The sequence below is a fragment of the Delphinus delphis genome, chromosome 10 (genome assembly GCF_949987515.2).
Source record: "Delphinus delphis chromosome 10, mDelDel1.2, whole genome shotgun sequence".
Classification (NCBI taxonomy): Eukaryota; Metazoa; Chordata; class Mammalia; order Artiodactyla; family Delphinidae; genus Delphinus; species Delphinus delphis.
Genome location: NC_082692.2, coordinates 60,674,877 through 60,745,107, shown reverse-complemented (window position 1 = coordinate 60,745,107; position 70,231 = coordinate 60,674,877). Strand labels below are relative to the sequence as shown.

Genomic DNA, 70,231 nt, shown 5'->3' with positions numbered 1-70,231 from the left:
AAGCTCCCTGCAAGAGGGCAGTAAGGATCGGGGACCATTCCTAGGTGTTGTTAGGCTTTTCCCCCCCTTAAAAGCCTGTCTGTCTATAAATAATATAAGAATCTGTATTTTCTCCATCTGTGTAGGTAAATAAGAGCGTATACAGGGAACTGTGAGTAAGCCAGTAACTAAGCCAGAAAAAATGTAGAAACTGTACAAGAGCAAGAAGGACTGCTTGGCACTGCTGATATGAACAGTAGCCAGGTGGAAGGTACAAGAAAACGTTGCCATATGATGGATTTTCCAAAACCCTGGGAGGAGGGTTGGCCACCTAGACCTGGTCCTCCTCTCCTCTGTCTGCCGGAAAAGGGAGTCTCTGGTGGAGCCCCCAGCTGTAATGGGACAGTAAAGAGGCCTAATAAACCAGAGAGTCAACCAAGGTGAACTGTGTTGGGAGAAGAGCCTGGAGGACATGGGGGAGCAGGAGAGGGAAACAGCCGGGAAAAGACCGTGTCTTTGAATTGTTTATCAACCAGGCTCCCAATGTCATTGAGGCTTGACTAGACTACAGGTTTCCATGTGCAAGTAGGAATCCTTCTAACAAGGAAATCTGACCATTTCATTCTCCTGCTTATAGCTCTTCTGTATAAAGCCCAGATTCTTTAACATGGCAGCTGGGGCCCTAGTTTTTCTCTCTGACCTCCTCCCTTGCCCCCCTTCCCTACCACTAGACCTTTCCACTTGTACAGTTCTGGAAACATGCTCTCTCTCATCTCTGGGCATTTATTTGTACAGGCTCTGCCTGGTGAAAACTGCCCCATCTATTAAATACATGCATAAATGAATGAATCAAGTTGGAATTGGATCAGGCGTAGTCAGCTACCTCTTTTGGATTTTCCAGGTCTCAAGTAGCCACCTCCATTCCAATACAAAGGATTATTCCCTACCCAACGCCAGCTGGAGCCCCATCATGGTGAGGCTGTACAATGAACACATGGAGAAGATGGTGGATGGGACGGGGACGAGACTTCCAGGTTATTTGCACTCTTTGCAGTTCCTTAAAGAGGCAGACTTAGCTAGGATCACTAAAGCTATCCCTGGTAAGTTCACATCCCTATATCAGGAGCACTTAACCTCGGCTGGAGCAGGGCTCTGGTTAGTGCAGGACTGTTGGCAAATCTTTGCTTATGTGTGTGCATTTTCCTCGAGGAGCTCTGTGCCCCAGCCCAGTTCCAGCACCTCCTGTGTGGGCTGCATTACCCCGAGAGTCAGGTGCAAGGCAGTCTGGGCATGGTGATCCTAGACTCACACAATATTAGGCCATAAAAGGAACATGGAGGCCACCTTTTTCAACCTGCTCATTTTACAAGAGAGAAAACTGAGGCCTAGATAGGTGATGAAGTGAGTTTTTGGCAGAGCCTGGACTAGAATCAGGAATTCCTGACCCCTGGGGCAGTGCTCTCTCCACCCGTGTCTGCAGTCACCCCGGCATCTCCTTATACCTGCCAGCCCCATCCTCTCTTGTAGACCAGACAGGTGCAGTCTCAGTGAGGAATTGGGAAGAGGCAGTGTCTGGGGTTAAGGACCAGTGCCTTTACCCTGGTACACACAGGGTCGGAAGCTCAGTGATGCAGCCAGGGGGCAGTATCTTACTGACCCCTGAGGCCAGAAGCCAGAACCTGTTATGGCCTGGACTCATGCTCCCTCTAGTGGTCAGTTTGAGTTGAGCTCTTGAACCAGTGAAGGCTATCAGATGGAAAACAAAGACCGGATCCCGCATTGCAGAGACAGGAGCCAGCCGAAGTCTTCTAATTTTATATACCTAAGCTGTCATTCGAAATTCTGCTTTGAGATTCTTGGTAAAAATGCAGGTGTTTGACAAGTCTTGGATTTTATATATTGGAGGCTTTACCTCTAATTACGTCCTCTAAATTATCCCCAATTCAAGTCATACTGTATAGACAAATTTCTCTGAAATCTCAGACCTGTGGCAGTGAGAGGGGACATATATACTTAATTTACAGAAAGGACTTTTGCCTGCCTATTCCTTGATCTGCCACAATCAATGCATTCAGATTAGTATGTATTATTCAGTTGATAGGAGCACTGGTGTCCCAAATTCACAGGCAGTTCACCTCTCACTGTCCCTCACACTGCTGATCTCATCCCTTCCTTGGAAGCTGCTCGTCTCCCTCAGAGGTTTATGGGTCCATCCCGGGGGGTGCGGATGGGAAGCTGAGGGCAGTGGGTTTCCTGAGGACCTCCTCCGGTTGGATGCTTTCTGCCCTGGAGACCGTACCGTCCCAAGGGTCAGACTCCAGCCCAACGTCTTTCTCACCGACTCAGCTCTACTCTCCAGTCCAAATGGTAGAAGACACCCGCCACTTCTTCTGGATCACAGAGATGAAGAAAGTTGGCTTTGAGTACATCATCTTCCATGGTGCCTCGGAGAAGAAGTGCATCTGCTTGCTCCAGCCTGAGCCCCTCCTGGAGGGGCTGCCTGAGTGAGGCACAGAGAGCCATCGCAGCCAGTAGCTCAAATGGGCTTTTTCTTGGTCAAAGAGCAGGGAGGGGTGGGGGTGAGAGGACAGTTGGTGGGCCCATGGCTGCCTTCAGCAGGTTCTTGTTTACTGCAGCTTTATTCTACTGACCCCCTGGGTAGGGAGGCTCCGCCAGCCCCTCGGTCACCCACCCGAGGTGTGGCCTCTCCCTGTTAGGGACTTCCTGAACCTCCTAAAAGGCAGTGGAGTAAGCAGTGGACATTGGAAATAAGAAGGGGGAAAAACTATTCTTGTTCAGTGGCCAGTATATGCCAGACCCTGCACATGGAGATTTGGCTGTCTTAATTTAATGCCCACAAAAATTCTTAGGAGATATTCCTATCTTATGGATGAAGAAACAGATGCCCCAAGTGGTTCTCTGACTGAGGTCACATGGCTAGAAATGTGAGATTTAGAGTTAGGTCTCTCTGCCTGCAAAGCCCATGCTGTTTTCACTGCACCTTTCTAGTTCCCCCTGAGACCAACCCAAGAGGGAACACAAGATTCATCAGACTTTGTGGTTGGAGCTGGTGGTGGGGTGGGGAGTTTCTTCTGCTTTAATTTATTCTCTTCTAAGCAGGTGTAAGTTGCTTCAGACAGCCTTGTTTGCTTCCCCTGCATCTCCTTGCTCTTACGTCTCTGTTCTACCCTGAGAGATGCAAGAATCTTGTTCTGGAATGCAGGGAACCCTTCAGCATGTCACCTCACTGGAACCTCGCCGTGCGGAGTGGAGTCCTGGGTGACTCTTTCTTTCCCTTTCTCCCCTCGTCTGCCTCTTGCAGGGTTATCCATGGTGGTGCACTGGGGACCATGACAGACACGTTTTTCATGACGCAGTACAACAGTGCCAATGCAGTCTTTACAGGAACCATGACCATCACCTTCAAGAGGTCTGTTTCCTTGCCTGGGTTCAAGTTAGGAGTAAGCTGGCATGGGGTTATTCCATGTGTTGCGATGGAAGATGAGGGCTCATGTAGCAATCCTGAGTGCAAAGAGGAGTTTCTACTTTTGCTTTTCTCATGGACCAATCTAAACTTGTTAGATGTTCCTTTTTCATCCAAGGACAAGGTGATAAGCTTGAAGATGGGTTATGTGTTCCAACATAAAGATATTCTACATGGGATGACGATGAACTACTTTTGGCTGCCTTTGATTTAGAGAAAGCCAGCCCACGTGCCTGTAAATATTTACTTTAGTCCACAAATAATTATTGGGCCCCTACTGAAATGATAATTCCTGGTATTTGATTAGTCTCTTGCAAAACACGCACACATTATTTTGTTCAATCTTCACTATAATCCTGGGAGGTCGGTACCTCCAACTTGACAGATGAAGAAGCTGAGGTGAATACACAGCTAGCAGGTGACAAATGCAAGGGCCCCTGATACCTTGGAGTAGAACCCCAGGACCTCCACTCCGGCAGCCTCATCCTCCCATGGGGTCATTCCTCCCTTTCTCAGGAGACCAGCCCACCAGCCGCTCTCCCCCATTGCTCTCTCCTAGACCACTCACTCGCGGCTCAGTGGTGAGGCTGGAGGCAAAGGTCACTGGCATGGAAGGAAGAAAGGTGTTTCTGTCTTGTGAAGCCCAAAGCAGTGACAGGACCGTCTTCTTTGCCAAAGCTTCTGGTAAGGCCATTAGAATTCTTTTTTCCTCCTGTTTGTGCCCATCCTTGCGACCGGGCACAGAGGGTGACTTTCCACACTGCTGAGGGCACTGCCTACCCTGGGAGACTCTTAAGGCTGCGTGTTTGGGGTTGGAGGGATGCTCTCATGGAGAGGAGCTTCTATAAGTTGTAGGATAGAGGCCATCATAACACACCCATTCACCTCTCTGGGAGGCCAGTGTTGTCCAGTAGAAAAGTAGTTCGAGCCACAGGTGCAATTTTTAAAAATTTTATTGAAGTATAGTTGATTTACAATGTTGTGTTAATTTCTGCTGTACAGCAAAGTGACTCAGTTTTACATACATATGTTCTTTTTCATATTCTTTTCCATTATGCTTTATCACAGGATAACAAGTGTAATCTTGTGTTCTAGTAGTCATATGAAAAAAGCAAAGAGATAAAATTAATTTTAATAATTATTTCACCTAATTCAATACACCGAAAATATCCTTTCAACATGTAATAATGTAAAAATTATTCATGAGATTATTTTATCTTATTGTCACGTCTTAGAAATCCAGCGTGTGGATAACTTACAGCACATTTCTGGCACCAAATTTTCAGCGTTTAAAGGGAAATGTGGATCTGCCAAGACAATAAAGTTGTGTTTAATGGAAAAATATTCCACACTGCTCCGGGTTTTAATACAAATTAATTACAATTAAATCAAGTTTAAAATTCTGGTCTTCAGTCACACTAGCCACACTTCACGTGCTCGATAGCCACAGTTGGCTACTGGCTACCGCATTGGGCAGAGCGAGTCTGGACCGTAACTACCTTCAGACGTGGCGCCGAGAAGCATACCACCCTGCAGACGCCCGATGCAGCTCCGGGCGCAGGGAAGCCCCGATCCTGCAGTTCCGGAGGTCTCCACGAGGTGGCACTAAGGAGCACACCCTCGCCAAGCGCGACCCGCGTCCAACCCCGGAAGCTAAATTCCGGCGTTATATCTAGTTCCTCCGGCTTTCTCCACTCCCGGATGAACCCTGTCTAATACTCTCAAGTCCTGAAGACGGCAACGGGACAGGATGGGCAGGGCAGCAGAGCCTCGCAGTCTGCTGAGCTAGTGAAGAGCGGCGCCTGGAGCCACTCATGTGCGGTGGGCGCGCAGGTGCCGACCCTCGACCAGCGCAGACCGCAGAGAAGCCCCACGGTAGAACGCGTCGCCCGGCTACCGCCATCGCGTCGTCTTCTCTAGGATCGTCAGGGCCGGGCCTGAGCTCCCACCGACGGCACCCCGGGCCCAGTGCAGTCGCAGGCCTCCCTTCCAATGATTCAGAAGTCACGCCCGGCGCTGCTGCAGCCTCAAGATGTCGGAGACAGGGTGGAAACGCTTATGGTAACCTGAGGGGAAGGGAAGGCAGGGGTTCCGGCATTGCCGGCTCGGGGAGGGAAATTCGGAAGGTTGCCGAGGGTCAGCGGCCCTCAGGGAACCTTTTCAGCCTCCGGGATGCGCGCATAACCGGTTGGGGACGTGGCGGCAGAGATGGAGTTTGACTAAGGGATTAAAAGAGGGGAGGAAGGAGAGAAGTTGCAGTCCAATCCTTGGGACAGGCAAGCAAAGGTCTCGCTCCTGTATTGGTAATCTGGGTAGAGGTAGGCGGAATTGCCGGGGCCTTGGCCGGTGTCAGGGGGGAATGTGCCCGCGTGGTCCAGAGCGAGGTGCGAGCGCTACGGGACGTTGCTTTGAGTTGGATGCCTAGAATGACAGGTGGGAGGACACCTGGGTAGATATTTGGACCGTTGCAAAGCCCGGCAATAACGCTAAGCCTGAGGAGCGATCGTTGCTCGAGCGAGGTGGGTCAGGGCTGCACAGCGCCCGCGGGCTGGACCAGGTGGACCCTCCCGGGAACCGGTGCGGTTTGCCCTCGCCACGAGGCCACGCCTCTCCCGCGCCTGGATTGGCTGCCATGTTCGCGCCGCGGGGCTGCCATTGGTGGAGGCGGAGGCTGGGCTGGGCCGGCGAGGAAGGTCTGGCTGAGTTGCTGCTAGCGGTGGGTGGAGACGGGGATGCGGCTTCGCTGTAGGCCAGGAGGGACAGTTGGCCGCGGCTACTTTTCTCTCTGCGGTCAAGGACGCGGACCACCTGCAAAGGGGGCAGGGCAGGGGTGTGGGGTTTTTTGTTTTGTTTTGTTTTTTATCTTTAACAAAGGTGGAGGCGGGGACCGTTTACATCTTATAACATGTGCTTACATATTTCTTTTTGGGTCCTCCAGCTCTGGCCTGGAGATCTCAATTGGATTTAGGATATAGTTTTTTTTAAAGGGGAGTAGGAGTTGCTTGTGGAACCGTTTGCTAACTATTCAAGTGCTGCTTATTGCCTTTATGTATCTATGTATCATTGTTTGGTTGTTTTTGCCCTACCCCCCCTCAAAAAACAAATAAACAAAAAAGCCAGCTGTATTACTCGTTTTATTTACCTTGAATAAATTTGGGCTGTTTAGGAAAAAAAAAGTCAAGCATGCCTTAAAGGGTATGCCATCCACCATTGACAATATCTTAAAAATGAAAAGTGTAAATTCTATTTTTTTAAAACAATTATGTTACCTGTTTTGTTTTGTTTTTAACTATCAGAGGTTAACCTATACTGCTGTTTTATATTTTGCATCTGTTCTATGCTAATGGACCTGGAAAATTACAAAGTTAAAAAAGTTATGGGCTCTATGCATGTATCCACAAATATTTTTTTAGCCAATAAAATGTTCAAGCAGTGTGCTGTAAAAATAAAAACATTAAGAAAATAGTTCCTGCAATGGAGGACAGTGTGTTGGGCTTTGGGGAGCAGTATACAGTAGTTCCATACACAACCTGTGAGAGCCTCAGAGAGGCAGCTCCAAAGAGAACTGCTTAGAAGCTGTAACTGCCGGCCATTCCTACAGCCTTACTGGAGCAAAGGGCTGGGGGGAGCCAGGGGAGAGTCCCCTGTCCAGGGATGTGGCCTGCAGGGCCCTCTAAGCTTTATCCTGTGGAATTGTGCTCAAGGGAGAGCCATGTGCAGATTTCCTGTTAGATGAAGAGATTCGTTCATTCTTTTTTTTTTTTTTAATTTATTTTTGGCTGCGTTGGGTCTTCGTTGCTGTGCTAGGGCTTTCTCTAATTGCGGCGAGCAGGGGCTACTCTTCGTTGTAATGAGCGGGCTTCTCACTGCGGTGGCTTCTCTTGTTGCAGAGCAGGGGCTCTACGCCCGCGGGCTTCAGTAGTTGTGGCGCACGGACTTAGCTGCTCCGTGGCATGTGGGATCTTCCTGGACCAGGGCTCGAACCCGTGTCACCTGCATTGGCAGGCGGATTCTTAACCACTGTGCCTCCAGGGAAGTCCCTGATTCATTCATTCTTGATTGTTGAGCACCTGCTGTGGACCAGGCTCCATGGTCAGTGCTGAAGGAACCACCATGAACAGGACAGTCCAGGCCTCCTCTGTCCTTGACCCTCAGTCATAAGGCAGGTGGGCTCCGGCGCCGTGGAAGCACTGAAGAGGAGCACTGAACGCGAGTGTGGGGTTAGGGTAGATCAATGGCAGGGTGTTCACTGGGATGGAGCGCCCTGGAGGAGAGACACATGGGGGGTGAGAAAGAAAGATGAGTTAGGTTTAGAAATGTCAACCCGCGGTGCCTGTGGGACATCGGATTAAGTGGATATGGGAGTCTGCAGAAGACAGCTTGCAGGGGTGGACAGAAGGGTGGGAAAGAAGAGGCTCTGCATGTGAAGGCGGAGAGGCCGGGGAAGTGGGAGGAAGATCAGGACAGTGTTAATCCCAGAAGCCGGAGGCAGAGCACATTTCCAGAAGGAGCTGGTGGTGGTCAACAGCCAACAGCAGAACCCTGCTGAGCTGCCTGGGAAGTGCCCTGGACTGTCACTTAGACTGGGAGGAATGGTGAAGAAAGCATGAACTTTGAGTCTTAGCCAATGGCTTCAAACCCTGTAACTTAGGATACGTTGTCATCCCTGTGAGCTCCAGTTTCATCTGGAAAATGGGTTTGAACATCTAGCTCTTACGAGTATTGTGAGATTTCAAGGTGCTGTATATGGATGCCTCACCCCAGGCTGCTCTGGTAGCGGGGGTTGGCACTGCTGAGGCTGGAGACCCCCAAGGAGATCACTAGGATGGATCAGTGGGGGGCAGGCTCTGGGAGGAATGAGGGGTCATCAGTAGGAGTTGGTCATGAAACAGTAGGTAGACCAAGGAGTCTTATTTGTCTCCCAAATGTCCTGCTGGGACATGAAGGAGAGGCAAGCATGTGGAGAACCGTGGACAGAGTTTCCATTAGGGGATGTTGAGTTTGAGATGCCTACAGGCCATTCGAGGGGACGTGGGGGGAGCATGGGGACAGTGGACTCGGGAGAGAGGCTGAAGTGGGCTGGAGGTGTGGGCGTTGCCGGCATGTGTGCGTCGAGCATGGTGTGGTGTGGAGATGAGGGTGCCCCCGTGCCGCAGCTACGGGGAGATAAGAGAAACAGCAACATCTGTGGCTGGGGAAAGGAGGCTTAGAAGGGCAGCCAGAAACCACAAAGAGAGGAGCGGTGATCAGCTGTTTCAAATGCACCAGAGAGGCCAAGTAAGAGAAGGCCACAGATGGGAAAGGGGTCCTGGGATATGGCAGGTCCTTGGTGAGGCAGCTTTAGTGGAGGGGCTTTACCTGGATGGCAGACTGGGAAACCTGAAGGGTGACTAGTGAAGAGGGAGTGGAGATGATGTGGCATCAGGCTGGAAATATGGGGGGCTTTCGAGCTTGTTCCAGACAAAGGAGAAGATGTCAGTGGAAGTAAGAGGCTGAGTATGCAGGGAAGAGAGGCTCACTGATGCCACAAAGGTTCAGATGAGGCTGAGAAACAAAATTTGTGGGAATATGGGTTAGCAAAAGGAGCAGGACACACATCTGATGAAGCTGTTCCCATCTGGCTTGGTTGTACTAGTGGTCTTACCTTTGCTGCTTGGAAGGCTATTTGAACGTGCTTATAAGCTCCAGTATTTATTATCTGAACTTATTAAGTCCTTTTAAGGAATTCCAGTTATAAATTGAGACTTGCTCTTTTGGTGAAACGTGGAATAATCTCTCTTCTCTGTGAAACAAATACCACAGATTACAAACATTTTGGTTCCGGGTAGGTAGTTTTTTTGACGTATAACAGGCAACTTCATCTTAATAGCATTTTAGGACTATAGTATGCCATTTATTAAAAAGTAATAGTGCAAATGCCATTTAATGAAAAGAGAGACGATCTTTGGATGGAGTTTGCCAAGTGTCTCCTTTGGAAAAGAGGACATTTGTTTCCTGCTTGGATTTTTAAAAGTGTGTTTTCACAACCATTTGATTGCGTCGCGCTGTGGGACCTCTGGAGTGCGCTTGGGGGAAACACAGTCAGTCTGCGAGGCAGTCCTGCCCTCCTGGATGCCACCTCTCAATTAGACAGTGTGTGTGACTCTCCTGGCTTAGAGGACAGCCAGCAAACCCAGGAGTGGCTGCTGGCCTTGTGGCGCCCCTGCGATCTGTTTAGGTCCCGGTGAGACAAATGGGTATATGACGGGGAAAGTTTTACATTACGGAAATGCATGGGTTTTACAGGAAGTGGCACAGACATTTCACATTGTACCTGCTCACTTATGGTTTCACTTCCTTTGTCTTACTCCTGTAAATAGCCTGCAGGCCCTACAACCTAAGGAACCTGAAACCAGCAGTTCAGAGTTAAAACACTGTTCAACTGAGTTTTGCTTTTGTGACGAGAAGGAGTTGGCCTATAACTTACTGTCAAGACAAGTAGGGAGGTGTGGTCAGTGGCATAATTCACAGATGGAAATCACCGTGTTGCTCAGTAGGAGCAAAGTTATCCATAAGTTTTTAATTATCAGTAATTACTAAAGTTGTTATCAGTAAGACCAGAGAGCTACCTCTTGGAGTATACTGTGTTCTCAATAACATTCCAACACTGTTCGTTCCTGGCTATGCTTTTCCCTTCTGTGAAGTCTGACGCTAATACAGGGTGCCACCAGGTGAGTTTCTAAGAGATCCTTACAGAGAACTGACTGGTCCAGGTGTGACGAAGGCTGGGACAAAGCTGCTGGCACACTGTTCTCTTGCCCTGCAGTTGCAGCCCGTGATCAAAGCTTTCCTGTGTGGCTCCATCAGTGGGACCTGCTCTACCCTCCTTTTCCAACCCCTGGATCTCCTCAAAACGCGCCTGCAGACCCTCCAGCCCTCAGCCCATGGGTAAGGCCTGCTGCCCCGTTCCCCTGCTCCCTCCCCCCCTTTTCACTGAGGACCTGGTTTCAACAACTTCTCTCAGACACTGGCGCATCTTTACTGTGTTCAGTCAACTTCCATTCTGTTGGATGAGCAAAGAGAAACACAGGCCACGCCGAGCTTTCATGTGTTTTATATATACTCTTAATTAAGCGGGGTCCTTCCCTGAGTAGCTTCCTGGGATCTGCCTTGGTGACGTTTGCATTTTACTGTGCCAGCCTGTAATGTCATAACTGTGCTGCCTGGCACAAGTAGTGGGTGGTTTTCTGGAAATAAGATAGGTATTGAGTGTATCTTATGTGCCCCCTATTGGGCTCAGCCCTGTGGGAAGTGCACAGAGTGTATGTAAAATGAGAAGTTATCCCATTGCTTGCAGTGTGAATGGACAAAGAATCATGCACCTGCCACACCATGAACGCATAGGAACTCAGAGTAACTCCAGGGTGCCTTTTAGAGATTCTTAAGTGTTCTAGAAAAGAGTCCATACAGAGAAGTCTGTGAGTGGGGAGTTCTTTCACAGGGATGTGGTCTAAGCGATTTCTCCTTCCTTGCCTCCGTTTTGTCTGCCTTCAGATCCAGACGTGTTGGGATGTTGGCTCTGCTCTTGAATGTGGTTCGCACGGAGAGTCTTTTTGGCCTCTGGAAAGGGATGTCCCCCGTAAGCTGCCTTTTGGGTCTTGTCTTGCACCCCCTCCTTTAATAACTAGCCGTCTCTCATCCACCTCACACCTCCTCTCTTTTAAGGGTACGTGAGGTTGGAGGTGGTGGGAGGGCCTTTCTGGTCTTCCTGCCCATCCCTCTCACTGTCGCTGGCTTCCATTTGAGGGCCCTGGGAATAGCACACCTGTGCGTCCTGGGCCCGACTTCTTAGTGCAGCATGAAGTCCTAGAGCAGAGGCAGCTGGCGCCCCACCTGTCAACAGACCTTGCCCTCACCCCTCCAGTGCCTCCACACCTTCATTTCTTTGCCTAGACAGCTTTTTCTGGCCTTTGGAACTCACTTTGCTGGAAATGGCAGGGAATTCACACTCACCCCAACCCCGCAGCAGCCCTTAACCAATGAAAGATGAGAGCTGATGTTTAAAACTTCCCTTCCCTCCTCAGGTGGCAGGGTAACCTAGGACACTGATTCCCAGAGTTTCCCAGAGGGATTCCGTTGCCCATGGCAATAACTGATGAGATGACACACTCTTTGTTGGCTGCCTTCTCTCCCATCTCATTTCCCTACTCTCCCATTGGTGTTCCCTCCACACCTTAAATCGACTCCTTGCATGCGAATCCTGGGTCTTCTTTGGGGAAATCCAGCTCAGACAGGATCTTACATGTTGGTGTTTGATTCCGTTCCTCCCTCCACTTGTTCTGCAGTCCATCGTGAGGTGCGTCCCTGGCATTGGAATCTACTTTGGCACTCTCTACTCTTTGAAGCAGTACTTCCTGCGAGGCCATCCCCCCACCGCCCTGGAGTCAGTCATACTGGGGGTGGGCTCCCGCTCTGTCGCGGGGGTCTGCATGTCACCCATCACTGTGATCAAGACACGGTACGAGGTGAGTGGGCAACCAGAGACACTGGGCTCTTGAGTCAAGTGGCCACTGATGCCACCTCCCGATTTATAACCTAACACAGGGTTGATGTGGTCGGAGAACTCATCTGTGTAGTCAGGCCAAGCACATGCAAACCAGAGCCGCCAGGGCTCCGGTAATGCACCCTGAGGATGGCTTCGTTCAGTGCGCAAACCCAGGGCCACTGTGCCAGCCATTGGTTCTGTGCTTCCTTTGCAGAGCGGGCGGTACGGCTATGAGAGCATCTACGCGGCCCTGAGGAGCATCTGTCACAGCGAGGGGTACCGGGGTCTCTTCAGTGGCCTGACAGCAACACTCCTCCGTGATGCCCCCTTTTCCGGAATCTACTTGATGTTTTACAACCAGACCAAAAACATTGTGCTTCATGGTACGGGTAAAGGAAGGTGTGGTGGGAAGAGATAGCCCTTGAGAGATCACATCCTCACCACTTTCTCTGAGATAGGAGACTATTCGTTGTTCTTAGCAGCTCCAGATTCTTATCCTAGTTTTAGAAACCGAGCCATATCTGCATTGTGTCAGGCATGGGACCCGGCGCTGGGATGCAAGGGCGGCCATGAAGACATGGTCCCTGCCCTTTTGAGTTTATAGCTTCCTAAGGCAGACTACTGATAGTATGTAATTCTTGAGTCGGGGAGGGGGTAGGATAAAGCTCATTTTGCATAGGTTTTGCAGCAATGCTTCCCACATTTGCCTGATCTGGGTCCTACCCAAGGCATCCTAAATCAGAAGATTTGGGGTAAGACCTCAGAGACTGTATTTTTCAAGAAGCACTTGTTGTGATTCTTATCAGACAAGTTTGGGAAATCCAATGGGTTAGGAGCTAGAAGAAAAATATTTTCATGTCCCTTGCTGTGCTCTTGGCTAACATTGTTTTGAGCCCTCCTTTTGGATGGAGAGAAAGATGCCAAACCCCTAGCATTTTGGCAGGCCCACGCTTCCAGTAAGCTCGTGTTGTCAAGACATGGGCAAAATCGACAGGCAGTAAACATCCACCCAAGCAGAGCCAGGCACTGATAGAAACACATCCTATAAAGTGAACCTGCATTCAGTAAGGTGTCTATGGATAATGTGAGCAAGGAATTGCAACCAAAGTCGTTTAATTGGGAAAGCCAGAATGCCACCCCCATGACAGTGGTGTCAGTTGGAGTGCTTTGGGAGATTTGCTGCTTCTCCCCAGGCGCCAGGAGGTGTGACACTACAGGTCACAGCCTTACCTTACAGGAGAAAGTTAAGGCAATAAGGGGGCTTGGATATACATTTTTAACTTCTTCATCCATCCTAAAAATTTTTTTTAATTTGGTATTTAGAAATCATTTTATGCTTACCAAAAAAGCCACAAGAATAGTACCTATAACTCCATAGCTCATTATTCTCTTTCTATGTGTATAATTGTTTTCCTCAAACCATTTAAGAATAAGTTGCAGACATGATGCCTCTTTACCTTTAAATACATCAGTGTGTACTTCCTAAGAACAAATGCATTCTTGTATAACCATCGATAGTTCTTTCATCTATAGTCTTGATTTCTCCAATTTTCCCAATAATGTATTTTGTAGCAATTTTTATTTTTTATTTTCAAGAGTATAAGCCAGTTATATAACCTCAGTGTGGGTTTCCCTGATGTTTCCTTTCAACTAGATTCATTTATATCTTTCTAGCTAGAGGAGCACATAACTGAGGTTGTGTCTTCAGTGCCTTATATCAGGAAGCTCATGACATCCGTTTGATGCACTGTGGGTGATGTTAACTTTTTATCACTATAAAAATAGTGTCTCCACTGAAAACTCAATTGTTTGTTCTTTTGTAATTTCTAAGTATCTCTGTGGGGAGATACTTTGAATCTATATAAATCTATATAACACTTCCTGTCCTTTCATCCATATATTTTAGCATCAGTGAATGACTCTTGCCTTAGTCAATTATGCTGATGGTTGTAAAAAGGTGAACTTTTCCATTATCCTACTTACACTGATTAGTTTAGATTTTGAATTCTTAGCCTTGTTTGAATCCAGACCCTTCTGGCTTTCAGGAAGAATTAGTGGGCAACTTGGCATGGATATTTATCTGATGAATGTGGGATTTATCTATAACTGAATGTTGCCTTTGTCCTGTTTCAGACCAATTGGATACAGTCCTTGTTCCCGTTGTCAATTTCAGTTGTGGGGTATTTGCTGGGATTCTGGCCTCACTGGTAACTCAACCTGCAGATGTTATCAAAACTCACATGCAGCTCTCCCCAATGAAATTTCGGTGGATTGGCCAGGCAGTGACACTCATTTTCAAAGTAAGGCTTTAGAATAAATATTGGTTCATATTGTGGTTAAGACTTTCTCTCTCAGGCAGTAGCTCTTATCCTTTACATGGTAGAAACACCTGGGAAGCTTTTAAAACAATCCCGATTCCCAGCTCATAACCTGGGCTTATCATATTAGAATCTCTGGGGGAGATGAAACCCTGGCATCAGTATTTTAAGTTCCCTGGTGATTCCAATGTGTTGCCAAGGTTGAGAATCACTGCTAAAAATCTATGGTTGTGGGATTTTTTGTTGTTGTTGTTGTTTTGGTTTTGTTTGTTTAGGGAGGGAGCCTGACATTAGGACAACATGTGATATTTGTTAAATATGCATATTGTTGGGCTCTACCCCAGACCTACCTAGTCAGGAGATCTGGGAGGACTCCTTAACCTAATCAAGGATCTAGGAGAAAATGTAGTCAGAAAAAAATCACAAGCACATTGTTTTGTTTCCAGGAGTTTGCACTAATGCAAATGGACAGATGGTATTGAAGATAAAAAGTACAGTAATTGTAAAGTACACTAAAATGCTATTTAAAAGCCACTGAGTAAGCCCTTTGGAAACGTACTGTTATCAGATATTCTTTTTGAAAGTAAATTTGTTACCTAGATCTTTAGATGTTTCTGTACTACTCAATTTTTGTATGTAGCACAGGAAACATGTAAGCATCTGCAGCAAGTATCTGCCTTATCCTAGATACAAACAAGTATTTGTGAATCGGATCATATTCATCACACTGCTTAGGTTGCCTGCTTTCTTATTCTTTATACCTAAAATCATGAAGTTTGAAAATAGAGTCTTCAGTATGTGTGAAAATGGTAAGATTTTCAGCTAAGAAATAAATTCCCCTGGATGGAGCAAGCCTAAAAAAAGATAAAGCTTAGCAACTACTCCAAAAAATTTTTTTTTTAGTTTATTGCCTCCTTGGACCCAGTATTCATAGTTTTAACATTATTTATAAAAGCCTAAAAAGTAAGACTTAACAATGGGGTAATGCAGAGAGAGATCCTCGCTCTCGTGCCAGGTATATAAGTGTATTGCTGCTTTAGTCCCAGAGTTTTGGCCTCCATTTTCCTCCTAGGATTATGGGCTGCGTGGCTTCTTCCAAGGCGGTGTCCCCCGGGCCCTCCGCAGAACTCTGATGGCAGCCATGGCGTGGACAGTCTACGAAGAGATGATGGCCAAGATGGGCTTGCAGTCCTGACCGAGCCAGGACCAGGCAGAGATGGGATCTGTCGCCCTGCCTGTTTTCTGCCAAGGACCTCTTCAACTCACTACCCTGGAGTCGGACAAAGTCCTATCTGGAGAGGCAGGCAAACACGTCACCTTCAGTTACCCAGCTCAAGAAGAGAATAGGTGGGTCCGACTCAAGCCTTCCAGACCTCCCAGAAGAGGAGTCACTGACATGGACATCATATTGGGGAGTTAGGAGAAGGGTTTGCATACCCTGCAAGGCTACTTGAAAAGGCATTTCCAGAGAGTGCTCTGTCCGGTGTCTCTGCTCAGCCACCCACTACACCACAGTGCCTCTTTGGATCTGCTCTTGGGCAGTGCAGCGCCAGGGATGCTGTGGGCCGCCTGCAGTGGCGGAGGAGTTCCAGCAGCGAGGCTGGATCTGCTGAGAGAGGAGTCACTGTCACCAGGCTGAAGACTGCCTCTGAGGTGATGAAGAACAGATGTCACGACTTCATTGGTTCCTCACTGACTTCTCAGAGGCTCCGGAGAAGGGGAGCAGTGGCTTCCTAGCCCCTAAGTGTCCAAATAATATTGTTTGATCTTGGCTCCTGTACTGTTTCAACTCCAGGTTACTCTGGCTTTTTTCTGCAGCTAAAGTTGGATAAATAAAGTGAAGCACTTTATCATTGAAAAACCTCAAGTGCCACGACTCCGCTCTAAAATAACAAAATAGTCTAAGGTGGCTGACTCTTGATCTGTATAGGTCCTCAAACCTAAAATTTTTAAAAATAGCTTTATTTTATATATCATACAATTCATCCATTCCAAGTAGACAATTCTGTGATTTTTTTAGTAACTTTACTGACTGGTGCAGCCATCACCATAAATCAGTTTCAGAACACAGTCACCCCCCCCGCCCCCAATAAGATCTCTTATTTACAATTAACCCTCGTTCCCAGCCCCAGCACAGTCCAGGCAGCCACTGAACTGCTTTCTGTCTATAAATTTGCCTTTTCTGTGCGCTTCCTACATAGTCATACACTATGTAGTCTGTTGTATCCGGCTTCTTTCACTTAGCATAACGTTTTGGAGGTTCATCCATGATGTGGCATGTTCAACACTTTATCCTTTTTTTATGGCCAAATAATATTCTATTGTGTGCCTATTTATCCATTCACCAGTTGATGAATGTGTGAATTGTTAGCACTTTTTGGCACTTACGAATATTGTCACTATGAACATTCACGTATGAATCATTTGTGTGGACATACATTTTCATTTCCCTTGTGTACATGCCTAGGAGTGCAATTACTGGATCATGTGGTAACTATGTTTAACCATTTGAGAAACTACCAGACTGTTTCCAAAGTGGCAGCACCATTTAACGTCACCACCAGAAGTTTATGAGGGTTCTGATTTCTGCACACCCTCCTCAACACTTGTTATTGTCTGTTTTATTTATTGTAGCCATTCTAGTGGGTTCTATCAACTTTTAAGCTTAGGAAGGGGCTGTTGTTTTATCCAAACAGCAGAAGGGGGAAGTTTGATCTCCTGGTTAAGAACATGGGCTGTGATTCAGGCGGCCCAGGTTAAAAGGCTGGCTCTCCACCTACTTAGACACATTTGAAGTTGTCCCCAGGGGATGGGGATAGTAATATTTCCTACCTCCCAGGGTGGTGGCAAGGGTTAATTGAGCATATGTTTCTGGTGCATTACGTTAGTTTCCTAGGGCTGCCACAGCAAACCACCACAAATCGGGTGGCTTCTAACAAATTTATTCTCTCAGTTCGGAGCCTACAAGTCTGAAATCAAGATGTCTGCAGGGCCATACTCTCTGAAGGCCCTAGGGGAAGACGGTTCCTTGTCTCTTCCAGTTAATCCCATGGTGGCTGGCAGTTCTTGGTGTTCATCAATCCAATCTCTGTCTCTGTCTTCACAATGCTTTCTCCCCCGTGTGTCTCTCTGTCCAAATTTGCATCTATTTTTAAGGGCACCAGTCATTGGATCAGGGCCCACCCTACTCCAGAATGACATCTTGATTACATTGCAAAGACCGTATTTCCAAATATGGTCATGTTCGTAGGAACTGGGGGTTAGGACTCCAACATATCTTTTTGGGGGACACAAGTCAATTCATACATATTAAGTTTAATGATTTATAAGTTTAAGTTTTAGGTTAGAATGCCGTATTCCAAATTATAATATGGAGAGGAGTATGGGAGAAGACAAACTAGCATCCTAATCTCCTAGTGGTACCCAAGCCACCAGTGCTTGGTGACCTATGTGTGTGAGGCTGTGTGCTGGGGAAAGCAGGGGAGCACGTAGGGCTGGAAATGGTGTGCTTGGGGCAGCAATGCAGGGCAGGCAGCTTAACACAGATGATGGATGGAGTGCCTGCCGCCTAAGGACTTAGCCTCTGAGGCAGGATGTTCAGGTTTCTTGGCCTCTTCAGTCTCCCTGACCCTCATCTTGGGCTCTGGGAGCCTAATGCCAGTGGGGCCCGGCCAGGGGCTGCTGGGAGTGGAGGGGCAGAGATAAGCCCCAGAGGTGCAGGCTTCATCCCAGTGCAGATTTGCTCGCCTTATACACAGCTGGTGAATTTCAGCCACCAGAGGCCCCTCCCTGCTCTTCATTTGTTCTGTTGGGGGCAAATCATCTTAAAATTTGGAGAAATCGTCTCATTTCCTCTAAATATGGAGTAAAACTGAAATTTGCCATTATGAACTCTGATTCCAGAGGCAAGTGGCCCTGGGGTCTACATATCCCAGGCCCCCAGAATTTTTTTCCTTTCCCGTAGTCTCCCACAAGTATTAAAAGTTCAGAAAGGAAGTGGCTAGTGAGCTTCAGAGGGCTTTGGAAACACTGCCCAGTGCCCTCCCCCCACTTTTTTTTTTTTTTTAAATTGATTCGTTCTTGGCTGCCTTAGACTTAAAGCAAATTATATAGGGGCGGAGCTTTGTGGGAGTAAACAGTCATCTGGCGCTAGAGATAAGGCCTAGTAAGGCAGGAGGCAAAAAGGACAGAAGCAAAGCTTTCAAGCTGCTATACTCAATTTCCAAGAATATGTTATGAAATATCTCAATCACAAGAGTAGAATAGATGGTACATTGCCCCTTCATTCACATCACTCAAATGGAACAATTATCAGGATTTAGCCACTTTTGCTTGTCTTTCCCCTCTCCCCCACCTCCTTTTTTCTTTCCTTAACTGAAGCTTTTAAAAGCAGATCCCACACATCATACCATTTCACCCTTCCACATTTCTATATGCATATCTAAAAATTATGGGCATTTTTCTTAGGTAACTACGTTATTATCCTACTTGAAAAAAAGTTAACTTTTTTTTTTTGCTTATCAGCCAATACCCAGTCCATATTCATGTTTCCCTGATTGTCTCAAAAATTATTGTTTACAGTTGGTTTATTTGCATCAGGATTCAAACAAGTCCTAAGATTCTTTCACCAGCTGTTGGAAAGGGTAAGTAATTTTCAGGCAAACCACGGTTAAAGTGAGTCATCACTTCCTGAGGGCCCAATCAAGTCAGGGAGCCTAGCAATAGGACTCTGGGGGGTTGCAAAGCTGAGATCTGCTCTCCAAAGCAGTGCTCCTTCCACGCCTCCAGGCTGAGCAGTGTGCACTTCCACCTCCTTGCTGCCTTCAAATTCTCAAATATCAGCTATTGTCACCATGTCCTCTCTAAAAAAAACTGGCTCAATGCCATAATCTGTAGGTGTTCTTTCACCTTCCAAGTTCTTCCCTGCTCTTTGGGAACTACTGGCTTAGGTAGCTGGTAAACACTGTAAGGTCAGTGGTTCTCAAACTTGGCTGCACACTGGAATCATCAGGGAGCTTTAAAAACCACTGATGCCTTGGTCGGCCGCCCAGACGTTCTAATGTAATCAGTTCAGGTTGTGACCTGGGCATGAGTAGTTTCAAAAGTCCTCCTGGTGATCGTAACGCGTGCCAAGGCAGAGCACCTCGGAGTAGACCTGCAGGGCGGGCACCACTCGGCTCTGCTAACCCAGGCTCCAAGGGTTAAAGAAGGAGCTCTTGTGGGCGGAGCGGGGCCTCCAGGGTGCGGGGCGTGGCTCCGGGGCGGGGGCGGACCTCGGGCCCGAGAGGACGGAAGGCGGGACGTTGCAGGCAGACAGCGTCCAGAGATCTCCGGGCTTAAGAGGACGAGCGGAAACGCCTCCAGTTTTCAAAACAAAGAGGAGAAGCGGGAGGCGTGTGAGGCGCGCCGGGCTCAGATTGGTCCCTCCCGCCCGGTCGCTTCAGCATCATTGGGTGACAATGGAGGGGAGCCCGGGAATCGGCGGGCGCTCGGGGTCTCCGAAGATCCCGCCGGCCATGGAGGAGCTGCAGAGCCGCTTGCAGGAGACCCTGGACCTTCTGTCCTCGCAGGAGCTGCGCAGCTTCCGCGACCACCTCAAGAAGGTGGAGCCGCGCGTGAGCCAGGTGAAGCTGGAGCTGGAGGGCCGCAGCCCGTCGGGGCTGGCCAGGCTCCTCGCCAAGCAGTACTACCCACCGGCCGCCGCCAAGCGCGTCCTCGTCCAGGTGCTGGAGCAGCTGCCCCGCGCTGACCTGCTGCCGCGCTGGCAGAGCGCCGCCGCTGACGGCCCGGGTGAGCGCGCGGAGATTCCCAGGGTTGGGGGGACCGGAGGGGGTGCTTGGTGACCGCTGGGTTTGGCCCTACCGCCCGGGGATTCCCGGATTGGCGGAGGGAGGACTGACCGGGATTCCTGGGCAGGGGGAGGGGCTACTGACTGGAGGGAAGGGGGACTGGCGGGGAGGGGGGTGTCCTAGGTGAGCGCCGGGTTAGGCCTGGGGCACAGGTGAGCGGCGGTGGACCGAGCTTCAGTAGGGTGGGGTGGGGGAAGTGGAGCAAGGAGGATGCGGGGGTCGAGGGACCAGTGAACGCGCGGCGGGAAGTGGGAACCGGGGGATAAGAAGGCAGGAGAGAGACAGTTCCCAGGCACGGAATCGAAGTGACCAGTCCAAGAGTAGCCATCAGGGTCTACCAGTTCATTCTGGGGTGGGTTGAGAAATCAGATTGACTCAGCAGGCCTGAGATGCATTTTTAACAATTACCTCCAAGTGATTATGATGGAGGAGGTTTTTAGATGATGCAGTGAGAAACCCCGTGTTGGAATTCACCGTTAGAACATTTGCCATAAATCTGGGAAGATGTGGCTTAAGATCAAGAAATGTAACAAGTTGGGGGCGGTTAGGGTTTCCCCTCGTAAGTTTAATAAATGTATGTGTGTATAATATGTGAGCGAGTTTGTGTACATAGAGAAAGAGAGAATGAGAAAGAAAGAGAAAGCACTTCTACTGGGCACACTGAGGTAGACACTAAAATATACTGTTGCTGGTCTCTGCCATTGCATGCTTATGATCTGGTTGAGTTTTTGGTTTTTTTAACTTTTTATTAAATCAAAAGTACGACCGCTACTTAACTCTCCACACACATTTAACATTTCTTAAGGAATAACGTAATGAGTCATTACACCAAATTCCTGGCTAATAGCTCTCCAAAAATTTGAGAAAAATCACGTGGAGGGGAAGGGTAAGCTGGGACGAAGTGAGAGAGTAGCATTGACACATATACACTACCAAACGTAAAATAGATAGCTAGTGGGAAGCAGCTGCATCGCACAGGGAGATCAGCTTGGGGATTTGTGACCACCTAGAGGGGTGGGATAGGGAGGGTGGGAGGGAGACGCAAGAGGGAGGGGATATATGTATACATATAGCTGATTCACTTTGTTATACAGCAGAAATGAACACAACATTATAAAGCAATTATATGCCAATAAAGATCTGGTTGAGTTTTGAGGTATGTTGCTTTGCTGACTTTTAGATTCCTAATGGGTGACAACTGTAAACGACCTCAAAACATGGCCTGTAGGCAGAATACTGGCCCCACGAAGCCTTTGATTCTCCCTTGACTGCATCTGCACAGCACTTATCATAATGTCTCTCCAGGCTTAGTGGTTAATGTATCACACTTTTGTTATCACCCCTTTAAACTGTGAGTCTCTTGCAGTTGGTAAACTGGGCTTTTTTGTTTTTCAGAATCAACCAAACTACCCGGTATCATGACTACACACTGTAGGCACTCCAAAAATATTTGAATTGAATGCTAAGAGTTTGTTTAATTAAAAAATTAAATAGGGTCTAGTTCCTTTAACTTCATTTTTCTCTTTATTGATGTCTTGGTCTCCTTTTCTGGAGGTGCGTATACACTAATGTTCATTGGTGCTTCTCCTTTTCATCTCTGGCCTGGCTCTCCCTGCCCCTGAATCTGACTGGGGCCTAAGGGAGTTCTGTTAAGTTTTCATCCTTATGAGTTTGGGAGAGGGTTTTCAGAATCCTAGAAACCTGTTTTAAAACATAAGAGGCAACTGATTTCCTTGGGAGGTGCTTCCTGTTAACAGGAATGACAGCAGATCATGATTAAGAAGAGGAAAAAGAAAAAATATGTTCTTTTCTGTTTTGTCTTTTCATGAAAATTCATTCAGTGATTCCACGAAAGATTCCAAAGAGAAGCTATGACTGTGTGGAAGGTGAATTGGTAAATATCTGGACTCTTTAAGATAGTATTTAGTCACCATTTGAACATTTTTTTGTGCTGCTTCTGTTGGATTGGAGGTGGGTATCTGTGTCATTGTCTCAAGCCGTCAGATCTTCCTGCTTTCCGTTATAAATAGGAAAAGCAAAACATTAGCCAGATAAAACCACTTTGCACGCATTAACCAAATGAGGTAAGCACTGTTAGTATCTGCATTTTACAGACGAAGGCATTGCAGGCTGTGTGGCCACTCGAAACTACATAAATTGCTGGCTTCCGGCCTTTTTTTGCTTGTTTTATTAAGGACATTTAAAACATAAGCTAAAGTAGAGAGAAGAGAAAAATGCGTCTCCAGACTCCAGCCCAACCAACTCTTTGCCCTGATTCAACAATTAGCAACGTGGCCAATCTTGTTTCATCTGCTCCTCCCCCCGCCCCCCTCCATTATTTTGAAGCAAATTCCCCAGCTACCATATCACTTTCATACATACAATACTTGAGTATATATTTCTGAGAAAGACTTTTTCCAAACATAGCCATGATACCATTATTCTACCTAGAAACAAATTCCTCATTGGCAGTCAGCCTTCAGATGTCCTTGGCTGGCTCTTATGCCTTTTACAGTTGGATTGAGTCAGGGTCCGACTCACGCAAGGTCTACACAGTTACACTTGATGGTTTGTCTCTTAAGAGGCTTAATTTATGATACCTCTCCCTTTGACCTCTTCTCTTGTTTGTTGACGAAACCAGGTTATTTGTCCTGTAGAATGTCCCACATTCTGGATTTTGATAACTGCAGCCCTGTGTTGTCATTTACCATTTTCCTTAAACGGGCAGTTCTGGCTATGTATAGGAATTTAAAAATGAGATTGGCCTATTCGTCCTAGTTTGAGAAAGGTATTTGAAAAAATTATAAATGAAGTCATGATGAGAGAGGAAATCAGTGTTGTGCCCCTGCTCTGAGCTGGGAAACGTCATCATTAACTCCAGAAGAAACTCATTTCACATATAAGGTGTATTTGGATTTGGTTTGGTTTAAATATTGTTTCTTGGCTTTCCTTGAAAACAGGACCGTTATGACCTGAGTGGCAGGCGGAAGGCCTTCCTCATGTGTGTGATGAGAGACAGGCTGGGCGCTCACCAGGATGTCCTACTGATGGAGGACTGGCTTGGCCAGTGCCAGTTCGAAAATACGTTGTGCATCGATCCCGACAAAATGGTACCAAGTTAAAAACAAAAATGAAAATTTGTGGCTCAGGACTTCCCTGGCGGTCCAGTGATTAAGACTCCGTGCCTCCACTGAAGGGGCGCAGGTTTGATCTCTGGTTGGGAAACAAAGATCCCACATGCCTTGCGGCACAGCCAAAAAAAAAATGAAAAGAAGAAGAAAAATTGTAGCTTGGATGTTATAATTTTCCTTCCTTTTTAAAAAAATTGGGTTTTATTACCTGGTTAGAACCAGGGCCTGCTGAGCAATGGATGTGTATGTCCTGATGAAATTCTTACCCAGCTTACCTGTTGTATACAGATGCTTTTGTCATGTTAAGTGTGTGATGATACTCCAGCTTCACTTCTAGTCAAGCAGGGACCTCTTGGGTCCCTGCATTTGAAGAGGGAAGGGAATCCAAGAAGGTGTAAAAGTGAGTTGGGCAAGGAGGCCCAAGGACATGCTGTGAGTCCAGAGTAGGCAAGGTCCAGAGCATTTGGGAACAGGAAGAACAAGGGGACAGCTTTGAGAGGTCATCAAGCAGCCAGGCCAGAGGAATCCCAGCAGCATTGGAGCCCAGGGGCTTTGGAAGATCCTGGTGGGACTTGCTTAGAACCATGGGAGGGGTGGGGAGAGGAGTTGCTGAGAGCCCTGGGCAGAATTGCATTGTGATTTAACTCGAGGACACAAGAAAATGAGGTGGAAGAGTGGTGGTGGTGGTGGGTGGGAACTGCATTTTGACTTCTCTGACCCCAGCTGAGTCCTGGCCTAGCCCTGCTCATGTTTGGGGATAATAACAGAGGAAAGTCCTTCATAGACCCCAGGAGGCACTGCTAGTGAGTATCAAGGAACAGCATAGCAGAAGGGCTAGGAAAGCAGCACACACTGACCGGTGGAATCTCGTCTCTTACTAGTTGTTACCTTAAATCTGGTTCTCAACTGAGGGTGATTTTTGTCCCCCCAGAGGACATTTGACAATGTCTGGAGACATTTTTGGTTGTCACAACTGGAGGGTGCTATTGGCATCTTGTGTAGTTGCCGAGGTAGAGCCAGGATGCTACTGAACACCCTACAGTGCACAGGACGGCCCCCAAGGCAAAGATTACCTGACACAAAATAATAGTGCAAGAGTTCTAGAAATTCTGTCTTAAATTAATTGACTACTTTCTTATCTCTAAAATGGTGGGGGGGGGGTGATAGTAATTTATCTTGTAGGGCTATGGTGAGGATGAAATGAGCTGCGTTATGTAAAAGTTCTCAGAATAGTAGCTGGCTTATAGTAAGTGCTCAATAAATTTTGATTTTATTATTTCAAAGCTAAAAACAGACTCCTTCATGTTTCCCAAGGATTGTACCAGAATCTCTTCCAATATTATGTGATTTTTTTAATCCAGTCCTTTCCATTCAGATTACAGATAATTGCCAGTGTTCTTCTGGTTTATTCTCCCAAAGGTCCAGAAGTGGTCTCTTTCTCTACATCTTGTCAACATTTATTTGTAAATATTTAGCAACTTTACTGGTAAAATTACTTCACTGTTTCATTTTCCTGATTATTAGTTTGGTTGAACATCTTCTGGCCATTTTTTTCCTTCTGTGAATTATTTGAATTACCTGTTTGCCCTTTTTCTTACTGGATTTTCTTTTTCCTTTTTGTTTTGTCTGTGCCATGTGGCTTGCAGGATCTTAGTTCCCCGATCAGCAGTCGAACCCGGGCCCTGCATTGAGAGCATGGAGTCCTAACCACTGGACCACACTGGATTTTATTTTTCTTATTCTGTAGTTCTTTTTCCTGAATTTTAGACAAAATAGAGTGCAAATATTTTTCTCCTGCCTTGTTACTTGCCTTTTGACTTTTTGTTATCATAAGTCAAATGGAAGTCTTTTTTATTTTTTTTTAAATTTATTTATTTTATTTTTTTATTTTTAGCTGTATTAGGTCTTCGTTGCTGCGCATGGGCTTTCTCTAGTTGTGGCAAGCGGGGGCTACTCTTCGTTGCAGTGCACGTGCTTCTCATCGCGGTGGCTTCTCTTGTTGCAAAGCACAGGCCCTAGAGCACGTAGGCTTCAGTAGTTGTGGCGCGTGGGCTCAGTAGTTGCGGCGCGTGGGCTTAGTTGCTCCGTGGCATTGCAAGTCTTTTTTATTTATTTATTAAATTATTTATTTTGGCCGCACCATGTGGCTTGTGGGATCTCAGTTCCCTGACCAGGGATGGAACCCAGGCCACAGCAATGAAAGCGCCAAATCCTAACCACTAGACCACGAGGGAACTCCCCTGGAAGTCTTAGTTTTTGTGAGTAAACTCGTCAGTCTTTCTGTTTGTTGCCTTCTTGGCTTTTATGTCTTGATTAAACCCCATGATTTCCCAACATAAAATTTTTGAAAATTATTTTTCTGTAACATTTTTTTTTTTTTTTTTTTTTTTTTTTTTTTTTTTTTTGCGTTATGTGGGCCTCTCACTGTCGTGGCCTCTCTCGTTGCGGAGCACAGGCTCCGGACATGTTGGCTCAGCGGCCATGGCTTATGGGCCCAGCCGCTCCGCGGCATGTGGGATCCTCCCGGACCAGGGCACGAACCCGTGTCCCCTGCATCGGCAGGTGGACTCTCAACCACTGCGCCACCAGGGAAGCCCTCTGTAACATTTTTATAGTTTAAGGTTAGCCTACTCACTGGAATTACATTTTTTGGAACAGTGAGGTGGGAGGTCTAACTTTATTTCCAAGCCAGTCATCTCATTTTGTTGATGATACATCCTTTCCCGACATATTTGAATTCCATTCTTATCATAAACTAAATCCCTATATATATATTTGGATCAATTTCTATATTCTAAAATATTCTATTCATACATTTGTTTATTCTTAAGCTGGTATATCAGTGTTTTGTTCACCATGATTTTATAGTACCTTTGGATGTCTGATAGGACCTATCCTATGGGGGATTCATTGTTTTTTATGGTTTTTTTGCTTTTTTTTTTTTAAACTTCTGAATGTTCTTTGCTACTCTTGAGCACTTTGCTGTTCCTGAGCATCTGTTCTCTGTGACCTTGAGAACCATCTGGTTAAGTTTCACAGAAATCCTTTGAGATTTTAATTGACATGACATTGAATTGAGATTAATTTAGAGTTAACTGGCAAATTAATAGTATTGAGTCATCTCAGAAACATCGGTATGTCATAGTTTATGTTGCCTCTTCACTAAAGTTTTTTTTTAAATAATTTTCTTCACTTAGGCAATGTGCATTTCTTGTTAGGTTTATTCCTACGTATTGTTTTACTTTTTTTATGACCATGAATGGATCCCTTTTCCATTATGCGGTTTAAATTATTATTCCTGGGTAATTGGGGAGCTATAGATCTTGGTAAATTAACTTTGTATCTGGTCAACTTGCTGATCTCTAGTTCTAGTAGTTTTTAGTTGATTATATTTCTAGATAGTCATATTATCTGTAAGTTGATTATATTTCTAGATAGTCATATTATCTGTAAGTAATGAGTTCGTTTCCAATGTTTAAACTTCATCTAATTTTTTACTTTACTTTATTGAAATGGCTAGGATCTTTGTTACAACATGTATGAGGCTAGTGAGAACAGCCATTCCTGTCTTCTCTTTTTAGTGGGATTGATTCTGATGACGTCTCCTGATAGATTCTGGCAAGTAGATATGATTGGGTAGACTCCTCCATTCCCTTCCATTTCTAGCTTATTGAGGGTATTAATTTTATAAGATAATTTTATATATTAAAGTAAGTTAATAATATAGCATTGAAATACATTAACCCTTTGGGGAGCTATAATTCTGTTATATTTTGTGGTAGAGAATCAGAAATACCCTAATTTTGTCAAACAAGAACCACCAGTGGTACAAGAAGAAATCATATGAATTCCGAAAGCAATCAAAAGGGAATTGACAAGTTATACTGACTCTGTTAGAGATGCAGGTATTTTCATATTTGTCGTCTCATTGGATCACCTTGTAAAGGAGCCATCTCTGGGATTTCTGGGTTTTCCTACTTGCAGTTCTTTTTAATATGTTTTCCTATTTTACAGGAGTTACTTGGAAAAATAACATCATTTCGAGATGGACTAAATGAAATTAAAGATGACATTGGCTGTTGCCTTGTTGCTCTTATGTCCCACGGAGAAGAAGGCTTTATCAAAATGAAAGATGGTGAAAAAGTCAGCCTGGAAGGCATTTTTGAAATGTTTAACAATAAAAATTGTCCAGCACTTCAAGAGAAACCAAAAATCTTTATAATCCAGGCCTGCAGAGGAGGTAAGTGGAGACCTCTTTGTAATAGTTCTGTTTCTAGGAAATTCTCATATTGATGATTGAGGAAAGAAAACTGAGTTTTAAAAAATTATTTTACATTAGCGGACGCTTAGCTGATGTAACTTTAGTTACATAGTATAGTAGGGACTTTGAGCTGGGAGGAAAGAATGAAGGGAAAGCTTTCCTGGGATAGGATAGTTAATTTAGGCTGAGGAAGGGTCTAAGTCTTTAAATTCATGAGGTGGGTTGGGGAACCTCAAATTCTGGGAGAGAGGTGGGCAATTTCCATGGGATGTCCCACCGTTCATGTGATTCCAGGTGGCTTGTGGGACTAATATCTGATTTATGTTAACTTTGGTGGATGTTTCTCTCTCTTATGGAGATACAAGCTTGTTGTGACTTTTATTAAAGATTACTGGTGTCAAAAAAAAAAAAAGATTACTGGTGTCAGTGGTGTATTATCATAGTTTGCATTTTCATTCCTCAAAAAATAGAGAGAAGAGACAGTGGTGTTGAAACGGATGATGAACCCATGGACTCGGATGATGGATCAGAGAAGAAGAGGCTGCCTACATTCAGTGATTATTTCATCATCTATCCCACCCAGGCAGGTAAGACAGTGAGGCTTGATGACAGTGAGATACACATTCGTCCAGAGGGTTTAGCTTATTCCTAATGATTTTGAAAATCTTTTTTTTTTTTTTTTTTTAGCTGTGCCACGTGGCTCATGGGATCTTAGTTCCCCGACTAGGGATTGAACCTGGGTCCTCGGCAGTGAGAGTGCTGAGTCCTAACCACTATACTGCCAGGGAGTTACTGAAAATCTTTTTTAAAAATATTATCTGTGCTTTACAGATTGATGTACATAAGGAGAAATTTTCATTAACCTATCCATCTTCAACTGTTCCACTTTCAGAGATGGCAGGTTTGCATCTGACTGTTCATCTCTTCCAGGAAGATGCCATCCTTTTAGCAAAGTATCACATAGTAAATAAGATCATCGGCTCTCATGTGAAAAAGATCTTGGTCCAAAGCCAGCTCTGCCACTTGCTGTCTTTGAGACCTTCAATATTTCTTAGCCTCTAGATATGTCAGTTTCTTTATGCAAAAGAAGAATGATAAAATATACTTGTGTCATTGGGATGTTATATAAATTAAATTATGTAGTGCAGGTATTGTGCTTATCATAATAACTGGCATAATAAGGTAAAAAAGAAATTAATATTATTACTAATATATTATGCTGATTACATTATTATTCTTATTATTACTATACTATTAATACTAATAAGTTAAAATCCAAAAGAATCTTGTGTGCTGAAGGGGTGAACTTGATTCAGTTGTGAAAGGGAAACAGGAAAATGTAGAGAAGATAGAAATAAATGGTCAAGGGCATTTATTTAGCTGTTTTTATCTTGATTTTCTCCAAAAAGGATTAAAATAGCTTATGTGTGTGTATATACACATATACACACGTATGTGTGTGTGTGTGTGTGTGTGTGTGTGTGTGTGTATATATATATATATGCAATTCAAGATAAAATGTTAGGGAAGAAATGGAAGCAGAGGAAACTAAGGACAATAATATAAAATGAAAATATCCCCATTAAAGTTAGATGTAACTTTATTCATCCAAGAGAGATGAAAGCATATGTCCTGGGACTTCCCTGGTGGTCCAGCAGTTAAGACTCCGTGCTCCCAATGCAGGGGGCCCGGGTTCGATCCCTAGTCGGGGAACGAGATCCTGCGTGCATGCCACAACTAAGAAGCCTGCATGCTGCAACAAAGATCCTGAGTGCCAAAACTGAGACCTGCCACAGCCAAAAATAAATAAATATATAATAAATAAATAAGTATTAAAAAAAAAAAAGAAAGAAAGCATATGTCCTGATAGACACTTGTAGCATAGCAAGTGCAAGCAGGTTTATTTGAAATAGTCAAAGACTGGAAACAACCCAAATGATCAACAGGTGAAAGAATAAACAAATCGTGGTATATCATACATGGAATACTACTCAGCAATAAAAGAAATGAGCTCCTGATGCATGCTACAGCATAGATGAAGCTCAGAATAATCCTGCTGACTGAAAGAAGTCAGACAGAATAAAGCAGATACTGTGTGGTTCCATGCATATAAAATTCTAGAAAATGCAAACCAGTCTATAAGAGAGCAAATCAGTTGTGTTTGGAGATGGGAGTGGAGAGGGAAGGAAGGATTACAGAGGGGCATGAGGACATTGGAGGGGGCTGATTGGATTCATTATCTTGGTTGTGATGGTTTCACGGAAGTATACATATGTCAAAACTTATTAAATTGTTTGCTTAAAATATGTGCAGGACTTCCTTGGTGGTCCAGTGGTTAAGAATCCATGCTTCCAATGCAGGGGTCATGGGTTCAATCCCTGGTCAGGGAACTGAGATCCCACATGCCGCGTGGTGCTGCCAAAAATATATATATATGCAGATGCTTGTCAATGATCAATCATACTTTAATAAAGCTGTAAATTTTTTTAAAAGTTAGATGTAAGACAAGCATGCCCACTCTCACTCCTACTGTTTGACATGGCATGGGTAGTCCTAGCTAATTCATTAAGATAAGAAAAGATGTAAGGATCAATATTGTAGAAATCAATAGTTTTGAATATCTAGCAGTAATCACTTACACATATAATAGAAAAGAAAAAAGATACCATGTTATTTTTTCTTGCTTTAGTGAATGATGTCTAGGAATGACTAACGAAAGATGAGCAAGAACTTTATTAGAGAAAATGAGAGAACATTCCGGAAAGGCATAAAGACCTGAATCAATGGTGGGAAATACCATGCTCATGGTTGAGATTTTCAATACCATGGAGATGGCCTTTTTTTTCCCCAAATGAGTTTGTAAATTGAATTCTATGTGTTTTTTCATGGAATTTGACAAACTAATCACAAAATTATTATGGAACAGTTAAGGGTCAAGACGAGGAATCTTGAGCTCCAACTTTGCTGAATGAATGAATTTCATGACTATATGCTGGCTACTTCTGTTGAGGACTAGAGATTCAGTATTGAGCACAAGAACTAAAAATCTCTGCCTCCATGGAGCTTATGTTCTAGGGGAGGAGACGACAGTAAGCACATACAGAAAACAGATCCTGGGTTGCTTTATGATTCCATGTCTATGAAGTTCAAAAACAGGCAAAACTAATCTATGGTGGATGGTAGAAGTCCGGGTGCTGCTTGTCCTCAGGGTGCACAGTGTTTGGAGTGGTTATGACCAGAGCAGCAAGAGGGGACTTCTGGAGTACTGGTATCATCGTGTTTCTTGATGAGGGTGCCAGTTATGGGGGTGTGTTCATTTTATGAAAATTTACTGAGCTATTATATACCCATGTGCTTTGCATACTTTTCTGTATGATGGTTACCCTTCAGTGAAAAGTTTACCAAATAAAATGTTAGATGGTGATAAGTGCTATGGAGAAAAGTAATGCAGGAACCGGGGAGAGAGAGTATTGAGGGGTAGAAGTGGAGATTATAATTTTTTTTTTGTTTTTTGTTTTGGCTGCATTGGATCTTTGTTGCTAAGCACAGGCTTTCTCTAGTTGTGGCAAGCAGGGGCTACTCTGTTGCGGTGCGTGGGCTTCTTATTGCTGTGGCTTCACTTGTGGAGCACTGGCTGTAGGGTGTGCAGGCTCCAGTAGTTGTGGCTCATGGGCTCTGGAGCTCAGGCTCAGTAGTTGTGGTGCACGCGCACGGGCTTAATTGCTCCGAGGCAGGTGGGATCTTCCTGGACCAGGGATCTAACCCATGTCTCCTGCATTGGCAGGTGGATTCTTAACCACTGCGCCACCAGGGAAGTCCCGAGACTGTGGTTTTAAAAAGAGATGTGTAGACATGTTTCCACTGAGAAGGTGATTATTGTGTAGAACTGAAGGCCATGAGAGCGTGAGCTATGCAGATATTTGAGAAAATGTGTCATCTAAGATATGAATACTTAGTAGAAAGCAATAACAAAAACTCTATCATCCGGTACATAGACAAACAGATCATTGGGATAGAATAAAGAATGTAGAGGTAGACCCAAATATATAGGGAAATGAGACACATGACAAAGAAGCCATTGCTAATCAATGGTGAAAGGATGGACCGTTTAATAAGTGATGGGAAAACTGGCTTCTCAACGGGAGAAAAGCAAGTTTCTTTTCTTTTTTTTTTTAAATTTTATTTATTTACTTTTGGCTGTGTTGGGCCTTCGTTGCTGTGTGAGGGCTTTCTCTAGTTGCGGGGAGCAGGGGCCACTCTTCATCTCATCGTGGTGCGCGGGCCTCTCACTGTCGCGGCCTCTCTTGTTGCGGAGCACAGGCTCTGGACGCGCAGGCTCAGCGGCCATGGCTCATGGGCCTAGCTGCTCCACGGCATGTGTGACCTTCCCAGACCAGGGCTCGAACCCGTGTCCTCTGCATTGGCAGGCAGATTCTCAACCACTGCGCCACCAGGGAAGCCCAAGTTTATTTTCTTATTTCTTGTTGTAGGGCTCCTTGTATCTTTAATCACGTGGGCTCTCTATCTGTAGTTATGTTCCTTTGTTTACCTCTAATATTTCTGGCTTTCTTGTTTTTCTTGATCAGTCTTGCCAGTCGTTTATTTATTTAGTTAAGAACCCATTTTTAGTTTTGTTAATCCTCTCTATTATTATGTTTGTTTTTGATTTCATTCATTTGCCTCATATTTCCATTTTTCTCCATTTTTTAAGGGTTTATTCTACTCTTAATTTCCCAGCTTTTTCAGTTAGGTACTTGGGTCATTATTTTCTACCTTTTAAAAAAAAAATAAGCATTTTTAAACCTATAATTCCCCTCTAATTACTGCTTTCACTGTATCTTTTATATTTTAATATGTAACATTTTTATCCTTCAGTTCCAAGATACCCATTAGTTATTTAGAAATATGCCTCTAAATTTTTCTGGTATTGAAATTTTAAAATTTATCCTTTTATTATTATTATTATTTATCCTTTTATTATTGATGTCTAGTTTATTCTTGAGAAAGAATATCAACTATACCAATCTGAAATCGGTTGAGACTTGATTTATGTCTTGATCTGTAGTAAATTTTTTTTTGCGATACGCGGGCCTCTCACTGTTGTGGCCTCTGCCGTTTAGGAGCACAGGCTCCGGACGCACAGGCTCAGCGGCCATGGCTCACGGGCCCAGCCGCTCCGCGGCATGTGGGATCCTCCCGGACTGGGGCACGAACCTGTGTCCCTTGCATTGGCAAGCGGACTCTCAACCACTGCGCCACCAGGGAAGCCCTGTAGTACATTTTTTAATGGCTATTGATCTATCATGAGTATTCTATATGTGCTTAAGAATATGTGTTCACTTCTTGAATACAAGGTTCTATATATTTCTATTAATTGAGCTCAGTTGTGTTGTTCCAAGTCTCTACTAAAGGTCAAGCAGATATATTTAGTAATTTGTCTGCTTGACCTGCCAATAACTGAGATAATGTGTTACTATGTCATGTTATCCTGGTGGATATGTCAGTTTCTTCTGTAGTTCTATTATCTATTTTTCTTTTCTTTATGTATTTTGAGGCAACTTTAGTAGAGGCATATGATTTTAGAATTGTTACACTTTGTGGTGAAATAAATATTTTAATCATTGTTTAGTGAACCTACTATCCCAAATAGTGCTTTTTTCGGTATTAGTTTTTCTCTGATATTAATATAGATACCCCAGTATTCTTTTGGCCCATATTTGCCTGGTATATCTCCTTCAGACCTTTTTCTATTAACCTTTCTGGGCCTTATGTTTTAGGTGTCCTTTAAACAGAATATAACTGGATTTTGTTTTTTAATCCAGTCTAATATCAATCTTCTTACTGGTGAGTTAGGACAATGTATCTTTATTGTGACTATTGATATATTTACATTTTTACCATTTTACTTTGTGCTATTTACTTTTATTTGCTTTTCTCCCCTCCTTTATTGCTCTTTTTTTTTAAAAATTGAAGTATAGTTGGTGTGTACAATATTATGGTAGTTTTATTGCTCTTGTTTTTGATTGATTGTGAGTTTAGCTTGTTATTCTTACATTTTATCCCTCTACTGACTTGGAAGATATGTGTTTCGCATCTCTTCTTCTCCTGGTTCCCTGTGAAATATTATAAGTAAGTAAGCTTATTTTTACTCCCTGATGATACACAGAACCTTAGAACACTAATTCTCATCACCTTCCACACTTAAGTGCTATTGTTCAACATTTACTTCTAACTTTTATTTTTTGTATCTTTATTTATATGAAATTATTTATGTATTCTTACACTCCTTCTCCTTCCACCCTAATTTTCTTCTAAATTAGGACATTAACCCAACACATTTTCATCAGATAGGTTGGCATGTTCCAAGGTGACAAGCACTATGTTAGGTAATGCCTATTCCTTTTTTAAAACCCCACAAGTTAGAACACTTTTGTAATATTTTATACAGTGTATGTTTGTTTATATTTATGCATGTGTTTACCATTTTCTTCTCTATCTGTCCTGAATCTCAGACCATTTTCTTTCTTCATGAAGTATATCCTTTAGAAATTCATTTAAGGAAGATTTATAGGTGGTAAGTTCACTTTACACCCAAATCTGGCCGATGATGTAACAGTGTCTTTGCTTGTTCTTCCTTGTGATTCCATCATTTATTTCTTTAAACATTTCATGCACAGTTATTTTATATTTTTTACCTTATACTTTCAATATCTAAAGTCTTTGGGGATCACTCTTGTGGTCGTTCTGTTGCCTGTCACTCATGGGGGTTTGTTTCTTTGTGTGTCTGAACTCTTAGCTCATTTATTGAATCTTAATCTGTGATACTCCTGGGGGCATAATTCAGTTATGCTTTCCTTTAGAGAGGATTACCACCCACACGTGGACCTCTGTAGCTCTGCTCAGGGTCACATGGTTAATGCAGGATCTTAAATTCATCTCCCTATCTCCCAGGTACACCTTCCAGACTTGACATTTACCCTTAGACACAAGCGCAACTCTGGTTTTCCCTTTTGCTTTCTGCTTCTAGCTCAAGTTTCAGCTTCCTTGTTTGGAGGAATGGCATGCCTTGGGGATTTCCATTCATTCCTATCAGCCGAAAATAGTATTAAACTTTTGCTTTAATCAAGAATTAAGATTTATACCTGGAGGGATATTTAAAGTACCCAAAGTGCCCAAAGTGGAAAACTTGGAATATGTGATAAAATTAATCTTTTGGATCACCCATTTTTTTTTTGCATGATCCCAGTTCTTTTAATTTTTTTTTTTTTTTTGACAGGAAAGTAGGATTTAATGGTGGGCATGAGTAAGGGGGGGACAGCACCAAGGCTCTCGTGAGTGCAGGGCCCGCCATTTGTCCAGAGGGCCGCAGTTAGGGATGTATATGACCCCACAGCCATCCGGGACGAGCCGCTTTTCTGCCACCATGTTTTCAAATTCGTCTGCATTAAACTTAGTAAATCCCCACTTCTTGGAGATATGGATCTTCTGGCAGCCAGGGAACTTGACCTTGGCCCTGTGGAGGGCCTCAATCACATGCTCCTTGTTCTGCAGCTTGGTGTGGATGGACATTGTGACTTGGCCAATGTGGACCCTGGCCTCTGCACCCTGGGGCTTTCCAAAGGCACTGCGCGTACCCGTCAGGAGCCTGGACTGGGGACAGCATGCCAGTCATTAATGTCCACTGGAAAGGGCTGTCTCCAAGATGCCTTAGGGCAACCCATACAGGCAACAGGCCGCATACACTACCGAGGAGGCTGCTGTTTGCAGCCATTGTGCACCGAGCCCCCATGGGGAAAAGAGCACAGTCGGCTTAATTGGCTGCAAATATTTTTTTAAATTTTCAATTGATTTATTTTTTATTTTGGCCATGCCATGCGGCATGTGGGATCTTAGTTCCCCGACCAGGGATCAAACTTGTGGCCCCTGAAGTGGAAGCTCGGAGTCCTAACCACTGAACCACCAGGGAATTCCCTTGGGTCATACCTGATTGGATGAGGCAGTACCAAATATGTGTGGGGATGGGGGGCAACGGGTACTTCCATATACCATTGATGAGAGCAAGTTATAATGCCTCTTTGGAGAGCAATGTGTGATACCTAGAAAGTTTGTTTATTCCACGACCCAGCAATTTCACTTCTGGGTATACACCCTAGTGCTGCGGTCTCCAGATCAGGGGGCCACAGTGAAGTCACACAGCTATACTTAATTCTGTGAACCACCAGCTCAGGTGAGGTATGGTTCCAAAAATTAGATCGTGCTGTGTTCTTTTTGATATCATATTTTGGTGGTATCTAGGTTTTGGAGGTTCGCTGAGCTAAAAAGCAAGTACCATGGTGGTATCCTAGGTTGAGAAGTCATGCAGTGTCCAAAAGGGGCACACATCTGATTAGTAATTGTGGTTATTTAAGAATGAGGGAATTCCCTGGCGGTCCAGTGGTTAAGACTCTGTGCTCTCACTGCCGAGGGCCTGGGTTCAATCCCTGGTCGAGGAACTAAGATCCCATGAGCCGCTCGCACAGTGCAGCCAAAAAAAAAAGAATGAAAAAAATATTTTTTTATCAATTTGTATGACCATCACCTTTCAGTTTTTTTGACCATCTATTCATGTGCATATTGGCCATCATGTATCTTCTTTTGCCCAATGTTGTATTGGGTTGTTTGTTTTCTTATTAAGCTGTATATATTCTGAATACAAGTCCTTTCTCTGGTACGAGTTACAAATACTTTCTCCCAATCTGTGACTGGCTTTTCATTTTCTTAATGATGTCTTTCAAAAAGCAAAACTTTTATAAGCATTGATGGTTCAGTGGTAGAATTCTCGCCTGCCAAAAAACAAAAGTTTTAGATTTTAAGTCCAATTCATCATCTTTTTTTCTTCTATGGCTTATGATTTTTGTGTTGTAAGAAACTTTTGTCTACCCTGAGGTTGAAAGATGTTCCATGTTTTTTCTGTCCCAGCCCAGGTTTACTATGAGAGCGTGCAATCTTAATATTCCCATTGAATTTCCATACTATATAGACATATTTCATGTTTTTCAGCCTAATAATAAAGATAATTTCAGTAAACTCTTGAATACCACCAAATAAATTCCATATGGTTGTATTTAGGGCGATTTAGCTTAAAATGCTAGAGCAAAAGTCAGCAATAAAAAGAACAGAAAAGGAATAAATAAAGCAAATACGACAAAATGATAACTCTTGGATCTGAGGGATGATTATATGGGGGGTTGTTAAACTTTGCTTTCTACTTTTTTGTATATTTGAAAAGTTGTATTTTAAAAATGCATATAAAAAGAATGTCCTCTTGAGAGGTTATGTGCTATTGGTCACATGAGTTCTCTGTGATTGTATCTTAATGCAAGTGTTTCTATATTCTCGATTCAAAGCCATTTTCCAGGTTTTAACTATGGGTCAAAGAACAAGTTTGCCGTAAGTTAGAGGAGGAAAATGGATGAAATGACTTTTTTCCTTTGTAGATCATGTGGCTTTACGGGACCCCCGCACCGGCTCTGTGATGATCAAAGCAATGACCGAAGTCTTTAAACAGTATGGAAATAAGTGGCACATTGCTGACTTCTTCACCAAAGTAAGTAAATTCCAAGTGAACATGTGCTCCATTCTGTCTAAAGCTAATGCACTTGATGAGAACATTTTCATGAGAAGATTGACTTAAGCCTGAGAAAGCGTGAGAGATGGTGAGAAGTTGTTTGGAAACAGCAGGCTGATGGTGCATTAAGAGGACTGTCGCAGAAGTCATGGCTGAGCCAGGTGCGAAGGGAAACTGATAGTGACACTTTATTCATTGGTACGTGAGTGAGTTGGATTTTAGGTGAGCTTTGAAGTTCTGCTTGCTCTCCAGTTGCTGTTCCCTGCGCTTCACAGATATTAATACATTGAGTCTTCCAACAGCTCTCAGGCAGGTACTGGGATTCCCATCTCCTATTACAGATGGAAAGCAGCCTTGGCTTTCCAACCCAGGCAGAGCACTTCTAGAGCTCATGCCTTAACCACAGTTATATAGGATTACTTACTCCTTATCTCCCCAAGTTATGGTAGCTATTTTTATTTCTTTTAAAAAATTGTTTAATGCTTTACATATAATGCTTAACAGCTTTCAAAACTCCTTTTCACCTCATTTTTATTTTTTAACATCTTTATTTGTGTATAATTGCTTTACAATGTTGTGTTAGTTTCTGCTGTATAACAAAGTGAATCAGCTATATGTATACATATATCCCCATATCCCCTCCCTCTTGCATCTCCCCCCCACCCTCCCCATCCCACCCCTCGAGGTAGTCACAAAGCATGGAGCTGATCTCCCTGTGCTATGCAGCTGCTTCCCACTAGCTATCTAGTTTACATTTAGTAGTGTATATATGTCCATGCCACTCTCTCACTTCGTCCCAGCTTACCCTTACCCCTCCCCGTGTCCTCAAGTCCATTCTCTTCGTCTGCGTCTTTATTCCTGTCCTGCCCCTAGGTTCCTGAGAACTTTTTTTTTTTCGATTCCATATACATGTGTTAGCATACAGTATTTGTTTTTCTCTTTCTGACTTACTTCACTCTGTATGACAGACTCTAGGTCCATCCACCTACTACAGATAACTCAATTTTGTTTCTTTTTATGGCTGAGTAATACTCCATTGTATATATGTGCCACATCTTCTTTATCCATTCATCTGTCGATGGACACTTACGTTGCTTCCGTGTCCTGGCTAATGTAAATAGTGCTTCAGTGAACATTGTGGTACATGTCCCTTTTTGAATTATGGTTTTCTCAGGGTATATGCCCTTTAGTGAGATTGCTGGGTCATATGGTAGTTCTATTTTTAGTTTTTTAAGGAACCTCCATGCTGTTCTCCGTAGTGGCTGTATCAATTTACATTCCCACCAACAGTGCAAGAAGGTTCCCTTTTCTCCACACCCTCTCCAGTATGTATTGTTTGTAGACTTTTTGATGATGGCCATTCTGACCGCTGTGAGGTGATACCTCACTGTAGTTTCGATTTGCATTTCTCTAATGATCAGTGATGTTGAGCATCCTTTCATGTGTTTGTTGGCAATCTGTATGTCTTCTTTAGAGAAATGTCTATTTAGGTGTTCTGCCCATTTTTGGATTGGGTTTATTTTTTTGATATTGAGCTGCATGAGCTGCTTGTATATTTTGGAGATTAATTCTTTGTCAGTTGCTTCGTTTACAAATATTTTCTCCCATCTGAGGGTTGTCTTTTCATCTTGTTTACGGTTTCCTTTGCTGTGCCAAAGATTTTAAGTTTCATTAGGTCTCATTTGTTTATTTTTTATTTTGTTGTTGTTGTTGTTGTTGTTGTTGCGGTACGCAGGCCTATCACTGTTGTGGCCTCTCCCGCTGTGGGGCACAGGCTCCAGACGCGCAGGCTCAGCGGCCATGGCTCACAGGCCTAGCCTCTCCACGGCACGTGGGATCTTCCCGGACCCAGGCACGAACCCGTGTCCCCTGCATTGGCAGGTGGACTCTCAACCACTGTGCCACCAGGGAAGCCCTATTTTTGTTTTTATTTCCATTTCTCTAGGAGGTGGGTCAGAAATGACCTTGCTGTGACTTATGTCATAGAGTGTTCTGCCTATGTTTTCATCTAAGAGTTTTATAGTGTCTGGTCTTACCTTTAGGTCTTTAATCCATTTTGAGTTTATTTTTGTATATGGTGTTAGAAAGTGTTCTAATTTCATTCTTTTAAATGTAGCTGTCCAGTTTTCCCTGCACCACTTATTGAAGAGGCTGTCTTTTCTCCATTGTATATTCTTGCCTCCTTTATCAAAGATAAGGTGACCATATGTGCGTGAATTTACCTCTGGGCTTTCTATCCTGTTCCATTGATATATATTTCTATTTTTGTGCCAGTACCATACTGTCTTGATTACTGTAGCTTTGTAGTATAGTCTGAAGTCAGGGCACCTAATTCCTCCAACTCCATTTTCCTTTCTCAAGATTGCTTTGGCTATTTGGAGTCTTTTGTGTTTCCATACAAATTGTGAAATTTTTTGTTCTAGTTCTGTGAAAAATGCCATTGGTAGTTTGGTAGAGATTGCATTGAATCTGTAGATGCTTTGGGTAGTATAGTCATTTTCACAATGTTGATTCTTCCGATCCAAGAACACTGTATAGCTCTCCATCTGTTTGTATTGTCTTTAATTTCTTTCATCAGTGTCTTATAGTTTTCTGCATACAGGTGTTTTGTCTCCTTAGGTAGGTTTATTCCTAGGTATTTTATTCTTTTTGTTGCAGTGGTAAATGGGAATGTTTCCTTAATTTCTCTTTCAGATTTTTCATCCTTAGTATATAGGAATGCCAGAGATTTCTGTGCATTAATTTTGTATCCTGCTCCTTTACCAGATTCACTGATTAGCCCTAGTAGTTTTCTGGTAGCATGTTTAGGATTCTCTATGTATAGTATGATGTCATCTGCAAGCAGTGACAGTTTTACTTCTTTTCCAGTTTGGATTCCTTTTATTTCTTTTTCTTCTCTGATTGCTGTGGCTCAAACTTTCAAAACTATGTTGAATAATAGCGGTGAGAGTGGGCAACCTTGTCTTTTTCCTGATCTTAGAAGAAATGGTTTCAGTTTTTCACCATTGAGAATGATGTTGGCTGTGGGTTTGTCATATACGGCCTTTATTATGTTGAGGTGTTCATCTCATTTTAAGGTAAGCTCTTGGGGGAAAAAATGTTAAATGGAAGGAGTATAGACAATTTTGACAGTCATTCTAACCATATTTCCAAATCTCTTGTATTGCTCAATTTTTCTCTTTAAGAAAATAGTTTCTCATCAGCGTCTCAATAAAATGTAATAATAGAGACAGATTTAACCTACCGTAAGTAGAAATCCATTTTAGTTAATGCTAAGTGAAAGTTGTTTTGCCGACTGGTGTTCATTAAGTCTTTATTGAACAGCATTCATTGTTTTAAAATTGAAAGCCGATATTTTTTAACTGAATGAAAGATTCTTTAAATTCTATAGTGCTTTACAATTTTCAAAAGTTTCACACATGTTTTCATATAATCCCATAATAACCCTTCTCCCCCCACGCCTACATTACCCCTGCACCCTTCCCTCTCCCCATGGTAACCACTAGTTTGTTCTCTATATCTGTGAGTCTGCTTCCTTATTTTTTAATTCACTTGTTTGTTGTGTTTTTTTAGATTCCAAATATAAGTGATATCATATAGTATTTGTCTTTCTCTGACTTATTTCACTTAGCATAATACCCTCCAAGTCTATCCATGTTGCTGCAAATGGCAGAACTTCATTCTTTTTTATGGCTGAGTAGTATTCCATTGTGTGTGTATATGTGTGTGTGTGTGTGTGTGTGTGTGTATCACATCTTCTTTACCATTCATCTGTTGATGGACACTTAGGTTGTTTCCATACCTTGGCAATTGTAAATAATGCTGCTACGAACATTGGGGTGCATGTATCTTTTCAAATTAGTGTTTTTGTGTTTTTCGGGTATGTACTCAGGAGTCGAATTGCTGGGTCATATGGTGGAAGCGTGGAGTCTTAACCACTGGACCGCCAGGGAAGTCCCAACACTGTTCATTTTTAAAGCACTTGCTAAGTAGATACTGGCAAGAAAGTCCAAAAGTGAGCGTGATGCGACCTTTGCATTAAAGGCACTTAGAGCTTAGTGAGGCAGCAGATAGTAAGGTTACAAGCAGCACTGGAATTAATAGAGCTATTGGATACTTTGGGCAAAACATAATCCAATGCTTTCATATGCCATGAGTTACCAAGGCTCAGAGGAGGTTACTATCTTGCCTGATGTTACCCAGGGGCAAGTTGACTTGAACCCAGGTCTGTGCACGCAGCCACCTTCAAGCACTTGGTGGGTGGTGTCTGCATTGTTTTCCTGGTGCAGTCAGAGAATTCTGCCGTCTCCTTCTGTGGGCTTTACTAAGAGGCTTTTGCTGAGGGCTTTACATTCTTTTGGACAGTTTGTGCTTTTATCTTACAGGTGAATAACAGAGTGGTGCACCGTGAATTTAATCTTCGTAATGAACCAATAAAAGTATCACTTGTAATGGAGTCAACTTTAACTAAATTTGTATACTTTTGACATCAGGAAGATTAAAAAAACAAGGACTGCTTTACAGTAGAGTTTGAAAAGAGCTGTGAGCATTTATAGCATTGTACTAATGGTTACCATTTTGCATTATTTTTGTCATTGGTTGTATTTGTCCAATTTGTTTTGTATATATATATATATATATATACATATATATTATTTTTCTAAGATTTAACTATGCTTACTTGATACTTGTAAATAATTTGACTTTTTTTTTTTTTAAAGATCACTGTTTTCTGAAAAAAACGTTTTCCTGAACCCTTACCAAAACATGGACGTCCAGCTCCATTTGTGTACTGTTTTTATCCTGTGTTTCTCTTGGTGATTACACCCTACCTTCTCCACTGTCAGCTTGATGCTGGTGTTAAGCCTCAATTTCTTGACTTAGTCAAGAATTGCCTGTGTGTGGTCTTGTCCTCTGTTTCACCTTATTTACCCAGATTGCTTTCTGCAGTCAGTCTGATCTCCTCTTTGACTCCGTAAGCCATTCTCAAGTCTTACCTGGATGTCTCTGTGCCCTTGATGCCTTCATGTGTTCCACCTTCCATCCATTTCCCCGCTTCCTCCTTGCTGCCTCATACCTTTGAACTGCTGTTTTCTCCACCTGGAACCCTGTGTTCCACCCCACATAGGTAAGTCCTCTCCATCCTTCAGAGTTTGGTTCAAGCATCACTTGCACAGGGAAGCTTTCCACAGCCCCTCATGCTAGGTCAGCTTCTTCTAAGTGCTCAGATACCCTCTGCTTCTCTTCTGTAGCATTGAAATGACTGTCTAGTGGCTGTTTAATCTCCCTCTCCAGTTCAGTCGTAAGATCCGAGAGGCAGAGGCTGTCTGTCTCATTCATGGCTGCATCCTAGCTTCCATCCGTGCCTTAGAACACAGAGAAGCCATGCAATGAGCGTTGAGTGAGTGACTGATCCTTGTCTTTTAATTATTCTATCCATCCCTCAGACCTCTGTGCATATCTAGCCACTTGCTACTTAACCCCACACACGTGGATGTCTCACGGCTACTTTAACTCAACAAGTTGGACGTTAACCTGAGTTTCCCCTAAATCTCTTTATAAAACCCATTCCATTGTTAATAATCCTTTAACTCCCCACTGCCTGCTGGATATACCCCAAAATCCTGTAGGAGAGTATTGCAAGTCTTTCTCTGTCAGGCTTAATCTACACTACTCTTTTATTGCCTGTTTGTCCTCGTAATTCGCCCTCCCCTTAATAATCCTGTCTCACAGAATCGGGCTTGTGGATTAATGACTGTGGATAAACACTCTTGGATATGTTATCATATCAGAGTTCAATCTCTCCTTTCTGTCTGAAATGCCCTTCATTCTCACTGTGTGCTTCCTCTATACTGAGTATTCTTTAGGGTGCAACTTGGGTCCCCTCCCACTACAAAGCAAAGCTGTATGTAGACTAGTATTTTTAGAGTAACAAACTGTGGATTGAGCATGACCGATGGGCCTGTACGAGGATGCAGGTGTTTGGTGAGAATGCTCTGAAGACTGAGAGCCAAACTGACTGAAGCAATCCAGAATCTCCAGGCCTGTCTCCATTTCAGGGATAATTGTGACCATTTTAGTTAATGTGATTTCTTAAGTATAAATACATGTGATTTAATTTTTAAGCCTTTGAGTTCTGATATTTGATATATAGCTTTGTTTTTGTATAGAGCATTAAAATGTCTCTGGTTCATAAAATATGAACATCAGGTGAGCCTTCTCTTTCACTTGGATTCTGGAGGATTTCTAGGCACAGAGGCTCGTTTCGGTGGGACAGCAGCAGCTGAAATATCAACAACTCTTTATTTCCTGGGAGAGGTTGAGTGACTTGGTCAGAGTCACAGCATGTGGTGAAGCTGGGATTCCAAACCATGAACTAATTCAAGACATGAAGTGCCAAGTGATAGAGAAAAGTTTTAAGACAGAATGCTTTTGATGGACAGAAGGGACCATTCCATTACCACTTCACTGATGGAATGAGGGCTTTGGGACAAAGGAGGGAAAAGTGATTTTGGAACCCTGTTCAGACCACTACAGGTAAGGGTCATGGAGAAAACTGTAGGACAACTGCATACGAGACAAATAGATGAAGAGGAGCAAGGAAGAATTCTGGTTAGAAAGGTAGGTGGCCCAAGATGAACGTGATGCCTGGGGCTAGCTAACTGCCCCATATTCTCTCAGCTTCAAATCAGTAGAGACTGTCCTAGCCATCCAATGCCATGTGAAATATAGCCCAAAAAAGTAGTCTCTGGCACAATTTTATATTTGAAAAAAAATTTTAAGCCCAGTTTATTTATTTTTTAAATACAGACCCCAGGAACCAAAGTTTGCAAAAGGAAGGCTCTGAGATTTTTATTAAAAATGTGTATGAATAAAAAGTAGTGGAGAAACTTGTGCAGAAGACTAGGAGGCTGAGGTGGGGAGAAGAACACGTGGCTGGGGAGCTACAGCCGTTTGACAAGTGCCTCTTAGGCCAAGGGCGCCTCACCATGGCTTATTATCACTACAGTACGTTTTCACCTTTGGAGTTAACTCACTTCCTTGCCGAATATTTTCATCATGCAGATCACGTCTCAAGGACAAAGTTATTTTGCAGGAAAAAAAATATTTTGTGGAGAAACCCTAAATTTAATTACAGTACCATTTCCTAGTTGTCATAATGGAAGTATTCTGGAGATTCTATGGTGCACAGGGGAGGGAGCTGCTGAGATAGTTTGGGAGCGCCCCCCAGAATGCCCTCCAGAGTCCTGCAGTGATAGAGCACTGTCCCTAAAAGCCAGCCATTCCTTTTAAGTCTTCCTTTTTTTTTTTTTTTTTTGCGAGCCAAAATGTCTACAGATATTTTCAGCAGTTTCTAAGGATGCTTAAAGCCATGACTAAATTTACTCCTTTCCTTGTATGTCAGCTCTTTATTTAAATGCAGTGGGGTTTGTTTTGTTTCAGTTTAAAAACCTGTGTAACTCATAGGAAATTTCAAGAAACACTAAAAAAATGAGGCCAAAAACCTACCCAGTTTCTCTACTTGTATATCCGTAGTTCTCACCCTGGCTGCACATTAAAATTATCTAGATTCTTGTGGTTTGGAGTTGGGCATATGTTTAAAAGCTCTCCAAGTGATTCTAAGCGCAGCCAGGCTTGAAACCTACTGTATAACTAATAATCTGGCTATTGGTTATTTGTTTACAATCATTTAATGCCTAGGGCTTCAATTTTTAAAAATAATCGCCCTCATCCTGCAACTCCTTTTTGTATTTTAATTATTTTTTAACGGCTGCATAGTATTGGGCGGAATAAATATTAACTAGTAATGGATATTGCAATTTTTCTCCTATGAGAAAGAAATTCTCATGCAAACCACCTGTGCAGTTTTCATTTTATTTTTTTTTTCCGGGAAACTTCCTGTAAGATAATTTTTGTTTTTGGCTGTGTTGGGTTTTTCCTTGCTGCGCATGAGCTTTCTCTAGTTGCGGCGAGCGGGGGCTACTCTTCGTTGCAGTGAGCGGGCTTCTCATTGCAGTGTCTTCTCTCGTTGCAGAGCACGGGCTCTAGGCACGTGGGCTTCAGTAGTTGTGGCACGCGGGCTCAGTAGTTGTGACTCACGGGCTCTAGAGCACAGGCTCAGTAGTTGTGGTGCATGGGCTTAGTTGCTCCGCGGCATGTGGGATCTTCCCAGACCAGGGCTCGAACCCGTGTCCCCTGCATTGGCAGGCGGATTCTCAACCACTGCGCCACCAGGGAAGCCCTAAGATAACTTTTTGAAAATCTGAATTACACACTTCTAACTTGTCCTCCAAAAATGCAAAATAATTTCTCCAGCTTTTATTTATCCAATACAGGCTTGTGTTCAACACCCCTTCCCATGTAAGGAAACTGCACCTTAGGTGAAGGACCCGCTCAAGTTCATAGGTACAAAAGGCTGGGCGAGAGGTCGAACCCATACGGGGGAAGGCTGGCTGACTGCCTGGCTGACTTCCGGCCCGCGTCCCTGGTCGCAAACTGCGTGTTCCAACCGGCCCGCCCCTTTCCGCCGTTCGAAAGCGTCCGCGCCAGCGTCGCAGCCCGCCTTCCGGAGGAAGACCCGCCCCCACAACTCCCGCCTTGTTAGCGCTTCCGCTCGCCTTTCGTTGTCATTGGCTGGAGGCGGACTATATAAGGACGTCATTTCCGCCCGCGCGTTCTTTCCGCGCCAGATAAGGGTCCATGCGGCTTTGTCCTCGGTGAGTAGCATGTGGCGTCCGGGCGTACCCCAGGGCCACCAAGACGAGCTTCTTGCCGCGACGAGTGGTGCGAGCACCAGGGTGGAACCCCGCAGGCGGAGCGCGTCTGTTTTCGGCTCGGCGCGCTCTCCCTCGGATTTGGCGTCCTGCACGTGGCCGGGCTCGGGCCCGCGCGTTCCCACAAGGCCCTGGGAGCCGGCGGAGGTCGCGCTCCAGCCGCTGAGGGCCCGAGTTGGGGTGCCGGTGGCTAGGGGTGCAGAGAGACCGGTCTACGCAGCGCGCTACGGTCGCTTCGGGTACCGACACTCGGCGGTAAACCCAGAGACCTAGGCTCCAGTTTTTTTCAGCTGGTTGGGTTGGTCTGTTTTCCCCGTTCGTGGTATTCCGTTCAAGAGTTAAGGTTCTTCGCGAGGTTTTTTGGTGCCGGACAGGCTAAATTAAAGGTCCAGGTTCTTATTCTGCTTGTCCGAAAGATTGCGGACAGGGGACGCAAAGAAAGGCACATACAGGGACTTCCCCGGTGGTCCAGTGGTTAAGACTAAGCTGTTACACTGCAGGGGCCCCGGGTTCGATACCAGGTCGGGGAACTTAAGATCCCGCAGGCCTCGCGGTGTTAAAGGAAAAAAATTTTTTTTAATTGTTAAAAAAAAAGACACAGAGACTGAGGTGTAGAGAGAAACAAAGAAGCAATTTATTAATGGGCAGAAGCGAAAGTACGCACTCGGAGAAGAATGCGGGCGTCCTCACGAGTGAGGAGCGCACCGAGGGGTTTTTCTGACCCCCACCCCCCACGCCTTTTATTTCACTTTAATTCCTTGAATGGGCGCATATTTCTTTGTTTAGGGGCGGAATACTCATTGTTGGGAGAATCGGAGTGGGATTTTGATTCCACCTCGTTACATCAGTTTTTGCTCTTCCCCGTCCGCCTCCAGAAGCCACCGCACCTGCGCTCTAAGAGCCATTTTCCCTTGCTATACGAGCGCCAGGCGTGTGAGGTGGTACAGCAGTCACCTGCAGCCTGTGTGCTCGGCCAAGCCCTCTGGGTTTTATGGTCAGAGTTCCTTCTTAAGGTGTCACAGAGTTTAATCAAAAGTCTAATTTACGTTCTTGTTGACGCCATTCCTCCATGCTTCATGGTCTCATTAAGTGTAAAACAAGGAGGTGGCTTTGCTTTTTGCCTAATGTCTGTTTGAGGAGGCTGTTCTTGGGTTCAGCCCTGTCTTTCCTGCCTGATTTTGAGGAAAACTAGTTGTAATTGCAGGGAGAAGTAATGCCAAAGCTCCCAGCTTCAGTCGGCTTGAAAATAAACTTCACCTTTGCTCAGCTTTAGAATAGTCTAGAACATGGCTGCTGTTCACGTCTAAGTCCTGCGTACCTTGAGAAGTATTAAGTCTCAGTTCACTATTTTCGTTTAGTTTCATTATCTGGGTGTTTTGTCCATCTCCGTAATACTCTTTAGCAGGATTTCCAGCAGTTTTACAAGGTGTGGCATATTTTACAAGGTGTTGATGTGTCTCATCCCACTAGACTAAGCCCAATGCCTGACACTAGGAGGTGTGGTCTGTGGTTAGATTATTTCAAGTTTATCGATATTTTTTATTGAAGTATAGTTGATTTACAATGTGTTAATTTCTGCTATACAGCAAAGTAATTAGGTTATACATATGTATACATTCGTCTTTAACATTCTTTTCCATTATGGTTTACCATAGGGTGTTGAATATAGGTGTCTGTGCTATAGAAGAGGACCATGTTTATTCATTCTGTATATAAAAGTTTATATCTGCTAATCCCAGCCTCCCACTCCACCCCTCCCCCGTGACAACCACCAAGTCTGTTCTGTCCTGTTTCTGTTTCATAGATTGGTTCATTTGTGTCATTTTAGATTCCACATGTAAGTGATATATGGTATTTGTCTTTCTGATTTACTTACTATGATAATCTCTAGTTGGATCCATGTTGCTACACATGGCATTCATTCTTTTTTATGGCTGAGTAGTATTCCATTGTATATATGTACCACATCTTTATCCGTTCATCTGTCAAGATGGTTAGATTTAAACATTGAGTCATTTGACTCTCAAGAGGAGTTAGAATGCACCCGTTACCTCATCCCACTTGTCACTGGAGTGTAAAGGACTTTTGTTAACTATTGTTTTTCAGATTCCCGTCGTAACTTAAAGGGAAACATTAACAATGTCCGGAGCCCTTGATGTCCTGCAAATGAAGGAGGAGGATGTCCTCAAATTCCTTGCAGCAGGAACCCACTTAGGTGGCACCAACCTTGACTTCCAAATGGAACAGTACATCTACAAAAGGAAAAGTGATGGTCAGTCATTGCTTTAGGGTTCTTTTTCTTGGTCATCCCAGCTGTAAGGACAAGTTTTGATGCTTCTGTTCTGATAGGTAGTGCTGAGTGAAGTGATTTCTAAAATAGCAGCCTTGGTGGGCTCTCACCAAGTAACAGATGAAACTAGATCTTTAGATGGGTAAGAAGCTTTAAAACTGAGTAAAAGTGCTCTGGTGGTTTTTGGAAGGAAGGGTTTCTGGACTCCAGTGGAAGAGTGGCTATTGCTAGGTTATGTGACCTGGGTTGGGCCATGAAGAAGCATGATGTAAACATAAAGAGGAAGTTCGTCAGCTTAGTTCCTAATAACTTATCTCCCATGGTGCCTTATATTTTGTGGCTACTGATAGAGGTTTGTAAAGCTGAATTCTGAGAAAAAGCCACAGATGGGAATTTGGCTTGCTTGAATGTATCAGAAAAGGGAATGTAGGTTGTGATGAGAATATGGAAGGCATTAAGTTCTTCAGCTTAGAACCACTGAAGGAATTGTGTGTGAGTGGCAGGGTTTAAAGGAGTTGGGGATGAATCTGACATCAAGGCAGAAGATAAGAGGAAAAGAGTGGTAAGAGGCCAGAAGTAGGTAAGAGCTTATTGGTTTCTGCATGGGGGGCCTGAGGGGGGGTTAGTACAGGGGAAGAGTAGGGAGAAGGTGCACTTTGCCTACTGAATCAAGGCTGCACACTATTAAAGCTCAGAGTGGAGGCCAGTCTTGGCCAATGAACTTCTGAGTGTCGGAAGTGTGCTATATTAATGGCAGGATTTTCGCTAACACCAGTAGAGCTTGCCTCTATGACTGGAGTTTGGTAGTACTCGCTGCCACATGCATTCAGCTTTTTAAAAGAATGTTAACTTTTAAAGCTTGGCTAGGTGTTAACAAAACCTTGTGTCTAGGCATCTACATCATAAATCTGAAGAGAACCTGGGAGAAGCTTCTGTTGGCAGCTCGTGCCATTGTTGCCATTGAAAACCCAGCTGATGTCAGTGTCATATCCTCCAGGAATACTGGCCAGGTTTGTGGAACAATATGCTTGGTTTTTGTTATAAAACCTAAAGATGTTTGGGGATATATAGAAAAGCATAAGAAAAAAATAACCCGTAATTTCACTGTTCAGAAATCATTTGAAATTGCCCTGAGTCAGAGGAATTGCCAAAATTCAACCATTTCAGTATATTTATCACTTTGCATCTGACAGTATGTCACGGTTCATGTTTTCATGTCAGTGTGTGTATTCTTGTGCCACTAAATATCGAGGAATGACCCTATTAAAGTGGCTCACCACATTTTTCTGCAGTGAGCTTTTTATATTTAAAATGATGAAATACTGGGTTAAAAAAAATTGAATGTCAACTTCAGAATATTTCAGGAAGGTCTTCTGAGGGTAGGGTACCCCCAGTCCTTGTCTCATAAGCAAGAGTAATCTTTGCCAGCGTAAATGAATAAAAAATAGCTTAGTATTTTTTAATGGCAAGTAAGGTAAAACTTTAGTCTTTTTTGTCCCATTTCCATCTTGATAGTTATTTCCTTTTTCTGCTGAGAAAACGGGTTTTTTAAAAACATGCTTTATAAAAGCATTAAAGCTCTTAAAAGGATTTCATTCACCCTGTTTCTAATTTTAAAAAATTTGACTTGGATTTTGACAGTTTTTAAATTAATGTATTGATAGTAAGATGCTCTTTTTTTTAATTTCATTTAAAAAAAATTTTTGTTGTATAGTATTTGATTTACAGTGTTGTGTTAATTTATGCTGTACAGCAAAGTGACTCAGTTACATATACATATATTCTTTTTCATATTCTTTTCCATTATGGTTTATCACAGGATATTGAATATAGTTCCCTGTGCTATACAGTAAGGCCTTGTTTATCCATCCTATATAGCATAGTTTGCATCTGCTAATCCCAGACTCCCAATCCTTCCCTCCCCCATCCCTTATCCCCCTTGGCAACTACAAGTCTGTTCTATTTTTCTCTTTCATGGATATGTTCATTTGTATTGTATTTTAAATTCCACGTATAAGTGAAGTCATACGATATTTGTCTTTCTCTTTCTATTTTACTTAGTGTGATAATCTCTTGGTCCATCCATGTTGCTACAAATGGCATTATTTCATTCTTTTTAATGGCTGAGTAGTATTCCGCTGTTGATACACGCCATATCTTTATCCATTCATCTGTCTATGGACATTTCAGTTGTTTACATGTTTTGGGTATTGTAAATAGTGCTCCTGTGAACATTAGGGTGCCTGAATGTTCGAATTACTGTTTTGTCGGGGTATATGCACAGGAGTGGAACTGCTGGGTCATACGGCAACTCTAGTTTTTTGAGGAACCTCCATACTGTTTTCCATACTGGCTGCATCAGATTACGTTCCCACTAACAGGATTAGAGGGTATTCTTTTCTCCTTATCCACTCCAGCATTTTTTATTTGTAGACTTTCATGATGGCCATTCTGACCAGTGTGAGGTGTTACCTCATTGTAGTAGTGATTTGAATTTCTCTAATAATTAGCAATGTTGAGCATCTTTTCATGTGCCTATTGGCCATCTGTAGTTCTTTGGAGAAATGTCTGTTTAGGTCTTCTGCCCAGTTCAGTTGTTCGTTTTTTTGTTATTGAAATGTATGAGCTCTTGGTATATTTTGGAAATTAAGCCCTTGTTGGTCACCTCATTTGCAAATATTTTCTCCCAGTTCTTTGTATATTTGGTAGAATTCGCCTATGAAGCCATCTGGTCCTGGACTTTTGTTTGAAGGGAGCTTTTTAATTACAGATTCTGTTTCATCTCTAGTAATCAGGCTGTTCAAGTTGTCTGTTTCTTGATTTAGTTTCAGTGGGCTTTATGTTTCTAGAAAGATGTCCGTTTCTTCTAGTTTGTCGAGTTTGTTGGCATATAATTGTTCATAATGTTTTTTTGTTGGCATATAATTGTTTGTAATGGTATCAGTTGTGGTTTCTCCTCTTTCATTTCTTATTTTATTTGGGTCTTCTCTCTTGGTGATCCTGGCCAGAGGTTTGTCGATTTTGTTTACCCTTTTAAAGAACCAGATCTTGGTTTTATTTTAATCTCTATTTTATTTCCTCTCTGATCTTTTTTTTTTTAATATTTATTTGGTCATGCTGGGTCTTAGTTGTGGCTCACCAGCTCCTTACTTGTGGCACATGAGCTTAATTGCGACTCACGGGCTCCTTAGTTGTGGCATGCATGTAGGATCTAGTTCCCTGACCAGGGATCAAACTGGCCCCCTGCACTGGGAGTGCGTGTCTTAACCACTGCACCAGCAGAGAAAGTCCCTCCTCTCTGATCTATCTACTTACTTCTGCTGACTTGAGATTTTTCTGGTTTCTTAAAGGCCTGTATCACTGTGAATTTAATCTCTAAGAAGTGCTTTTGCTGTATCCCATAGATTTTGTGTTTTCATTGTCATTTGCCTCAAGATTTTTTTTTTTTTTTGCGGGCCTCACTGTTGTGGCCTCTCTCGTTGCCGAGCACAGGCTCCAGATGCGCAGGCTCAGTAGCCATGGCTCACAGGCCCAGCCGCTCTGCGGCATGTGGGATCTTCTCGGACCGGGGCACGAACCCATGTCCCCTGCATCAGCAGGCGGACTCTCAACCACTGCGCCACCAGGGAAGCCCCTGTCTCAAGGTATTTTTTAATTTCTTGGATTCCATTGTTGACCCACTGGTTTCTTAGTAGCATGTTGTTTAGTCTCCCATGCAGTTGTTGTTTTCTTGTTTCTTTTTCGATGGTTGATTCTAGTTTCATGCAGTTGTGGTCAGAAAAGATGCTTGGAATAATGTCTATGCTCTTAAATTTGTTGAGGCTTATTTTGTGCTCTAGTATGTGGTCAATCTCAGGATGTCCCGTGTGCACTTGAAAAGAATGTATATTCTGCTTTTTCGGCTCTAATGTCTTAAGTCTGTTGTATCATTTAGGATCTCTGGTGCCTTATTGATTTTCTCTCTCCCAGATATGTCCATTGATATGAGTGTGGTGTTAAAGTCTCCTATTATTAGTGTGTTCCTGTCAGTTTCTCCCTTTATGTCTGTATTTGTTTTATGTATTTGGGTACCTGTTGATGAGTATAGTGTCCTCTCCTTTTATTGATCCTTTTACCATATGTCATTTGCTTTATCTTTCTATGTAGCCTTTTTTTTTTAGTCTGTTTTGTCTGATGAGTATTGCGACCCGCACTTTGTTGTCGTTTCCGTTTGCATGCAATATCTTTTTCCATCTCCTCACTTGCAGTCTACGTGTATCATTTGCCCTAAAGTGTGTCTCTTGTAGACAGCATATTGTAGGCCCTTTTTTTTTTAATCCGCTGTTCTGTCTTTTGATGGAACATTTAGTCCATTGACATTTAAGGTAATTTTATTGGTATTTTAAACATTGTTTTCCTGTTGACTTTATATTTCTTATTTGTCTCTTTCTTTTTGTTTTTCCTTTTGTGGTTTGATGATTTCCTTTTGTATTGTGCTTTTGTTTTCTTGGTTTTTGTGAATCTATTGTGTTTTTGATTTGTGGTTACCCTGTTTTTCAAATATGTTAACCCCTTCCCATATCAACTTGACTTAGACTGGTAGTCATACAGGCCCGCTTTCTAGAAGAAAAAATTACATTTTCTTTCATCCCCCACATTTTGTGATTTTGATGTCCTCTTTTACATCTTCATGTTTATCCTTTTGCTTTAAGTGGTTATCATCGCTTTAAGAGAAATTTTTTTATTTCTTTTTAAAATCTGTTTACTGGCTTATTTAAGTGATTTACTTTCCAACTGTGATTTTTTTTTTCCCCCTTTCCTATAGATTCTTCTTTTCTATTTAGAGAAGACCTCTCAGTATTTACTGTAGGGTAGGTTTAGTATTGCTGTATTCTTTTAAGTTTTTGCTTGTCTGAGGAAATTCTCCTATTCCAAATGATAATCTTGCTGGGTAGAGTTGCAGATTTTTCCCTTTCAGGACTTCGAATATATGTTGCCACTCCCTTATGGCCTACAATGAGCTGAAAGCCCTATGGGGGTTCCCTTGTAATAAACTCTTTATTTTTCTCTTGCAGTCTTTAGAATTCTTTTGGGGGGGCATTTTAATTATGTCTGGGTGTAGGTCTGTTTTGGTTTATCTTGTTTGGGATGCTCTGTGCTTCTTGTACCTGGATATCAGTTTCCTTCTTTAGGTTTGGGAAGTGTTCAGCCATAATTTCTTCAAATAGATTTTCAATCCCCTTTCTCTTCTCCTTCTCCCTGTTATGTGTAGGTTGGAATGCTTTATATTATCCCATAGGTCCCTTATATTGCTTTCATTTTTCATTTGGCTTTCTGTCTGCTGTTCTGATTGGGTGATTTCCGTTCTATCTTCCAAATCACTTTCTTCTGAAGATAGATCACTGTCTTACACATAATGTTCTTCTGCATTATTCATTCTGCTATTCATTGCCTTTAGTTCAGCTTTTGTCCCTGCAAATGAATTTTCTGATTTTTCTTGGTTCTTCCTTAATAATTTCTAGTTCCTTTTCATAGTAATCTGCATTTCTGTTGATAGTCTTTCTCAATTTGTTCAGTATTTCATTATTTCCTTTTTTAACTCGATGTCTGTTAGATTCAGGTCTTTTTCGTAGTTTGTTCTTTCAGGGGAATTCTCTTGATCTTTTAATTGGGAGTGGTTCCTCTGTCTCTGCATTTTACTTATATTTCTCTTGCTCTATGAGTTGAGAAAGTTATCTACTGTGGTGTTGGAGGGCTTTTTTTTTTTTTTTAACTTATTTTATTTTGGTTGGTCTTGGTCTTGGTTGTGGCATGCGAACTCTTAGTTGTGGCATGCATGTGGGATCGATCTAGTTTCCTCAGCAGGGATTGAACCCATGTCCCCTGCATTGGAAGGTGGATTCTTAACCACCGTGCTACCAGGGAGGTCCCTTAGAGGGCTATTTTTATGTGGGAATGTCACTGTATAGCCTCTTTGGGTTTAACATTTTTGGTGTGGGCTGTTTTTACTGTGGGTGCCTGCTGCCTCTTTCCTCAGTGTATGGTGGCCATCATCCCCTTGACAGGAGGTGTGACTGGTGTGGTGAGTAGAGCCTGCACTGGATGTTGTTTACTCTGTGGTTGTCACTACCCTGTCAGAGGCAGGGTGTGCTCCCTAGTTGTTGTTATAGAGTAGAAGCCCCCAGAGCTGAGCTGCGGCGTAAGGTAGACTGGATTGGAGCGTTTCCACTGGGAGAGGAGCCACTGCGTCTTTCTCTGCTGGAGCTGTTCACTGGCGAGTGTGCTCTGTGGTGCCACCTGTCACCCATTGTGCTGTTGGCACCGCCCTCGGCCCCATCATAACCCGGGGAATGCTGGTGGTCAGCCCTGGTGTCCCTCAGGTGTTGTTTTCACAAGGCCACCCACGCAGATCCACTGAAGTCAGGTGCCAGGACAGCAGTAGTCGCACACCCGGATCCCCTGTAGGAGGCAGCTCAGACCCTGGCCCAGCCCCCGTGTGCCCGTGCCCACAAAGCCCAGAGCTGCTTAGGCAAGACCCGTCCCAGTTGCAAGAGGCTGCACTGGTGACCCCACTTCTTTTCGCATGCCACTTAACAGTGGCGCTTCCCTTCTGTGGTGGGCCCGGCCTTTTTCCACAAACAGTCCTGGTTGTGGCTGTGCCACTCTCCAGCCCCTTCAGGCTATCTGCACAGCCAACACCAGTCATCTCTCTGGGTCTGTCCTCTAAACCAGCACCCAGCCCCCACCTGTACTAACGGACACGCATCTCACGTGCAGGTCTCTCTGTTATGCCTACCACAAGCCAGTTGTTGTGCTCTCCTCTGAGCCTTAGGAGCTCCCTTTCTGTCCCAGCTGATCTCCCCACCGTTGAGGGGGCTTCCCAGGGTGTTGATAGCCTTTCCTCTTCTTCACCTCCCTCCTGGGGCACAGGTCCCATCCTGCTTCCTCTTTTTTTTCCTTTTGTCCAGCCCAGTTATGTGGAGATCTTTCTTACCCTTTCAGGTGTTTGAAGTCTTCTGCTAGTGTTCAGTAGGTGTTCTGTGACAGTTGTTCCATTTGTAGATGTATTTTTGATGTAGTTGTGGGAGGAGGTGAGTTCCATGTCATTCTACTCCACTATCCTGATTGGAACCCCCTGTAGATGTATGTTAACGGCGTTATTCCCCAGAGGCTGGCTTATGATGACCTCTGTGGTTTGATGTATGGCTGACAGTTTTAATTACTGCTGTAGAATGAACTTAGTGACCACTCCGTGCTTCCCTCAGCGAAAATTTACTGAGTATCTAGATTGGTCCAGGCAGTGCTTGCTGAGTGCTTGGAATATAGCAGAAAAGCAGTCTGTTTTTGAAGGGGTGAAGGAAATAAGCTTTCTGTAGAGTTAGAGGATAAGAAAGGTGGGTGAACTCCTGCTCTGTATAGGTTGGCTATGACAAAATCAGACCGGTACAGAAGTGCTTACTGGATGCCGGGCACTGTTCTGCGTGGTGTAATTTTTACAATTCTATGAGGAACTTGGAGACACGTGAGTAACTTGCCCCAGTTACTCGTAAGTGACCTGCTTGGTACTTGAACCAGGCTGGTTGGCTCTGGAACCTGCAGAAGTGAGGAAGTAGTGAGCCTCAGATACCTGAGGGAAGAGCATCCCCAGCAGAGGGCCTAGGGGTGGGCCGTGCTTGGCATGTTTTTTGGCTCTAATTTTGTAAGTATTTTTCATGTAATAAGTGAAGGATATAGAAGAATTACTGGATGTTTTGAACGTTTAATTTGATGGTTTCATTTTTGAGTAAGGGATTTCGGGAGGTTCTGGCTAGATAGGCTGCTTCATGTGATTACAGAACTTGGTGTTGACCCATTTATAATTGCAGAACTCCTGCAATTCTGCAAGATGGCACCATCTCTGGAGCACTGTTAACTCTTTTTTTTTTTTTTTTTTTGTTAACTCTTAATATTGATTCTTCTAGCGAGCTGTGCTGAAGTTTGCTGCTGCCACTGGAGCCACTCCTATTGCTGGCCGCTTCACTCCTGGAACCTTCACTAACCAGATCCAGGCAGCCTTCCGGGAGCCAAGACTTCTGGTGGTTACTGATCCCAGGGCTGACCACCAGCCTCTCACAGAGGCCTCTTACGTTAACCTGCCTACCATTGCTCTGTGTAACACAGACTCTCCTCTGCGGTATGTGGACATTGCCATCCCATGCAACAACAAGGTAACAATTTTATGATCTAAACTAGAGCTGGAGAATAAGTGCTCTAGAGACAGACATTCCTCTGCACATTGTTAGAGCTTGGAGTTGAGGCCACTGGCCGATGAACTCACAAGTGTAGGTAGTGTGCTACATGAGGGGCAAGTTTTTCGCTAACGTCACAAGGGTCTCTGGCCCAATGAGTGGAGTTTGATAGTAATACTTGCTACAAATGTATGATTTTAATACATGAAAGCTTTAAGGAGAGATGAAAAAACATTTTAAAAATGGCCTGTGTTTTCTTCTGCTTTTCTCCATTATTTCTTACTCCTGGACCTCTCAGGCATTACTTGGCCTTTCTGTTTTCAGACTAACTTGATGTATCCTGATGTAAGATCCTAAAAAGGTGGGTTGCATATGGTTCAAATTAGTCTGGTTTGTCACTGGTTACACAAAAGAATCAGGCAAAGGTTTTTTTTTTTCCTACTACCAGTGTTCAGGCACTGACCCCAGGTTAATTCATTTTGTTGTCTAGAGTGGACTCTTGATTAATCCCCATGATTCATTCCAGAATGTGGCAGTCAAGGTTGAGAACCAGAGTTATGGAATAATCTTGTTAAATAAGTAAAGTCTTATTTTTATTGGAGTGTAGTTGCCTTACAATGTTGTGTCAGTTTCTGCTATACTATAGACACTTCTAAACTAAGACATGTCTGTTCACATGGTACCAAGGGACCCAGCTGTTAGGTGGAATGGGAGGTGCTTGCTGTTTGGGGTTCGCCGAGTATCACTTTATAATAACCTGGCACTCTTGCAGGGAGCGCACTCAGTGGGTCTGATGTGGTGGATGCTTGCCCGGGAAGTTCTGCGCATGCGTGGCACCATCTCCCGTGAACACCCGTGGGAGGTCATGCCTGATCTCTACTTCTACAGAGATCCTGAAGAGGTGAGCTTCCTCCACAAAGGCTTGTGGTAACATGAACAAATTGGACACTTTAGTCTGTGCTGCTTGGCAGTAAAGTCTGTCAGTCCCTATAAACGAAAAAATTTTTTTCTAAACCAGATTGAAAAGGAAGAGCAGGCGGCAGCTGAGAAGGCTGTGACCAAGGAGGAATTTCAGGGTGAATGGACTGCTCCAGCTCCTGAGTTCACTGCTGCTCAGCCTGAGGTGGCGGACTGGTCCGAAGGTGTGCAGGTGCCCTCTGTGCCTATTCAGCAGTTCCCCACTGGTACGTATCAAGATCCAAGGGCATCAGGCTGGTGGTTTAGAACTTCTGTGTTTCCAGTGTAACATACATACATGTGTGTGTGTGTGTACACACTATATATATATATATATATATATATACACACACACACACACACACACACACATACATGCATATATATATACGCACACTTTATATATACGTATACAGTAAATCCTGTACATACAAACGAGTTCCATTCTGAGAGCACATTCGTAAGTCCAACACAGCCTAGGTACCCAACTAACAATGGGCTATATAGTACTATACTGTAATAGGTTTATAACACTTCACACAACATAACACATAAAAAACAAAAAATAAAACATTTTAATCTTATAGTACAGTACAACAGCTGGCATACAGGGATTGGTATCGAGTGAATAGGCAAGAAGTGTTACTGACTGGAGGAGGGCGAGGAGGTGGGAGGGAGATGGTAGAGCTGAAAGGTCATCAACTATCGGAGGTGGAGGGTAATTTCACTCACGCCTGACCTTGATGGCACAGGTCTGGTTCCCTGCTGGATTCAGTTCTGTCTCCTTGAAAAAACGAGTCAGTGATGTCTCGATAGTACTGTATGTACCAGCTACATCACCACTGCTTTTACACTTGCTTCCGGACATCCTGGGCTTGAAGTAAAGATACTGTAACTGTGTGCTCTATGCAGTACAGTACACAAAAGTAAAACCACTTGTAGAGGATACAGGCACATGACAGTGTACACAGACATGTGAATTAACTTACGTGATTGGACATGCGAATGCACTTTCTCTTGGAGAGTTCATAACTTGAAGGTTTGTATGTAGGGCACTTAGTGTATGTATGTGTACATTATACGTATATACACATATACATACACTATATATATACACACACACACACATACTAGCATTAAAGGGTTTTGTCTCGGTGTGCCATAGCTGTGCTAATAACCTGACAGGTTGAATTCAGGTGCTTTTGAAATGTTCTGTCTTTTGTCTTTGTCCTTTGAAATGTGTTATCTGTTGGAATGCAAGGCAGATTGTTGCTGGTGGTGGGGGTGACAAAAATACTATGGGAATGGGGCTGATGGCATTCTCTCTGTTTTTTGGTATTTTTCTCAACAGAAGATTGGAGTGCTCAGCCTGCCACTGAAGACTGGTCTGCAGCTCCCACTGCTCAGGCCACCGAGTGGGTAGGAACAACCACTGAGTGGTCTTAAACTGTTCTTCCACAAACTCTTAAAATGGAAATAGGTTGATGGAAAATAAACAGTTTCTAAAAATTGTGTCCATTTATTTCAGTTCGTGGGACAGGCCTGGGATGAAAGCCTTGCTCAGCCCGTTCCTAGTGTGTGGCTCTGGGCAAGAGATGATGTTTCTGGGCCCAAGTGTCCTTAGCAGGGGATAATCTTGGAGCTGTGATGCAGAGCAATGTATCACATTGTCCTTTGTTAGTATATAATTTAAAAATAATTTTAAGGAGTAAAATATACATGCAGATGATCATGAAAGACATACCTGTGTATTCTTGGAGAATAAGCCATTACACAGATTACCAAGTAGGAAGGTGCCGAGACCTGAGAAAATCTTCATGCTCCTTCCTGAAGTCACAAGCTTCTCTCCTTCGATCCTTTGGAAAGGGTAGATGATCAAATCAAGAATTCTTTAGTTTGTTTTTGAGCTTCCTATAAATGGAATCATATCTTGTGTGACTTGCTTCTTTTCCCTTTGTTATTTTGTGCTTTTCACCCCTCTTGCCCTGTTCCCAAAGAATCATCCATGACCTCTAACTGCAGTGGCCATTTGAGTTGTTCCCATATTTTGGCCATTAGCAGCAGAGCTATTTTGAACATTTTTGATAGATCCTGGTGTCCGGAAATTTCCTCACTGTGGGTTTCAAACTCTAGCTTCACCAGATAATGTCAGATTTCACAGTCATCTATAAAATCCTCTGAAAACACAGCCACAACCCTTAGTACTAAAGCACTGTCCTTTATTCACTGCTCAGAACTGCTGCCTTAAAAATACAGGGTGTGATCCTGGCTCATCTTTCCCCACTGTTCTTATGACTGTCCCCAGGCCAATGCCACACTGTCTTTCCTGTTGACTGGAGTTTTATAATCCACTATAGCAACGGGTAGCATGGTCCGCCTGCCTTTTTTCCAAATGTTATGGTTATTATTGAACCTTTTGCATTGTCACATAAATTTTTTAACCTAGTGCAGCTCCAGTATAAAGCCAGTTGGGATTGCATTGACTGTAATTTAGTGACTATAATTGACTGATTCACTGTATGGAGTTTTTCAGTCCATGAACAATCCACATCCTGCCAGATTCTTTTTTTTTTTTTTTGCTGCACGCGGGCCTCTCACTGTTGTGGCCTCTCCTGTTGCGGAGCACAGGCTCCGGACACGCAGGCTCAGCGGCCATGGCTCGTGGGCCCAGCCGCTCCGCGGCATGTGGGATCTTCCCATACTGGGGTACGAACCCGCGTCCCCTGCCATTGGCAGCCAGACTCTCAAGCACTGCACCACCAGGGAAGCCCCAGATTCTCATTTTTATGTCCCTCAATAAAATTTTAGAATTTCTTCTAAAGAGGTTTTGCACATCTTGTTTGGTAAATATATTCCTAGATTCTCAAGGTGTTTTAAATCGTACTCTTCAACAATTAGGGATCCTGTTGGAATCCATATTTAAATAAACAGGTATGCAATGTTAAATGTCACTACTGCCACGGTGCTTCTGACCCTGCCTGAGCAATCCACACTTTTTGTGCAAGGCAAGAATGAGATTACTGAACTCCACCTGTGAAAAACCTGCTCCAAACCTACATGCCAAACATTGAACTCATTTAGTAGAAAACCTACTGCACTCCTATCCATGCTAAAAGTTCAGTGGGTTTCACTTACACATAACCTGAGAATTTTCCAATTCTACCTCTGCAAAGAATCTCAAGTAAAATAATTCAATAATCAACATATTAAGTGCTTACTCTAGACCACACATAATTCTAAGCACTTGGGGGTAGAGCAGTGAATGAAGCTTGTGACCCTATGGCAGTTGCATTTTGATGGGCGAGGCAGTGATAAAGCTAAGTATGCCATTGTCTATAGGATCAGAAGTGAGGATGTAAATGTGAAGGTTTGCCTAAATCACAGGCATCAGGCTATAAGAGAGAAAAATGGGAGAGGATCACTGGGGGAGAACCAAAAGAGCCCAAAGAAACTCTTTTGGAAGGAGGGGTCTCATCAAGCTGGGAGAGGTTCTGTCCTCCCTCTGGGACTTGGGGCCCTTTACCAGAGGCCATGGAGTCTCTTGGAGCCCATGCTGTGTGAAAGGTATGGAAATGAGTTGGGGGGCGGGGCGGGGGTCGGGGGGCAAGAAAAATCTAACCATACAGACATCTGTTCCAGTTCTGCTCCCTGCTGTACATGCACTGGGAGACAATGGCCCAAGGAGCACTCCGCAGCCCCAATCCCCGCCACATGTGATGCACGCAGTCTACACTGGTGCAAAGAGCTCTCAGCGTTGCCAGAAGTGTCCACCATCATGTCCCCACTGGAAGGCCCTCTGCCACATCCTGAGGCACTGATCTCTGCATTTCCTTCCATCCAATACCCTGTGCCAACCCAAGGGGTGTCTTCCACTTAAAATTTTCAAGAGAAAGTTACAGCTTTCAGCATGGGAAAGTAGCTCTCCAGACCATCACGGCCATACAAGATTGCATAGGGGCCTTACAAGATTTCAAGACAAGGAATGACTGGGCTGGCATAACATGACGTTTGTTTCAAAATCCTTTTTGGAGGTTTTTTTTTTTTTGTATTTATCATTTCATATAGAAATAATTCTGTTGTAAATTGCTTCTTAAAACAATGTCTAATAACACTGCTTTTGCAATTTAGAAATGAAAAAAATTACAATTTATAACAATGGGCATATGAAACAATAAGACACTTGGAGAGGAGTTTGGTGAACTAGAAAAATATATGAAGAAATGACAGAGGGATATAACATAGAAAAGAGAAGATTAACATAGAGGACAAAATGAGAGTCAAACATCTAGTTGGAGTTCCAGAGGGAGAAGAGAGAGAATGAGGGAAGTCAGAATTTTCTGAACGTCTCATGAATCCACCAATTCAGGAATTCCAGTGTTTACCAAGTAGGATCAATTTATTTTTAAAAACCTATCCTTACACTGTTGAGGAATCAAGGAAACGCCGAACACAAAAGTGTTCTTGAAAATAACCAAAGAAAAAGGACACCCGACTGTTCCCTATCAACACACCCGACTGTTCCCTATCAACAGAGAAGACAATAAAAGAAAAAGAAGTGGTCAACCCAGCTCTGTTAGCCAAGAGTTAGGACACTATACTTTTCCAGAAAACAAAGTTACTAAGAAAAAGTGATGCCAGAAGGAAGCTGTGGCCAAGAGTGCTGGTGGTGGACCAGTGTCCATCCTCCCTTCTTCCATAGTAACAGATGTGCTGACTGTTAACGGTATAGGCTGAGAAGCTGGTGCCTCACATTACACGGTGATAAGATGTTCAGTCAGGTTTGGAGGCCTGCATTACTTTGGAGGGTAGACTATAATTTGACCAAATCTGTGTCATTAGGGACATGGTCAGGAAGATTTAGAATGATGGATTATGTTGCCAATTTTTTGACTGCTTTGAGCAAAGTCCTGTGAAGGAACAACTCCAGCTAAATCTAGGCAGCCTGTAAGCAGCAATGGAAGGACACAGTTCTGCTAATACAGGCACATTCTATCTCTGACCTGCAGTATACTCAGCCAAACGCTTCTGTGCACCAAGTCAAGCAGTTATGAGCTTTGCATCTGAGGGGACAGACTCTGAAGAAGGGAACACTCTTGCTCCTTGGAAAGCTAGCACACAGAAAAATTAGGTAGGATTAAAGGCGCTTTCCATTAGAAACCTGCGATAAAGAAGAAAAAAATCTGGAAAAATCAGATTATGGTAACCAGCCTTTGGAACAGGAACTCTCATACTGGCTGGTGGGAGTATAAATTGGTACAGTTTGGCATTATTTAGGAACACAAGCATCTGTAACATCCCTCTTGGGGGTATACACCAAAGACACCTATGCACATTTGCACTAGGATATGTGGGCAGGAATGCTAATCAATAAACCTGGAAATAGCCCAACGTCCATCTAGAACACAGTTCCTAAATTGCGGTATATTTATATCAGAGTGCCAGGCAACAGTGAAAATGAACGAAGCACAGCTACATGCAATGACGTGCATAAATTCAAGTGTCTCAGTGTCTCTGTAATCTGAGAGAGGTTCATTGTACGACGTGACCTTCCCACAATTCCATGCGTGGAACCTATGTCCTCTCCCTTTTAACCTGAGTGGAACTTCGTGACTCCCTCAACTAATAAGGTACAGTGAGTGATGCTACATGATTTCCAAGGATAGAGCATAAAAGTGCCACTCCCTTCTGTCTACATCTCTTGGGACATTTGTTCAGGGAACTCAGCCGTCATCCAGTGAAGAAGCCCTAGCAGATTAGAAGCCCACTTGGAGAAGCAGCAGCAAGGCCCCTCACTCCCAGGCCCCAGACCGGCAGAACTGCCAGCTGACAGCCAGCATTAACTCGCCCGCCACGGGAGTGATCTGTACTGAAAGTGGACTGTCCAGTATCAACTAGAACCATCTCAGTTGATGCGATGTAGAGCAGATGAAAGTCACTCCTGTCAAGCTCTGTCAACAACTGCATATTCATGAGCAAAATAAATGATTATTGTTGTTTTAAGCCACTTAGCTTTAAGAAAACTTGTTACTCAGTAACAGATAGCTGATATAATGGGAAAATTCTAGAGACGTTTTCACTAAAGTCAGAAACAAGACATAGATGCCCCACTATTACCACTACTTTATATCATAGCAATGAATTTATCAGGGAATGCGATGAAGCAAGAGTAACTAATTATATACACAATCTATAGTCACCTGATTTCTTCACAGAATTTACCATAAGCATTTCTCCACAATATTATAGCTTTTGTATATATATTGTATGTGTGTGTGTATGTATATATATATATATAGCTATTGTATATATTAACTATAAAATAAAGTATTAAGTGGCTACCAAATGCTTTGTATATGCTTTTTCCTATTTTTAATATTTTCCAAATTTCTACTTTCATAAACATAGCTATCAGGAACATCCTGTGGTTCACTGGATCAAATAACAGGAATATTTTAAGGATTTAAAATAAAATCATTAAGTATTCTGGAATTACATTTTTAGTAGCAACAAAAGGGACTGCAGTCTCAATTTTATTGTCACCCACAATAATAAATAATAATTATTATTATTATCCTGGTCATGCTGCATGGCTTGTGGAAGCTTATTACCCCTACCAGGGATCAAACCCGGGACCCTGGCAGTGAAAGCACAAAGTCCTAACCACTGGACCGTCAGGGAACTCCCCACAATAATTATTAATCTCTGTTAATCTGATTAATGAAAATTTTCATTTCAGTGTTGTTTCTTTGCATTTCAATTACGTAAAGAGCAGTTCTTGACCTGCTTTGATTTGAACATCCAGAAAGCGGCTACAAGGCTTGATGTTCCAAAAGCATTTCTCTACATTCTGGGAAGCTAGTCTAGATGGCATTAAGGTACCCTCTGCCAGCAATAATCTATGCATAAGATGACCAAATAAAAAAGCCACTGCCTTCCATTTTTGTTGCAAAAATAGAGGAAGAAAACAAACTGATATCTTGTAATTTTACTATTCAATGATATTTGCTAAAAAATATGTGCTCTGCACAGAACTAGGGACATGGGAACCGACAGAGAACTAGGACCATTCCCTACCCTCCAGGAATTTACTCTGTAATTTGGAGAGAAGACAAATAGAAAGGTGTCTATTGGGACTTCCCTCGTGGTCCAGTGGTTAAGACTCTGCGCTTCCAGAGCAGGGGGCGTGGGTTCAATCCCTGGTCGGGGAACTAGGATCCCACATGCCACACGGTCCAAAAAAAAAAAAAAAGGCATCTATCATGTGAAGGCGACAAAGGGCAGAGATACCTATGCTACTTTTGTTTTTCTATCAAAACAGTAGGTTTATGAGTTAAAAAGATACAGACTTGAGAAAAGCGTTCCATTTTGTATTTCAAATAATTTAAGTATTTTACCTTAGCTATGCCCATAACAGAGACTACCATCTAAATGAAAATGGGAAAATAGAGGAATTTATGGCTTTACTACATCTAAATCTAGAACCCTAAGCAGAGACCTTGCCATGTCACTGTCGATCACTCTGTTAACCACAGGAGGGCAGACTTCACAGGAAAAGCTTCCTCGCCAGCACTTTTCCAAACCCTGGTGAAGATCTGTACCTTCTCCACCATATGAGATCTGGTGCTCAGGGACCAGAACATGCTCCAGGGTGCTGAAAACATGGTTTCTCACCTATTAACCCTGCACAAGGTTTCCACCGGGAGATAGGTCAAAGGCCAGGGAAGAATGTGTCCCCTTTTGTGACATGAGATTCACAAAGAACTCCTTTGAGCCCCCTGCATCGTGCCTGTGATGGGCAGCCCGAGGGGCTCAATATTGCAGAGGGCTTTCTCCAGATCAGGTGGGCGCACGGGATGAGAAAGGCCATGCGGAACGAATGTCTTTCTTAGAGCGCTTTTCTGAGGCTGGAAGGGATGTATTGTCATCACCAGCATAATTCCTGTTGTTTGAACAGGTCCTGAATGACCCTACACTTTAGTGTGGAAACGCTTTTTGTTGTTCTTTCTCATCTTTTGCCTTAGACTCTCTCATTTTATTCTAACTTTTGAAGATGCCAGCTAGTACATTATTTACCATAGCACGGACTCTAAACACTTGCTACTGTATAAACGCCATCTACTGTTATTCAGAAAACCAGAACCTTAAATGTAAGACTTAAAACTTTCAGCAAGTAAAGAACACCCAATTTTATTCTGAGCAAGAAACCTGTGTATTTATACACCTTCCAGATTAAAGTCTGCTTTTGTGAAACAACCCAGACAAATTAATTGAGTTCTTGTTCTTGCCTTTGAAAGAATCTCCTTAGGCGGTGGCTTGGCCACTTCATACCTGGGAGATCGTGGCTTATTACCACTCTTGGGTGCCCCCCTACCCACCCAAAGTCCATAGCTCAAGGGGCTCTGAAATATTTTTTAAGGTGGGACATCACTATGAGAGTGAACTGAATTTTTGATACATACTGAAAGAAGTTTGGAAACAATGATGTGAATAAAAGGGCAGTCAAACTGCATCCTCCTATTCGAGGTGGAAAATGGAAACTGACTCTATAGGCAATGAGACCAAGTTGTTATGTGACTTCTAAGCTGGCTTCAAAGGAGATTTCCAGTGATGGGTCCTAAACATATTTTGACCACCTAAAGGGCCCCATTCCTGTGCAAGTTTAGTCTGGAGTTTAAGGGTTAGTCATGAAACTTTACCCATATTTCCTGAAACTTTGTCAAAGGACTGCACCTGCTTTTGTAATGGCCAAACAGCTCCTATCAAATATAATCTCCCCTGGATAACCACTAAAAACTCTAGGGAAAATATTTTTTTAAACTATTGCCAGAAGCTCTTTGCTTGAGCTGACACATCCATCTTCTTCTGCTCTTGGACACAGGTGATCCTGACTTTCAGGCCTTCGGACTCAGACTGAGATTCATATCACTGGCCCCCACCCATGGCCCTATTCTCAGGCCTTTGGACCCGAACTGAATTACACCACTGTGTCTCCTGGTTCTCCAGCTTGCAGACTGTGGGACTTCATAGCCTCCGTAATCATTTACTATAATGAGCATCTCAAACTGGAGAATCACAGCTTTCAGCAGCACTTCACTACCTGAAAGTTCTGCATAGAAGCTATTTGTTTTTTCCGACATGATTCCTGATTCCTGGGAGAGGTGTAAGAAAAAGAGAAACTAGTATTTTAGAAGATGGTGGAGCAGGAGGGCCTTCAGCTCACCTCTTCTTACGAGCACACCAAAATCACAATTAACTGCTGAAAAACCATTGATAAAAAAGATTGGAATCAGGACCAGATGGCTTCACAGGCAAATTCTATCGAACACTTAGAGAAGAGCTAACACCTATCCTTCTGAAACTGTTCCAAAAATTGCAGAGGAAGGAACACTTCAAAAGTCATTTGGCAGATCTAAATAGACACTTCTCCAAAGAAGACGTACAGATGGCCAAGAGGCACACAAAAAGATGCTCAACATCACTAATTATTAGAGAAATGCAAATCAAAACTACAATGAACCTCACACTGGTCAGAATAGCCATCATCAAAAAGTCTACCAATAATAAATGCTGGAGAGGCTGTGGATAAAGAGGAACCCTCCTACACTGTTGGTGGGAATGTAAATTGGTACAACCACTATGGAGAACAGTATGGAGGTTCTTTAAAAGAGTAAAAATAGAGGTACCATATGATCTGGCAATCCTAATCCTGGGCATATATCTGGAGAAAACCATAATTCAAAAAGATACATGCATCCCGATGTTCATTGCAGTGCTATTTACAATAGCCAGGACGTGGAAGCAATCTAAATGTCCATCAACAGATGAATGGATAAAGATGTGGTGCCCATACATATGTACATATATACATAAACATATATATATATAATGGAATATTAGTCATAAAAAAGAATGAAATAATGCCATTTGCAGCAACATGGATGGACCTAGAGATTGTCATATTGATTGAAGTAAGTCAGACAAAGAAAGACAAATATCACATGATATCACTTATATGCAGAATCTAAAAAAAAAATGATACAAATGAACTTATTTACAAAACAGAAACAGGCTCACAGACTTAGAGAACAAACTTATGGTTACCGGGGGGAAGTGTGGGGTAGGGATAGTTAGGGAGTTTGGAATTGACATGTACACACTACTATGTTTAAAATGAATAACCAACAAGGACCTACTGTATAGCACAGGGAACTCTGCTCAATGCTATGTAATGACCTAGATGGGAAAAGAATTTGAGAAAGAATAGATACATGTATAAGTGAATCATTTTGTTGTGCACCTGAAGCTAACACAACATTGTTAATCAACTACACTCCAATGTAAAATAAATATTTTTTAAAAAGACTGGAATCTACCAAACAAAAAAGATATTCTACATCCAAAGACATAAAGAAGAAACCACGAGACAGCAGGAGGAGCGCACTCAGTATATTATCAAAACCCATACCACTTGGGTGGGCGTCCCACAAGCTGCAGAATAAGTACATTGCAGGAGTTTGAGATCTCTGAGCCCCATGCCACTCTCCCCAGCCTAGGTGTCCAGCATCGGGAGGAAGAGACTCAGGAGCATTTGGCTTTGAAGACCAGCAGGGCTTGACTGCAGGAGCTCCACGCAACTGGGAGAAACAGAGACTCCACTTTTGGAGAGTACACACAAGGTCTTGTGCACAGTGGGTTCCAGAGCAAAAGCAGTGACTCCGTAGGAGTCTGGGCCAGACCTACCTGATGGTCTTGGAGGGTCTCCTGGGGAGGCAGGGGTGGCTGTAGCTCTCTCTGGGGCCATAAAAGCTGGTGGCGGACATAGCGGGGACCTACAAGACCTCTGGCTGGAGGCAGACACTTTGGATCCTAGGTACTGAGACCTGGCCCCACCCAACAGTGTGTAAGCTCCAGCCTCAGGCCAAACAACCGACAGGGCAGGAACACAGCCCCACCCATCAGCAGACAGGCTGCCCACAGCCACCTCTAGACATGCCCCTTGACATGGCCCTGCTCACCAGAGGGCCAGGACCCTGTTCTACCCACCAGTGGACAAGCACCAGCACACCCCCACCGAGAAGCCTGCACAAACCTCTAGACCAGCCTCACCCACCAGGGGGCAGACGCCAGAAGCAAGGAAACTATGATCTTGCAGAACTGAGTCTGCAAACACCGGTCAGAAACTACCCTGGGACCAGCTGGTCCCTGGTCCTTGGGTGATGAGAGGGAAGTGTACTGCTGGAACATATAGGACAACTCCTACAGAGGGCCACTTCTCCAAAGTCAAAAAATGTAACTAAGTTACTACATAAATAAAAATACAAATAGAAATTTAAACAAAATGAGATGGCAAAGGAGTGTGTGCCAGACAAAGGAGAAAGATAAAACCCTAGAAGACAACTAAGTGAAGTGGAGATAGCCAATCTACTGGAAAAAGAGTTCAGAGTAATGATCGTAAAGATGATCCAAGAACTTGGGGAAAGAATGGATGCACAGTGTGAGAAGTTACAGGAAGGTTTTAGCAAAGAGTTAGAAAATATAAAGAACAACCAGACTTGAAAAATACAACAAGTGAAATGAAAAATACACTAGATGAAATCAATAGCTGAATAAATGAGGCAGAAGAACAAATCAGTGAGCTGGAAGACAGAGTGGTAGAAATCACTGCCACAGGACAGAATAAAGAAAAAAGAATGAAAAGAAATGAGGACAGTTTAAGAGACCTCTTGGACAACGGCAAATGCAACGACATTCTCATCATAGGGGTCCCAGAAGGAAAAGAGGGAGAGAAAGGGCCTGAGGAAATATTTGAAGAGATAATAGCTGAAAACTTCCCTAACATGGGAAAAGAAACAGTTACCCAAGTACAGGAAGCGCAGAGAGTCCCATACAGGATAAACCTAAGGAGGAACATGCCAAGACACATAGTAATCAACTGACAAAAATTAAAGACAAAGAGAAAATATTAAAAGCAACAAGAGAAAAGCAACAAATTATGTACAAGGGAATGCCCATTAGAGATAGCTGATTTTTCAGCAGAAATCTGCAGGCCAGAAGGGAGTGGCATGATATATGTAAAGGGATGAAAGGGAAAAACCTACAGCCAAGAATATTCTACCCAGCAAGGCTCTTGTTCAGATGTGATGGAGGAATCAAAAGCCTTACAGACAAGCAAAAGCTAAAAGATTTCAGCACCACTAAACCAGCTTTATGACAAATGCTAAAGGAATTTCTCTAAGCAAAAAAAAAAAAAGACCACAACTAAAAACTATAAAATTATGAATAGGAAAGCTCACTGGTGAAGGCAAACATACAGTAAAGGTAGGAAATCTCCACACACAAATATGATATCAAAACCATTAATCGTGAGAGGAGGAGAGTACAAACGCAGGATATCTGAAATGCATTTGACATTAAGAGATCAGCAACTTAAAACAATCATGTATAGACTGCTATATCAAAACCTCATGGTGCGGGCTTCCCTGGTGGCGCAGTGGTTGGGAGTCCGCCTGACGATGCAGGGGACACAGGGTTCGTGCCCCAATCTGGGAGGATCCCACATGCCGCGGAGCGGCTGGGCCCGTGAGCCATGGCCTCTGGGCCTGCGCGTCCATGGCCTGTGCTCCGCAACGGGAGGGGCCACAACAGTGAGAGGCCCGCGTATGGCAAAAAAATAAAAAAAATTAAAAACCTCATGGTAACTGCAAATGAAAAATCTGTAATACACACAAAAAAGAAAAAGGAATCCAAACAACACTAAAGATAGTCATCAAATCACAAGAGAACAAAAGTGGAAAGGAAGAAAAAAGACCTCAAAAACAAATTCAAAACAATTAACAAAATGGCAATATGA

At 43.4% G+C, this 70,231-nt stretch overlaps 3 protein-coding genes and 3 non-coding genes across 7 annotated transcripts; 5 read left to right on the top strand and 1 right to left on the bottom strand.

Moving 5' to 3' along the window:
* Nucleotides 1-5,127: 5,127 nt before the first annotated feature.
* SLC25A38 (solute carrier family 25 member 38) lies at nucleotides 5,128-16,160 on the top strand. Of its 2 annotated transcripts, XM_060022313.1 has the most exons (7): nucleotides 5,132-5,524; nucleotides 10,269-10,390; nucleotides 10,997-11,081; nucleotides 11,788-11,967; nucleotides 12,202-12,370; nucleotides 14,121-14,287; nucleotides 15,378-15,644. In XM_060022313.1, exons 1-7 carry the CDS (start codon nucleotides 5,456-5,458, stop codon nucleotides 15,498-15,500), a joined length of 915 nt encoding a protein of 304 aa, XP_059878296.1. In that variant the 5' UTR covers nucleotides 5,132-5,455; the 3' UTR covers nucleotides 15,501-15,644. The 2 variants fall into 2 exon arrangements, with proteins under 2 accessions (XP_069397253.1, XP_059878296.1); XM_069541152.1 differs by lacking the exon at nucleotides 14,121-14,287 and having other exon boundaries at nucleotides 5,128-5,524; nucleotides 15,378-16,160.
* Nucleotides 16,161-19,643: 3,483 nt separating this feature from the next.
* CASP14 (caspase 14) lies at nucleotides 19,644-43,278 on the top strand. The gene is made up of 7 exons (XM_060022309.1): nucleotides 19,644-20,095; nucleotides 21,996-22,048; nucleotides 23,115-23,264; nucleotides 27,300-27,525; nucleotides 28,017-28,133; nucleotides 37,023-37,132; nucleotides 41,539-43,278. The coding sequence occupies exons 1-7, from the start codon at nucleotides 19,765-19,767 to the stop codon at nucleotides 41,638-41,640; spliced, it is 1,089 nt and encodes a 362-aa protein (XP_059878292.1). The 5' UTR covers nucleotides 19,644-19,764; the 3' UTR covers nucleotides 41,641-43,278.
* LOC132432995 (small nucleolar RNA SNORA70) lies at nucleotides 35,236-35,370 on the bottom strand. The gene has a single exon (XR_009521048.1). It is a non-coding gene; the product is annotated as a small nucleolar RNA SNORA70 (small nucleolar RNA).
* A 2,491-nt stretch (nucleotides 43,279-45,769) lies between the features above and the next one.
* Nucleotides 45,770-58,890, top strand: RPSA (ribosomal protein SA). Its single transcript, XM_060022312.1, has 7 exons — nucleotides 45,770-45,870; nucleotides 48,034-48,199; nucleotides 49,109-49,227; nucleotides 56,158-56,403; nucleotides 57,197-57,325; nucleotides 57,443-57,608; nucleotides 58,733-58,890. Exons 2-7 carry the CDS (start codon nucleotides 48,067-48,069, stop codon nucleotides 58,825-58,827), a joined length of 888 nt encoding a protein of 295 aa, XP_059878295.1. The 5' UTR covers nucleotides 45,770-45,870; nucleotides 48,034-48,066; the 3' UTR covers nucleotides 58,828-58,890.
* LOC132432990 (small nucleolar RNA SNORA62/SNORA6 family) lies at nucleotides 48,891-49,041 on the top strand. The gene has a single exon (XR_009521044.1). It is a non-coding gene; the product is annotated as a small nucleolar RNA SNORA62/SNORA6 family (small nucleolar RNA).
* On the top strand, nucleotides 56,464-56,613 carry LOC132432989 (small nucleolar RNA SNORA62/SNORA6 family). Its single transcript, XR_009521043.1, has one exon. It is a non-coding gene; the product is annotated as a small nucleolar RNA SNORA62/SNORA6 family (small nucleolar RNA).
* Nucleotides 58,891-70,231: the final 11,341 nt, after the last annotated feature.

Coding starts and splice junctions, on each gene's coding strand:
- SLC25A38 (XM_060022313.1), top strand. CDS start 5,456: ATGATTCAGAAGTCACGCCCGGCGCTGCTGCAGCCTCAAGATGTCGGA. Junction 11,968..12,201: donor TGATCAAGACACGGTACGAG/GTGAGTGGGCAA, acceptor CTTCCTTTGCAG/AGCGGGCGGTACGGCTATGA. Junction 12,371..14,120: donor CAAAAACATTGTGCTTCATG/GTACGGGTAAAG, acceptor GTCCTGTTTCAG/ACCAATTGGATACAGTCCTT.
- CASP14 (XM_060022309.1), top strand. CDS start 19,765: ATGGAGGGGAGCCCGGGAATCGGCGGGCGCTCGGGGTCTCCGAAGATC. Junction 20,096..21,995: donor CGCCGCCGCTGACGGCCCGG/GTGAGCGCGCGG, acceptor AAATTCATTCAG/TGATTCCACGAAAGATTCCA. Junction 28,134..37,022: donor CATCTATCCCACCCAGGCAG/GTAAGACAGTGA, acceptor TTTCCTTTGTAG/ATCATGTGGCTTTACGGGAC.
- RPSA (XM_060022312.1), top strand. CDS start 48,067: ATGTCCGGAGCCCTTGATGTCCTGCAAATGAAGGAGGAGGATGTCCTC. Junction 48,200..49,108: donor CTACAAAAGGAAAAGTGATG/GTCAGTCATTGC, acceptor CCTTGTGTCTAG/GCATCTACATCATAAATCTG. Junction 57,609..58,732: donor TATTCAGCAGTTCCCCACTG/GTACGTATCAAG, acceptor TTTTCTCAACAG/AAGATTGGAGTGCTCAGCCT.